The following is a 72,089-nucleotide window of genomic DNA, read 5'->3' on the forward strand; positions in this document are numbered from 1 at the left end:
CACCTGCTCTGTTGTCTGATCTTGGGGTATGAGAAAAGTGTAGTCCACCATATGAAAGAGCAGCAGCCGCGGTGGTGCCTGACTGCTGAATCCAGGTTTCAGTAAGAGCCAGGAGATTAAGAGAATTAGAAAGGAAGAAGTCATGAATGAAGGAGAGTTTATTACACACAGAACGAGAATTCCAAAGGGCACAATTGAAAGAGACAGAAGGCATGCAGGGAATATTAATAAGGTTAGAGGGGTTTCTGGGTGTAGCAATTGGGAGGTTTGACTGGCTATAACATGGGGGGCCGGGGTTTGGAGAGATGTCTCCAGCAACTAGGAGAAGGAGGATCGAAAGAGTACAAAGTATTCAAGACTTTGTGGTTCAGAATTCTATGTTAGAACCGAGAATTCCTATTCCTGATTTGTTTTTTGGAGATAGTACTAAATTTCTGAGTTTCAAAAATAATTGTAAACTATTTCTGGCTTTGAAACCTCGCTCCTCTGGTGACCCAGTTCAACAAGTTAGGATCGTTATTTCTTTTTTGCGTGGCGACCCTCAGGACTGGGCATTTTCTCTTGCGTCAGGAGATCCTGCATTAAGTAATATCGATGCATTTTTCCTGGCGCTCGGATTGCTGTACGATGAGCCTAATTCAGTGGATCAGGCAGAGAAGAATTTGCTGGCTCTGTGTCAGGGTCAGGATGAAATAGAGGTATATTGTCAGAAATTTAGAAAGTGGTCCGTACTCACTCAGTGGAATGAAGGTGCGCACGCAGCTATTTTCAGAAAAGGTCTCTCTGAAGCCCTTAAGGATGTCATGGTGGGATTTCCTATGCCTGCTGGTCTGAATGAGTCTATGTCCTTGGCCATTCAGATCGGTCGACGCTTGCGCGAGCGTAAATCTGTGCACCATTTGGCGGTATTACCTGAGCTTAAACCTGAGCCTATGCAGTGCGATATGACTTTGACCAGAGTTGAACGGCAAGAACACAGACGTCTGAATGGGCTGTGTTTCTACTGTGGTGATTCCACTCATGCTATCTCTGATTGTCCTAAGCGCACTAAGCGGTTCGCTAGGTCTGCCACCATTGGTACGGTACAGTCAAAATTTCTTCTGTCTGTTACCTTGATCTGCTCTTTGTCATCGTATTCTGTCATGGCATTTGTGGACTCAGGCGCTGCTCTGAATTTGATGGACTTGGAATATGCTAGGCGTTGTGGGTTTTTCTTGGAGCCCTTGCAGTGTCCTATTCCATTGAGAGGAATTGATGCTACGGCTTTGGCCAAGAATAAGCCTCAGTACTGGACCCAGCTGACCATGTGCATGGCTCCTGCACATCAGGAGGTTATTTGCTTTCTGGTGTTGCATAATCTGCATGATGTGGTCGTGTTGGGGTTGCCATGGCTACAAGTCCATAATCCAGTATTAGATTGGAAATCCATGTCTGTGTCCAGCTGGGGTTGTCAGGGGGTACATGGTGATGTCCCATTTCTGACTATTTCGTCATCCACCCCTTCTGAGGTTCCTGAGTTCTTGTCTGATTACCGGGATTTATTTGATGAGCCCAAGTCCGATACCCTACCTCCGCATAGGGATTGTGATTGTGCTATCGATTTGATTCCTGGTAGTAAATACCCAAAAGGTCGACTGTTTAATTTATCTGTGCCTAAGCACGCCGCTATGCGGAGTTATGTGAAGGAGTCTTTGGAGAAGGGGCATATTCGCCCGTCATCGTCGCCATTAGGAGCAGGGTTCTTTTTTGTAGCCAAGAAGGATGGTTCACTGAGACCTTGTATAGATTACCGCCTTCTAAATAAGATCACGGTTAAATTTCAGTACCCCTTGCCATTGTTATCTGATTTGTTTGCTCGGATTAAGGGGGCTAGTTGGTTCACCAAGATAGATCTTCGTGGTGCGTATAATCTTGTGCGTATTAAGCGAGGCGATGAGTGGAAAACTGCATTTAATACGCCCGAGGGCCATTTTGAGTATCTAGTAATGCCATTCGGACTTGCCAATGCTCCATCAGTGTTTCAGTCCTTTATGCATGACATCTTCCGAGAGTACCTGGATAAATTCCTGATTGTGTACTTAGATGACATTTTGATCTTCTCGGATGATTGGGAGTCTCATGTGAAGCAGATCAGAACGGTGTTTCAGGTCCTGCGTGCTAATTCTTTGTTTGTGAAGGGATCAAAGTGTCTCTTTGGTGTTCAGAAGGTTTCATTTTTGGGGTTCATCTTTTCCCCTTCTACTATCGAGATGGACCCTGTTAAGGTCCAAGCCATCCATAATTGGACTCAGCCGACATCTCTGAAAAGTCTGCAAAAGTTCCTGGGCTTTGCTAATTTTTATCGTCGCTTCATCTGCAATTTTTCTAGTATTGCTAAACCATTGACCGATTTGACCAAGAAAGGTGCTGATTTGGTCAATTGGTCTTCTGCTGCGGTGGAAGCTTTTCAAGAGTTGAAGCGTCGTTTTTCTTCTGCCCCTGTGTTGTGTCAACCAGATGTTTCGCTTCCGTTCCAGGTCGAGGTTGATGCTTCTGAGATTGGAGCAGGGGCTGTTTTGTCGCAGAGAAATTCTGATTGCTCGGTGATGAAACCATGCGCCTTCTTTTCCAGGAAGTTTTCGCCTGCTGAGCGAAATTATGATGTGGGCAATCGAGAGTTGCTGGCCATGAAGTGGGCATTCGAGGAGTGGCGTCATTGGCTTGAAGGAGCTAAACATCGCGTGGTGGTCTTGGCTGATCATAAGAACTTGACTTATCTCGAGTCCGCCAAGTGGTTGAATCCTAGACAAGCTCGTTGGTCGTTGTTTTTTGCCCGTTTTGACTTTGTGATTTCATACCTTCCGGGCTCTAAAAATGTGAAGGCGGATGCTCTGTCTAGGAGTTTTGTGCCCGACTCTCCGGGTGTATCTGAGCCGGCGGGTATCCTCAAAGAGGGAGTAATTGTGTCTGCCATCTCCCCTGATTTGTGGCGGGTGCTGCAAAAATTTCAGGCTAATAAACCTGATCGTTGCCCAGCGGAGAAACTGTTTGTCCCTGATAGGTGGACGAATAAAGTTGTCTCTGAGGTTCATTGTTCGGTGTTGGCTGGTCATCCTGGAATCTTTGGTACCAGAGAGTTAGTGGCTAGATCCTTTTGGTGGCCATCTCTGTCGCGGGATGTGCGTATTTTTGTGCAGTCCTGTGGGATTTGTGCTCGGGCTAAGCCCTGCTGTTCTCGTGCCAGTGGGTTGCTTTTGCCCTTGCCGGTCCTGAAGAGGCCTTGGACACATATCTCTATGGATTTCATTTCAGATCTTCCCGTCTCTCAAAAGATGTCAGTCATTTGGGTGGTCTGTGATCGCTTCTCTAAGATGGTCCATTTGGTACCCTTGCCTAAATTGCCTTCCTCCTCTGATTTGGTGCCATTGTTTTTCCAGCATGTGGTTCGTTTACATGGCATTCCAGAGAATATCGTTTCTGACAGAGGTTCCCAGTTTGTTTTGAGGTTTTGGCGAGCCTTTTGTGGTAGGATGGGCATTGACTTGTCTTTTTCCTCGGCTTTCCATCCTCAGACTAATGGCCAGACCGAACGAACCAATCAGATCTTGGAAACATATCTGAGATGCTTTGTTTCTGCTGATCAGGATGACTGGGTGTCATTTTTGCCTTTGGCTGAGTTCGCCCTTAATAATCGGGCCAGCTCGGCTACCGTGGTTTCACCGTTTTTCTGCAACTCTGGGTTCCATCCTCGTTTCTCTTCAGGACAGGTTGAGTCTTCGGACTGTCCTGGTGTGGATACTGTGGTGGACAGGTTGCAGCAGATTTGGACTCATGTAGTGGACAATTTGACTTTGTCCCAGGAGAAGGCTCAACGTTTCGCTAATCGCAGACGCTGTGTGGGTCCCCGACTTCAGGTTGGGGACTTGGTTTGGTTATCTTCTCGTCATATTCCTATGAAGGTTTCCTCTCCTAAGTTTAAACCTCATTTTATTGGTCCGTATAGGATTTCTGAGGTTCTTAATCCTGTGTCTTTTCGTCTGACCCTTCCAGATTCTTTTTCCATACATAACGTATTCCATAGGTCATTGTTGCGGAGATACGTGGCACCTATGGTTCCATCTGTTGATCCTCCTGCCCCGGTTTTGGTGGAGGGGGAGTTGGAGTATATTGTGGAGAAGATTTTGGATTCTTGTATTTCAAGGCGGAAACTCCAGTATCTGGTTAAGTGGAAGGGTTATGCTCAGGAAGATAATTCCTGGGTCTTTGCCTCTGATGTCCATGCTCCCGATCTTGTTCGTGCCTTTCATATGGCTCATCCTGGTTGTCCTGGGAGCTCTGGTGAGGGTTCGGTGACCCCTCCTCAAGGGGGGGTACTGTTGTGAATTCTGTGGCAGAGCTCCCTCCTGTGGTCACAAGTGGTACTTCGGCTGGTTCTCTCTGTGAGCTTCCTTTGGTGGAGGAAAGTGGTACTGCGGCTTCTGAGTTTCCTTCCTCAGGTGATGTGGTGAAGTCGTTAGGTGCTGCTCTATTTAACTCCACCTAGTGCTTTGATCCTGGCCTCCAGTCAATGTTCTAGTATTGGACCTGTTTCCTCCTGGATCGTTCCTGTGGCCTGCTGCTCTGCATAGCTAAGTTCCTCTTTGCTATTTGTTTGCTGTTTTTTTCTGTCCAGCTTGTCAATTTGTTTTTTTCTGCTTGCTGGAAGCTCTGGGACACAGAGGGTGTACCTCCGTGCCGTTAGTTCGGTACGGAGGGTCTTTTTGCCCCCTTTGCGTGGTCTTTGTAGGGTTTTGTGTTGATCGCAAAGTTACCTTTCCTATCCTCACTCTGTTCAGAAAGTTGGGCCTCACTTTGCTAAATCTTTTTCATCTCTACGTTTGTCTTTTCATCTTAACTCACAGTCATTATATGTGGGGGCTGCCTTTTCCTTTGGGGTATTTCTCTGAGGCAAGGTAGGCTTATTTTCTATCTTCAGGCTAGCTAGTTTCTCAGGCCGTGCCGAGTTGCATAGGGAGCGTCAGGCGCAATCCACGGCTGCCTTTGGTGTGGTTGGAGAGGATTAGGAATTGCGGTCAACAGAGTTCCCAAGTCTCAGAGCTCGTTCTTGTTTTTTGGGTTATTGCCAGGTCACTGTATGTGCGCTGACCTCTATGTCCATTGTGGTACTGAATTGCCTTTCATAACAGGAGTGTGCCCTCTGTTAAATGAGGATTTTTTGTAGGTTTTTCACAATGGGTGTTAAGTCTTGTCACGAAGCCAGGAACCAGGGTGTGGTGATGGAAGGCGAGGTGGTGCATGATGAAGTCACCGACCCAACCTAGGAAGCTGGCATGCAGAGCAAGACCAACAGCGCTGTAGGGGAGACATTGGCAGCACTGAAACAGAGAGAAAGAGGCAGTGGGGTAACCAGACGGAGAAGGCAGGAATCTGCTCCTTAGAGCACCGACACTCGTGAAGTTAGTTGTTCCCCAGTTTGAAACTTTTTTAAAAAGAGTTCTGAGACTAACAAAATGGCCATTTGCAACCTGGTCCATGCCAAGATCAGCAGGAGCATGACCACTAAGAACCTAACCACCGCTAACATGGTCAGGCACATGCCATCTAAGCACCCCATTCTGTTAGCCGAATGCCTGGATTCACAATTGGTGCCGGTGATTGACACCACTGCCCTTTCCCCTGTGCTATGTTCTGTGCTGTGTTCCTAATCCCCTTTTTATGACACTGGCGCAGATGCCTCTCACCCTGCAGTTGTTGCACTTTCTGAGGCACCATCATCAGACAATTTACAATCCTTGTAACAGCACAGCATTCAGCTATCACTACCTCAGTCCTTGGAACTAAAAAGAAAGTTCCCACCCACAGGCCCAAATGCTAAACGGACACTTTTCCAGGCTGGTTGCCGTGGAAATATTGCCATTTAGGCTGGTAGACACGAAGGATTTTTGCAGAATTATATCCTTCCATTGGTACCCGGTCCTCAGCTCCACTTTTTCTCCTGGTGTGGCATCCCCGCCTTGCACTAGCACATGTCCAGGAACATCACCCGTGCCCTTACCAATGCATTTTTCACTTCCACTTCACAACCAGATTTGACAGAGTTTCTGGTCACGGTGTAAAAGGGAGGACCGGGATGCTGAAGTACTTGGTCCGGAACTGTTGGAGCCACACCTCCTGTTGCCAGAGGGAATGCAATTGCAGCCGGAGCGAAACGGTAACCTAGGTGAAGGGGGCATGACCAGGGACAGGGAAGAAAAAGTTCTGTCGGGAACAGGAAGGGTCTTCCCGCCAGAACGCTGAGCCGGTGCAGCTGCGGTGAGGGGTACATTAGGCCGCAGTGTGCAGAGACAGGGCGGCTGCGTGAAAGACTTACTGATATCGGTGGCCGTGCCGGGTAACGCGCTCCAGGCAGAGCATTGCAGCGTGGACGTCTGGGTGACGGCTGACAGACAGAGGAGCGCACGCCAAGCTAAGCCGTGTAGAGCAGCCATCCAAGTGCCGGCGGCTGCCCAGAGAGCCACATGCCGAGCTGAACTTTGCGGAGAGGTTTATCCTTTTGCTCCAAAGTTATATGGACTAGGGGCTCAGCGGGTAAAATCAGAGACCACCCGCTGCGGATTGTGTATAGGACGAAAACATCTGAAGATGCCACGTCGACCGCTGCCGGCGTTCTACCATCCTCAGGACCTCCAGCAAGTGATGAGCTGTGAAGCCACAATAAGTGAAACTGTTAACAAAAGACTGTCTACTTAACCACTTGTTCTAATGTTTAACTCTTGCATTCCCTTTGTTTTGCCTGTTATCTCCCTGCGAGGAGATCCTTACTGTTAAGAGATTAAATATAGTTAAACTCTGTTCTGCAGCATTTGTGTTACTGCATCCCAGTACCTGCTTATTACAATGGTACGCTGCATCAGAGTCCATTTCTGCAAGTTAGCTACAGCTCACCGACTAGTGTGCAACATGCCCACACCCTGGAACACCACACTGCACATGCTGGGAAGGCACAGTAGAGGCCAGTTGTTGAGTACCAGCTTCAACAGACCAGGTATTCTGGTCAGCCTCTGCACATAACAACTGAAGAGTGTGCATTGATGTCTGACATTTGTGTGGTTATCCAAGACTTTGAAAACTCCACAAATATGGTGAGTGGCGATGATGCCATAGTCAGCTCAACGATCCTGCTTCTGTGCCTACTTAAGCAGTTGCTGTGAAGAGATGGCCGGGGGACCACCACTGTGCAGGAAGACTACTGTACACAAGATGAGGTGCAAACAACAAAGGAAAGATTTATTGGGAGACAGGGAATGGAAGGGACAAGGAAGGTGCAAACAGGGGTTTACAATAGCAAAAGAAAATGCACATGAGTTATCTTGTCTGTAAAATAGCACAGTGCAATTACAAACTCAGAATCTGTCTCACAAGCAACTTTACACAATAAAACATATATGGATGCTACTCTGCATAAAACCTCCCTGGCCTTTACTACGCAGGCCACACGGCTACCTTGCTCTAACTACTGAAGCCTGCACTAGGCCCTAACAGGTGCACCAAACAGGAACAAACTCATGGTAATGTTGGGGACACAGGTCCAGTCCCAGGGGGCCCCCAAAGTCCAAAACGGTGGTGCGCACGGATTCCTGTCAGCTCTGCAAAGTGTGGTCTTCTCCTTGCTCCTGGAAACCGTAAGTCCCCTTCTCAGTATCTTCGTGGCTTCGCAAACCAGCACAGAACAGCCACCCTTTGATGTAACCAGGAGAGTCTATTTAACAAACGCAGTTCGTCTCAAGCTGTGTAATCTTTCTTGCAGCCAACGACTCTTCCTTGCAGACAGAACAGCACAAAGTTCTCTCAGTTCCCTCTGAAACTTTCCCTCCACACGCTGCTTCAGCTCCACCCCTGCACACAGCCCCGACCAGTTCATAGCAAACATAAGAGCAGGGGAGAACAGCAGAACATACCATGACACCAGACAAGGGGATGCAGCCTCTTAAAGTGACAGCGTGTTTCTTATTGTCCATAACAGCACCACCCTTTTACAGCTGCTCACAATTAAAAATGAAGCTACGCATGCAGACCAGGTGGAGATGGAGGAAGACATAAGACAGAGAGATTCTATCCAGCCCAGCCTCATCTCATCTGCTAAGCGTGGATTGGGTAATAATGAGGAGGTGGACACTGAGGATGAGGAAGAAGAGGAACAAAAGCTGGTGGCTAGCTCAACAGAGGCTAGTACTCACACTATCTTTGTCCCATCTCTGTTGTGGATGGGCTGAATATTGGGGGCAAATTTGATTAGTTTAGCTTGAGTTCCCTTATCTAAATAATCTATAAAAATGTTGAACAACACTGAGACCACGACTGAGCCTTGTGGTACCCCACTTGAAACACTTTTACAATTGAATGTGCAACCATTTATTATTACTCTTTGAGTACGATCACTGAGCCAGTAATGAATCCGCCTAGCCGTAGCCTTGTCAATTTCATTCTTGGTCATTTTTTCAATAAGGATAGTATGACATAGTTTATCAAATGCTTTGCTGAAGTCGGTATGTACTATACCTACTGCATTTCCTTGATCCACCCAGTAAGTGATTCCATCATAGAAGAAATTACATTTGTATAGTATGACTTGTTTGCTACAAACACATGCTGGCTCTGGTCAATTGCTGTATTCTTATCAAAGTATTTACATACATGCTGTATATTAATTTGTTCAAATATCTTTTCTGGTATAGAAGTAAGGCTCACTGGCCTGTAATTTTGTAATTTCCTGGCTGTCTTCTTTCCTTTTGCAAAATAGGGAAAACAATAGCCTTTCTCCAATGTTCTGGGACTTCTCCTGTTTTCAAGGATTTTTCGAAGATTCTGGCTAGTGGTTCTGCAATTTCCTCTGCTAGCTGTAACACCGCTGGGTTTATACCTTGTTTCTATGGCATAACTTTTGCATGTCTCTGCTTTAACCCTTGCTCCTCTCCCCCTAACTTGCAGGGATACTGTAGTCTGTTACCTGTATGGATGCGGCTCAGTTCCCTGTGCTGCTGCATAGCTTTACATGTGCTATGATGTCTTTGCTCTGCTGCATGACCACTCGCATGTGGGGTCCCTGGCTGCCACTGTGGAAGCTATCCGCGGCTTGCAAGGTCCTCTGCAGCTGGTGCATAACTTTCCACGTGTGTTCAGGCTAGTAGTCACTGCCAGGTGCCCTAAGCCACAGTTCCTGTGCTGTCTGTGCTGTAATAGTTTCTGTTTGTGCTTAGGGTCCGCACGGCCACACCTACCCTGCTTTTATTAGGGTTTGAGTGTGCACCATTATTGCTTCCTCAGCCAATTGCTGAAGGGCAGCTCCTATATAAACTCCCTCTTTCCTGTTGGGCATTGCCAGAGCATTGCATTGTGCTTCTGTGTCTTGGCTTGTGAGTTAGGTATCCAGCTCTCGTTCTGTCTGCAGTATGTTCTGGGAGAGCTGATACCTGTCTTCTGCCTGTTCTAGGGGCAGAGTACCCAGATCCGCCTATCCTGGAGGCTGCATATCCAGATCTGTTTGTGTTTTGTTTTTCCACCTAATCTGGAGGCAGAGTACCCAAACCCGCCTATCCTGGAGGCTGTATATCCAGATCCGTTTGTGTTTTGTTTTTCTGCCTAATCTGGGGGCAGAGTACCTAGACCCGCCTATCCTGGAGGCTGCATATCCAGTACCTGACCCTGTCTGAATTGTGTCCTCTGTTATGTTCCTGAAATCCTTTTGTGTCTGACACCCCATACCCAGTGACTGAACTTCCTGGGCTCATCTTTTAAAGATGGAGTCTGGTGTTTATGCTGAGCCCTTACTATGCTGTGCTCAGCCTGTTATGCAGGGCTAACCCCATCTGGCCCAGGTCCAGTTTGGCGGTGCTTGCACCATCATGCTTTAGTTCCTTCCTACGTCCGATGCGCGGAGCCTGACAGCCGTAGTTAGGGACCTGATGACCACCACTACCTGATCCTGTGTCCGATGTCCTGATGCCCTGGGCTGCCACACCAGGGTCCCAGCCGATGATCTGGGCTGCCACACCAGTGTCCCAGATGTCTATCCGTATTCCTGATGTCCTGATGCCCTGCCTATGTCCTGATGTCCTTCCTGTGTCCTGATGTCCAGTCTGTGTCCGATGTCCTGATGTCAAGCCTGTGTCTGATGTCCTGATGTCCTGCCTGTGACCCGATGTTCCACCGGTTCCCCGGGGTCCACCCTGTGATGATGACATCTGTCCTGGGTCAGTGTCTGATGTTCTCCTGCTGAGCCTGTGCTACACCTGAGGCCAGAGAGAGGCAGTCCTAGTAAGCCTGTGCCAGATGACCCTGGACTGCATCAACCCGTGATGACCCCTGCCATCGTCTGATGTCTGTCCAAGGTCGGTGTCTAATATTCTCCTGCTGAGCCTGTGCTGTGTCTGAGGCCTGAGAGAGAGGCCGTCTTAGTAAGCCTGTGCCAGATGACCATGGACTGCATCAACCCATGATGACCCTTGCCATCGTAAGAAGTCCGTCCGAGGTCGGTGTCTGATGTTCTCCTGCTGAGCCTGTGCTACGCCTGAGGCCTGAGAGAGAGGCCGTCCTAGCATGCCCGTACCAGATAACTCTAGACTTCATCAACCCGTGATGTTCTCCTGCCTTCGTCTGTTATCCTGAGACGTGTACCCTACTCTGATGTGTGGAATCGGGATCCTGACATCATTATGTTTTGTTATGTACTGTGTTTTCATTTAAGTACAGGAAAGAAATATATCTTGGTACCGTGTTAGCCAGTGGATAGAAAAATATTTAGAATTGAGAGTCCTCGGTGGTTGATACCTTTTAATGGCTAACTGAAAAGATGGTAACAAATTGCAAGCTTTCGAGACTACACAGGTCTCTTCATCAGGCAAAGACTAAAACAAATTCTGAAGAATCACATATTTACATAGTATAGGAAAAAAAATATATATACTATATATATATACTATGTTGTGCATAAATATGTGATTCTTCAGAATTTGTTTTAGTCTTTGCCTGATGAAGAGACCTGTGTAGTCTCCAAATCTTGCAATTTGTTACCATCTTTTCAGTTAGCCATTAAAAGGTATCAACCACTGAGGATTCTCAATTCTAAATATTTTTCATTTAAGTAAACTTTGTTTCTTCATATCTGAAGTTGTGCAGTGTAATCTAGTTCTGCATATTGCCATCTTGTTCACATGCTCAGCTGCCACAGACCCTGCTCGCTGCCCTTCCCTAGTCTGGGTAGGTCCAGGTTACTCTATGTAGTCCAGTGGGTCCACATCGCGTTCCCATTTGGGACGCTCGCTCACGTCGTCATGGTTTGGCGACGTGGGGGCCGTGTTTACAGTCACAGCTGTAACACTAATTCTTTGAGTACCCTATGATGTAATTAATCTGTACCAGGATATTTAAATTAATTTAAATTAGCTAAGGTTTCCCTCATCATCTCTCTGTTTATAGATATTGTGGATTCTTTTATTTCTTTAATAGCACCGAGAAGATCAGTTGATGTTACAATTGCTTTCTTAGAGAACACAGATGCAAAATAGGAATTTAAAAGTTTGGCTTTCTCAACATCATTTTTGACCACTTCACCATTTTCATCCTATAAAAATCCTCTAGCATCTTTGACTTTTCTTTTGCTTTTGACATACCCCCAAAATCCTATTTTACTGCTTTTGGTCTCCCTTGCAAGCCTCCCTTCATTACTGGCTTTAACTTTTCTTTTCTTTAGACATGGAGAAGGTGTACTCTGAAAAAGGGGCATGACTATGAGAAAAAAAATGTCAGCCCATGTTGCAATCTGTTACTTAAACGGCTTGCTGAAAATTGGAAAGTATGGATAAGTGAAATAACATTATCTTTATGGTGTATTACCATAATATCCCACCCATTCAAGAATTTCTATCAGATTTTTCCCATCTATATATTGCAGCAGACATTAGGAAATTATGTGATGGAACTCAGGGGATTAGGGCAATTTTGTAGTATGATGTCCTATTATTCTAAATAGTGGCTCGCAATTTCAGTTTCTGGATTTTATAGTAGAATCTTGCTCAGAGGGGAGCATTGGGGGACAAGAAGATTTGTAAAAAGCATAAAGTGGCTGCCACATATTCATTTTTCAGGAGTGCAGTACTCCCTAGACTCCTGGCTTCTTGCCTGCGGAAGAGGGTGGTACACTCCTGATGATTGACAGTTCATGTTGCGGCATGTCTCTGCCACTGACCAAAACTGTGAGCTTTCTGTTGCTGCTATATGAGGCACCTTTGCCTTCTCCGGGACTTCTTTGCCCTTCGCAGCAACACTGGAGCAAGGTGGATCCAATGATCTGGTTAATTTTAGGGTGCTGCTTGCAAACTTAATAGCACAAAGTATGCTATAGTACTTAACTGTGCCCCTTGCCTAGGAGAACTGCCACCACTGGTAGGCTGCAGAGGTGGCCAGAAACTTTGGCAACGAGTAGTAAACAATAAAATTAAAATTCCTTTTATTCTTTAGAAAAGAGAACATTTTTATTAAAAGGTAAAGTACAAAGTTACTCGTTTTTACAAGCACTTTACAATTTTACCCATTTAAGATGAGACAGAGACAACATCTTCAAATAGCCAATACTAATAAAACTCCTATGTGAGCACCAAAGTCTTGATAAAAGTAATGATTTTGCCATGCCTGCTTGTCACAGGCTTACATCTGTATACAGTATGTCGCAGTGCAGTGGTCTAATCATAGCAACAGCTTTTTCCTTGATGATATACAGATCTGCCTGACATATCCTCCTCATCCCCGACTGTGAGAACAACACAACATGAAAGCAGCAGGTGATTTTTTTTTTTAATCCTAAACCAATTTCTTGCATATTTCATAAATTGCTTTATTTAGAAGCTTGAGGCAAATAGAAGTTTCTCTTAAAGAAATAAAGCGGTTGACCCTTTTCATTTAATCTGTTAATATCATGTAAAAATAAACAAATCTGACATAATACAAGAGTATGATATTGAAGTCTAGCTCCTAGCCCAGAGATGGTGAGCACTGCTGCCTTCATAAATCTAGCTCCCTGGATCACCCATTTACTACAAAAAGAAGCTTCGAATGCCACTCATTTCTCTTGCAGTGTTCACATCAGGGTAATGGTGGACTTACATGATACATGCCATCCATCCATGTAATTTATGGTCATTCTAAGTTCTCTTTGCCGCAACTTTTGTGAACAAAGTGGGGGTTCCAAATAAATGACTCCTCTTTATGTCTCAACACTGCAAATGGTCAGGGCTGCCCTAATGGTAGAACCCCTTTTAAACCAATTTTGCACTATCACAGACCATTTGTGACTTTATTGATCCTCTATAATAAGAACCAAGTGGATGTAAAACAAGATGACTAACTAGGCCAATCCTGGAGGTAGTGGCGTAACTTGAAGCTCATACGCCCCAATGCAAAAGCGCAAGTTTTGGACTTTTTGGGACCCTTAGGATTCAGGTTCCTGGTACAATTGAAACCCCTGCACATATTGTAGTTTTGCCACTGCCTGGAGGTAATGCAGCGCACACTTCACCACCACCAAAATTGCTGAAAGTACTTTAAAGAGGTTGCAATGATTCTATTATGCAAAATAAACTCAATAATAACCAAAAAAAACCAAGCAAACGGGAGAAATACCCTTAAAGTTTGGTTTGTTGGAACTTACCAGTATCTTTTTGACTATTAATTCATCATGGCAGTTTTAGGGGTTCATGTTCTTCTCCTCCTTTAATCCCTTCCTGACCAGGTGATTCTCCATTTTTGTGGTTTCATTTTTTTCCTACCCTTTGTTCCAGGAGCCATAACTTTTTTTATTCCTACATCGACATAGCCATATGAGGGTTTGTTGTTTTAGTGGTCGAGTTGCACTTTTGAATGGCATCATCAATTATATCATGTGCTGAAAATGTGTAGCGAAACAATAAAAAAAGCTCAATTTCTCACTTGTATTTTTTTTTTTTATTACCAGCATTTATTTTATTGTAAACATGACCAGGTAGTATGATTCTCCAAGTTAGTACAAACATACATACCGGTAGTTGTTTTTTTTATGTGGTGAAAAAAATTCTGAAATTTGTAAAAAAAAATATTTTTTGCTTGTGTCATCAATTATCGTGAATGTTCAATTTTTGGGTGATGGGGCTGTTTTGAGGTCTTGATTTTTGTGCTCTGAGACGATCTTTTTGCTATATGTTTTTGGGGTAGATACGATGTTTTGATTGCCTGTTATTATATTTTGTTTATGCTGTGGCAGCGGACAAAAAAACGCAATCCTGGCCTTTAGATTTTTTTCTCATTACGCTGTTTACTGATTGGGTTAATTCAATTTATATTTTGATAGATCACACTTTTGTGTAAATATATATATATATATATATATATATATAGTAGCATGGCTAAAGCTTGTATAGTCGATGGGAGGTATGTATCACAGAGAAGGCTTGCCGCTGTGATGTAACCCGGAGTGTTTTGTTTAATACACATAAGGCAATAAGGAATTGTTTAGGATGTTTGGGTCCGGGTTACGGGTAGCTATGAGAGATGGGAGGGTCTGGCTACCCATATACCTCACCCCTGGGTAAGGGGCATAACCATGCCTATTTGTGTTTGTTTCAGGACCTGTGGTGATGTCATAGCCACATGTCTAATCATGTGACGTTACTTCACCAATGGGTGTGGTTTCAGGCTACTTAATGGAGATGTGTAGCACATGGTAAGAGAGTGTTTGGGAATCTGTCAGGGTGGACAGAGGTCCCTGTGTCCAGATGGGACACTACAGACAGGAGTCTGTGTGTGTGGAGGAGAAAGCCTCCAAAGTGTGTTAAGGCTGCAGGACTGAGCCTGAAGGACTGGACTTTTGTATTTTCCTTTCCTGAGCTAAAGACTGTTTGTTTACCTGTGGTTCACACTGTTATGTGGTTTATGGAGCAATAAACCTGAGAACTTCTAAAGAAACGTGTCTCCTGAGTGTCACCCGCCGCACCTAAGCGAGTGTCCCCTAGACCCGTAGCGGGTGAAACGCTACAATATATATATATACAGCAATATAAGAGTATTGCTATATACTGTAAAGCAAAAATCACGGTCTCCTAACATCACATCCATGGGCTCAGTTTCACTGGAGTACCATCATGATAGGCATCGGGGTCTTCAATAAACCCCAGGCTCTCACAGCAACTATCAGCTGCCCATGATCACATTGCGGGGGCGCCAATGGGCAGTTAGAGTGGCATGCCCACTGCCAGACATGCCGTTAATGCCGCTGCCACAAATTGACAATGACATTTAACAAGTTAACAGCCGTTGGCAGAGCTTTGCTCCGCCTTCTGCTGTTAGTGGCAGATGATAGCTGAATAACACAGCCATCATTTGCCGGCTGAGATGTAAGCAACGTTTCTGAGCCCAGATGAAAGTCAGGGAGCCGGCATATTACGTACATGTAAGGGTTTAAAGGAGTTTACTCCCTTAAAAATGTGTTTAATGTGTTTATATAAATAATTTAATCAATTTTTTTACTCTCTAAACAGCTCCGAATAGTGTTTCAAACATTTTTTAAAAATGGCGTACTCTCTACTTCCCACACTGTGACTGCTGCATGTAATCACTGAGGGACTGTGGGGAAAGCGACTGAACAGGTGTAACCAGCAGCTTTTAGATGCACCTGCACATTGCTACTCACATTGACAAAAAGGTGGTGCTGTACTACCATTTAGGGTCTTATATTACTTTTTGCTCTAAAAGATGTGTTAGGGTTAGGACTTATTTGCAGGGGATGTGTGAGATGGTACTGAATAGACATTGTTGCGGCATCGGACTCTAGCTACAGGAGGTCACTGTTGCCTCTTGCAGAACGCATGGTGTATTTTCACCTGCAGCAGAGAGCTGACTGGGGTAGAACAATCCAAAGACTTCCTGGGAGCTCAGAGTGTGTTGTGTGCTAGAAACTGATCAAACTACTGAAGAAAAGTGTACCGGTTCTTGTGACTCCTGTTAGGCCACTTTCACACTAGCGTCGGACTCGGCCCGTCGCAATGCGTCGGGCCGAGGTTACCGACGCTAGCGTTGTTTGCGCTGCACAACGGGTGCAGCAGATGCAGATTTTCATTGCATCCGCTGCCCCATTGTGAGGTGCGGGGAGGTGGGGGAGGAGTTCTGGTCGCGCATGCGCGGTCGGAAAAAGCAGTCCATCGGCAGCAAAAAGCGTTACATGTAGTGTTTTTTGCTCCCAGTGGTCCGCCACAACACGGAGGTTGCGACGTGTAGCAATGCGTCGCAATGCGTCACTAATGTTAATCTATGGGGCAAAAACGCATCCTGCACACAACTTTGCAGGATGCGTTTTTTCCCATAAACGACGCATTGTGACGTATTGCAAAAAACGCTAGTGTGAAAGTAGCCTTAGAGAGGAAGAATTACTTTGGTGGAACGACTCTTGGATGCAGAGTTGGATTCCCCCCAAGGCTGTAATGTTGCGGTCCTCTTGCTAGTCTATCAGGCTAAAACTATGCTCCAAGTGATAAGCCCAGGATCCACTCCTTGGCCTCCCAGCTAAACGATCGAACAGATGATCAGCCAGCCTCATCAGTGACCAGGTTAGTTCCAGAAAGTCCTCCTGAGCTCAGGCCCCACAGGGATCCTGGTGGGAGCATGTACGCAGACTTTAGGGAGAATTTGGTGCCAAACATAGATTCTCGGATATAGACATTGGTTACTAGTAGGACTGTGTGAACCAGATCTAAATACTCACCTCATTAGGGGGAGCTTGTGTATGGATAGCTTAACAGAAATGTAATCTTAGAGAATTTTAAGTTTGTGAATCTCTGGGCTGCACCACTGCAGGGGCCACCTCTTGAACCCAACAAATTGCACCTTTGCCTTTGGTTAACTCCCGGTTACCACATTAGGTGATACTGTGGCACCCCAGGAGTTTGGGTACCACAGTGGTGCTGCCTTCCTTTCGGGGAGGGTAGTGCCATGCCTGGAGACAGGAGTGATCTTTTTGGCAGGTAATCTTACATGCAACACATTCTGACTCCAGGCCAGAAGGGGGAGCTCTAAACCCGGTTTAGGCTATGTGCACATGTTCAGGATTTTTCGCGTTTTTTCAGCTGTTTTCCACGGAAAAAATGCTAAAAAAGCTTACATAAGCATCCCATAATTTTTAATGCATTCCGCAATTTTTGTGCACATGCTGCGTTTTTTTCAGTGGAAAAAACGCATCATGGTAAAACAACACAGCATGTTAATTAATTTTGTGGATTTTTCATGTTTTTGCCACTATATTATTGCATTGGAGAAGCTTCGGAAAAACAAACGTGAAAAAAACACGGTAAAAACGCAAACAGATTTCTTGCAGAAAAAGTCCAGTTTTGTTCAGGAAAATTCTGCAGACATTCCTGAATGCATGCACATAGCCTTGAGGGGAACTTCCCTATAAATATCCTGGTCTGGAGGAGGAGTCAGTTAGTCTGGTGCTGACAGCGGACAGTTGACAGTTGATAGCAGACCGTGAAGGAGCACAGAAGGACTTAAGAGCTAGAGGAGGGCTGCAATTGGGCCTCTCTAAGCTGAGTGCAGAAACCGGGCGCCAGGAGCACAAGGTCGTGAGGAACTACAGGTCCCACGGCAGAACTGGAGGGCAGGAAACTAAAAGGGACTTGCCAACATAATACCTGAGGTACAGCAGCAATCAGAACCCGGAGTCACCATGGAGACAGACCCCAAAGAAATGGCTCAAGTTGCCTACTGTGCAAGGACTGTCCCTGGACAGGGGAAAAAAAGGACCTTGTTAGACAACTACAGGCAGCAAGGGACTACAGACCAGCGCATAGTAGAAGGCTCCCAAACTGTCCTGTCAAAGGGATTTCCACTTGTCTTCAGGTTGCCTGGACTCCATCTACACCTGTTGCCGGTACCCTGGACTGAGGCTGCTATACACCAGTAAACCAGGTAAAGACTGCAACCCTGTGTCCTCTATTTATTTGCCGGCATTCACCATCCCTGCCAAATACACCGGGAGCCCTGGGGACACCGCTTCACCTGTGGGAAGCGACACCATCTTTGCTGCAGCACGATCGCCCCAGAAGACCCCTTTAAACAGTGTTGGTCACTTCTGACTGAGAACCACAGGTGGCATTACGAACTTTCATTATTTCCATAACCCCTTTGAAGACCATTCCTTTTACTGGGGTGCCCAGGGCCATGGACCGGGTCGCTGCCACCGTGACCACCCCTTTAATTGCGACCGAACCCGGTACCGAGTACCCCACGACACTGACGGGTGACTCAATACCACAGGTCAGGCAAATTATAGTGTACCCGAGAGAGCATTCTGGACCTATCAGTTGTGCAATGCAGGGATCCTGGGTCGAGCCGGGCTAAGTGTGTGTGAAATTTAACTGTTTCTTTAGTGTGTTGTTGGGGTAACTTGGTTTCTATTGTTAGTAAAAAGTAGTTCCTTAACAAATTTTCTGATCATGTTCTTTGTCCTCGGCCCTCTGTATTCTGGGAGAGACCACCTTGGTACATGGTCTACAAATGTCTTATTTTTCCATGAACAACAATCTCCTTTTTGCAGAAAGCAGTAAGATTTTTGCCATTGGAGTCCTCCATGATTCCTTTCTTGTACTCAACGTCAACTTTTTCTATTTGCACTCATGTTGTATGAGGGGTCAAAATGCCAGTACAGAATATTTGTTGTTCATCTGTTTACATATAGCACTGTACTGTAGTAAATGGTGGATAGACCCTTCACCAAGAATAGCAGACTCCCCAAAGAATGGCACTCAAAGACCCCATGAGACCCAACACAAAAAGGGTTGGCAAGTGCCAGGTTCTAACACACAGATCTGGTTTAAAGTGGGTGGGATTTGTAAATGAAAATAATGTGAGGATGGGGGAAAAATGGAAAAATCATTTGCTCACCAGTGAAGGAAGAATGCCAGATAGCATTTCATCCTTCTTCTCCGCTAGATTTCTGAAACTTAACATGGACAAAACAGAATTCATCATCTTTCCCCCATCTCATGCGACCCCCCCCAACGAACCTATCCATTACAGTAAATGGCTGCCCACTCTCCCCAGTCCCACAAGCTCGCTGCCTCGGGGTAATCCTTGGCGCTGATCTCTCCTTCAAACCACATATCCAAGCCCTTTCCACTTCCTGCCGACTTCAACTCAAAAATATTTCACGAATCCGTTCATTCCTCAACCAAGAATCTGCAAAAACCCTAGTCCATGCCCTCATCATCTCTCGCCTTGACTACTGCAACCTCCTGCTCTGTGGCCTCCCCTCTAACACTCTCGCACCCCTCCAATCTATTCTAAACTCTGCTGCCCGACTAATCCACCTGTCCCCAGCTATTCCCCGGCCTCTCCCCTCTGTCAATCCCTACACTGGCTCCCCATTACCCAGAGACTCCAGTACAAAACCCTAACCATGACGTACAAAGCCATCCACAACCTGTCTCCTCCATACATTGTGACCTCGTCTCCCGACACTTACCTACACGCAACCTCCGATCCTCACAAGATCTCCTTCTCTACACCCCTCTTATCTCCTCTTCCCACAATTGTATACAAGATTTCTCTCGCGTATCACCCCTACTCTGGAACCCTCTACCACAACACATCAGACTCTCGCCTACCATCGAAACCTTCAAAAAGAACCTGAAGACCTACCTCTTCCGACAAGCCTACAACCTGCAGTAACCACCGATCGACCAAACCGCTGCATGACCAGCTCTATCCTCACCTACTGTATTCTCACCCATCCCTTGTAGATTGTGAGCCTTCGCGGGCAGGGTCCTCATTCCTCCTGTACCAGTTATGACTTGTATTGTTTAAGATTATTGTACTTGTTTTTATTATGTATACCCCTCCTCACATGTAAAGCGCCATGGAATAAATGGCGCTACAACAATAAATAATAATAATAATAATAATAGATAGGGTGTGGTGCACAGATAACTCCAGGTCGGTTCCTGGGTTGAATATGCAGAAGAGAAGGTTGTTCTTCCAGCTGCAAAAAATCTAAAACTTCACATTTATAAGAATAAACATTAAAATCTTGGAACAATGAAAATTATAGTAGCACGTCTGGTCGATGTCTTTCAAAGAAAAAGACCATGAATCATGATCATGAATAAGAGTGTTTTTGCTTGAAACGTGTAGACCAGACATCGATACACATACTGTTATGATTTTAATTTTTCCAAGATTTTAATGTTTGTCTTAATGAATGTAAAGTTTCAGATTTTTTTCTCCTGATGTAGTGGCTGCTGGATGAACAACCTTCTCTCCTGTGATTTGTAAATCTTTCACTTGGAAGATGAGTTCTAGAATCTTCAAGTGTTCAGATAACAACTCTGTTATAAATCAAAAGCCGTGATGTTCGTGGGAACAGAACCTAGAATATCATTAATGCTGTATACACTATTTTCTAGTTCAAATGAACTTGTCTAAAATCTGCCTACTTCCAATAATCCTCTCTTTCTTCTCATAATCCCTTTTCATTCTGCAAAAGATTTCCCATCAATCTTTGAGATGTGCTAAAGTCCTCCAATAATTTCTTAGCTTGGTGTAATAATCCCTTCATACTATGTCTGTCACTATTATTTTTAGAGTTTTGCAGTGTTGATAAGTTTTCACTTATTCAACTCATGGCAGTAGAAGCATTATACGTGTAGAAATGATAGAAATTGCACTGGAACGACTTATAAATAGCTATAACTGTATTATACACCAATGTCCTACTACCACATCAGCACCGGAAGTGATAATGTCACGTTTACATCTCTAAGGCCTGTGATTGGCTGCAGTGGTCAGGTGACTTGAAAAACTTGTTTTCGGAGAAACATTCAGTGATGCACTGTTCAAGTCACCTGAAACCTGCAGCCAATCACAGAATCATGGTGGTACAGTCAGGCATGGGAGTTTGTTAGTTTCAGAAAATCAAATCTGGAAGGCCACATTGTATTCAGTCCATTCACCTGTTTCCCAACTTGTGATGGAAAAGGGTTAGTGTACAGTGCCTTGCGAAAGTATTCGGCCCCCTGGAACTTTTCAACCTTTTCCCACATATCATGCTTCAAACATAAAGATACCAAATGTAAATTTTTGGAGAAGAATCAACAACAAGGGGAACACAATTGTGAAGTTGAATGAAATTTATTGGTTATTTAAAATTTTTGTGGAAATTGAAAAGCTGAAAAGTGGGGCGTGCAATATTATTTGGCCCCTTTACTTTCAGTGCAGCAAACCCACTCCAGAAGTTCATTGTGGATCTCTGAATGATCCAATGTTGTCCTAAATGCCTAATGATGATAAATATAATCCACCTGTGTGTAATCAAGTCTCCGTATAAATGCACCTGCTCTGTGATAGTCTCAAGGTTCTGTTTGAAGCACAGAGATCATCATGAAGACCAAGGAACGCAACAGACAGGTCCGTGATACTGTTGTGGAGAAGTTTAAAGCTGGATTTGGATACAAAATGATTGCCAAAACTTTAAACATCCCAAGGAGCACTGTGCAAGCGATCATATTGAAATGGAAGGAGTATCATACCACTGCAAATCTACCAAGACCCGGCCGTCCCTTTAAACTTTCATCTCAAACAAGGAGAAGACTGATCAGAGATGCAGCCAAGAGGCCTATGGTCACTCTTGATGAGCTGCAGAGATCTACAGCTGAGGTGGGACAGTCTGTCCATAGGACAACAATCAGTCGTACACTGCACAGATCTGGCCTTTATGGAAGAGTGGCAAGAAGAAAGCCATTTCTCAAAGAAATCCATAAAAAGTGTTGTTTAACGTTTGCAACAAGCCACCTGGGAGACACACCAAACATGTGGAAGAAGGTGCTCTGGTCAGATGAAACCAAAATCAAACTTTTTGGCAACAATGCCAAACGTTATGACCACTGTCAAACATGGTGGTGGCAGCATCATGGTTTGGGCCTGCTTTTCTTCAGCAGTGACAGGGAAGATGGTTAAAATTGATGGGAAGATGGATGGAGCCAAATAAAGGACCATTCTTAACGAAAACCTGTTGGAGTCTGCAAAAGACCTGAGACTGGGACGGAGATTTGTCTTCCAACAAGACAATGATCCCAAACATAAAGCAAAATCTACAATGGAATGGTTCACAAATAAACGTATCCAGGTGTTAGAATGGCCAAGTCAAAGTCGAGACCTCAATCCAATCGAGATTCTGTGGAAAGAGCTGAAAACTGCTGTTCACAAACGATCTCCATCAAACCTCACTGAGCTCGAGCTGTTTGCCAAGGAAGAATGGACAAGAATTTCAGTCTCTCGATGTATAAAACTGATAGAGACATACCCCAAGCGTCTTGCAGCTGTAATCGCAGCAAAAGGTGGCTCAACAAAGTATTCAGTTAAAGGGGCCAAATAATATTGCACGCCCCACTTTTCAGTTTTTGAATTTCCACAAAAATTTAAAATAACCAATAATTTTCTTTCAACTTCACAATTGTGTTCTACTTGTTGTTGATTCTTCACAAAAAATTTACATTTGGTATCTTTATGTTTGAAGCATGATATGTGGGAAAAGGTTGAAAAGTTCCAGGGGGCCGAATACTTTCGCAAGGCACTGTATGTAGTGGGTTCAAGAGCTGATCCCACTCCATGCAGAGCATGTGACAGCTGTGTGATACAGCCAACATCTACCTCTAAGGGTATGTGCACACTATCTATGTTTCTTCAGGTTTTAACGCAAGGGAATTTCCTTATGAACATCACAGCCGTGCTCGATTGTATTTTTTAATGTGTTTTTTAATGTGGCAAAAATTCATGTGTTTTTGTAAAGGATAGATAGATCATAAGATTAATTAGCAAAATTAGAGTCAAGTCACATAACTATCACATGACATAGAAAAAAAAAACAAGGTCGGAATGTGTAGAACCTTACTGTTCAGTCAGTGACGAATTGAGGAAAAGGACTATTAAGTATCCTGGGTTAGCTGGAGATTGACTAGGGAATATTAATTTGGATGGTCTTTTAGGAAACCAGGAGTTAGTGTGTTCGTGCTCTTCAGAGGAGGTTTCAAACCTGTGGCCCACATGCGGCACAGGATGACTATGAATACGGTCCAACACATATTCTCAGTAGGCCACAGTGGCTAACTGTATAGTGGGCTGCAGGCCCAGTTTTCCTGCCGCTGACCCCATTATTTTTGTGCATTATTGGTGTGCTAATGAGCAATTTAAACAGGGTGCCCCCCTACAAATGCGCTGTTAAGGCCTCTGTCACCCACTGACGGACATAGTATGTCATACTTTAATGCCCCATGTACCTGTTGAAGCCTGGTGAGGAAAGTGGTGTCCACCAGAAGCCTGAAGATTTGACCTGAGAAGAAGGAATGGGTGCAGAATCAGCAGAACAGGTAAGTGGAGGGCCAAGGAGAGGTGGGTATTAGAATTTATGGCTTATTTAACCACTTTCTGGCCCTCAGAATCCAGCGAAATGGTAACCGGCTGGCCACCTTTTTCTGGATTTGAGAAAATCGAATTTTCAAAAGTTCAGATTTGTTAGGGAAATTCATAGCGAATTTGACTTGTTTAGTAATGAGTTGCTCATTTTTAATAATAAGTATATTTTTCTCATCGGTTATAATATTAGCCCTTTCATGACCTTGGGATTTTCAGTTTTTCCGTGTTCGTTTTTCGCTCCCCTCCTTCCCAGAGCGATAACTTTTTTATTTTTCCGTCAATATGGCCATGTGAGGGCTTATTTTTTGCGAAACAAGCTGTACTTTTGAACGACATCATTGGTTTTAGCATGTCGTGTGCTAGAAAACAGGAAAAAAATTCCAAGTGCGGTGAAATTGCAAAAAAAGTGCCATCCCACACTTGTTTTTTGTTTGGCTTTTTTGCTAGGTTCACTAAATGCTAAAACTGACCTGATATTATGATTCACAAGGTCAGTACGAGTTCATAGACACCTAACATGTGTAGGTTATTTTTTATCTAAATGGTGAAAAAAAAAAAAAAATCGCGCCATTTTCCGATACTCGTAGCGTCTCCATTTTTCATCTGGAGTCGGTTGAGGGCTTATTTTTTGCGTGCTGAGCTGGCATTTTTAATGATACCATGTTGGTGCAGATATGTTCTTTTGATCGCCCGTTATTGCATTTTAATGCAATGTCGCAGCGACCAAAAAAACGTAGTTCTGGCATTTTGAATTTGTTTCTCGCTACGCCATTTACCAATCAGGTTAATCCTTTTTTTTATTGATAAATCGGGCGATTCTGAACGCGGCGATACCAAATATGTGTAGGTTTGATTTTTTTATTGATTTATTTTGAATGGGGCGAAAGGGGGGTGATTTAAACTTTTATATATTTTTTATTTTTTTCACATTTTTTTAAACTTTTTTTTTAACTTTTGCCATGCTTCAATAGCCTCCATGGGAGGTTAGAAGCTGGCCCAACTAGATCGGCTCTGCTACATAGCAACGATCATCAGATACAGCACATATCTAAAAAAAAAAAGAAAAAAAAAACTCACTCGCTATGATACTTTGTTTTCTATGGGAATGACAACTAAATATAGGTTGTCTTGGAAATCAACATACTGGTCTCATAGTAACATAGTTAGTAAGGCCGAAAAAAGACATTTGTCCATCCAGTTCAGCCTATATTCCATCATAATAAATCCCCAGATCTACGTCCTTCTACAGAACCTAATAATTGTATGATACAATATTGTTCTGCTCCAGGAAGACATCCAGGCCTCTCTTGAACCCCTCGACTGAGTTCGCCATCACCACCTCCTCAGGCAAGCAATTCCAGATTCTCACTGCCCTAACAGTAAAGAATCCTCTTCTATGTTGGTGGAAAAACCTTCTCTCCTCCAGACGCAAAGAATGCCCCCTTGTGCCCGTCACCTTCCTTGGTATAAACAGATCCTCAGCGAGATATTTGTATTGTCCCCTTATATACTTATACATGGTTATTAGATCGCCCCTCAGTCGTCTTTTTTCTAGACTAAATAATCCTAATTTCGCTAATCTATCTGGGTATTGTAGTTCTCCCATCCCCTTTATTAATTTTGTTGCCCTCCTTTGTACTCTCTCTAGTTCCATTATATCCTTCCTGAGCACCGGTGCCCAAAACTGGACACAGTACTCCATGTGCGGTCTAACTAGGGATTTGTACAGAGGCAGTATAATGCTCTCATCATGTGTATCCAGACCTCTTTTAATGCACCCCATGATCCTGTTTGCCTTGGCAGCTGCTGCCTGGCACTGGCTGCTCCAGGTAAGTTTATCATTAACTAGGATCCCCAAGTCCTTCTCCCTGTCAGATTTACCCAGTGGTTTCCCGTTCAGTGTGTAATGGTGATATTGATTCCCTCTTCCCATGTGTATAACCTTACATTTATCATTGTTAAACCTCATCTGCCACCTTTCAGCCCAAGTTTCCAACTTATCCAGATCCATCTGTAGCAGAATACTATCTTCTCTTGTATTAACTGCTTTACATAGTTTTGTATCATCTGCAAATATCGATATTTTACTGTGTAAACCTTCTACCAGATCATTAATGAATATGTTGAAGAGAACAGGTCCCAATACTGACCCCTGCGGTACCCCACTGGTCACAGCGACCCAGTTAGAGGCTATACCATTTATAACCACCCTCTGCTTTCTATCACTAAGCCAGTTACTAACCCATTTACACACATTTTCCCCCAGACCAAGCATTCTCATTTTGTGTACCAACCTCTTGTGCGGCACGGTATCAAACGCTTTGGAAAAATCGAGATATACCACGTCCAATGACTCACCGTGGTCCAGTCTATAGCTTACCTCTTCATAAAAACTGATTAGATTGGTTTGACAGGAGCGATTTCTCATAAACCCATGCTGATATGGAGTTAAACAGTTATTCTCATTGAGATAATCCAGAATAACATCCCTCAGAAACCCTTCAAATATTTTACCAACAATAGAGGTTAGACTTACTGGCCTATAATTTCCAGGTTCACTTTTAGAGCCCTTTTTGAATATTGGCACCACATTTGCTATGCGCCAGTCCTGCGGAACAGACCCTGTCGCTATAGAGTCACTAAAAATAAGAAATAATGGTTTATCTATTACATTACTTAGTTCTCTTAGTACTCGTGGGTGTATGCCATCCGGACCCGGAGATTTATCTATTTTAATCTTATTTAGCCGGTTTCGCACCTCTTCTTGGGTTAGATTGGTGACTCTTAATATAGGGTTTTCATTGTTTCTTGGGATTTCACCTAGCATTTCATTTTCCACCGTGAATACCGTGGAGAAGAAGGTGTTTAATATGTTAGCTTTTTCCTCGTCATCTACAACCATTCTTTCCTCACTATTTTTTAAGGGGCCTACATTTTCAGTTTTTATTCTTTTACTATTGATATAGTTGAAGAACAGTTTGGGATTAGTTTTACTCTCCTTAGCAATGTGCTTCTCTGTTTCCTTTTTGGCAGCTTTAATTAGTTTTTTAGATAAAGTATTTTTCTCCCTATAGTTTTTTAGAGCTTCAATGGTGCCATCCTGCTTTAGTAGTGCAAATGCTTTCTTTTTACTGTTAATTGCCTGTCTTACTTCTTTGTTTAGCCACATTGGGTTTTTCCTATTTCTAGTCCTTTTATTCCCACAAGGTATAAACCGCTTACACTGCCTATTTAGGATGTTCTTAAACATTTCCCATTTATTATCTGTATTCTCATTTCTGAGGATATTGTCCCAGTCTACCAGATTAAGGGCATCTCTAAGCTGTTCAAACTTTGCCTTCCTAAAGTTCAATGTTTTTGTGACTCCCTGACAAGTCCCCCTAGTGAAAGACAGGTGAAACTGCACAATATTGTGGTCGCTATTTCCTAAATGCCCAACCACCTGCAAATTTGTTATTCTGTCAGGTCTATTAGATAGTATTAGGTCTAAAAGTGCTGCTCCTCTGGTTGGATTCTGCACCAATTGTGAAAGATAATTTTTCTTGGTTATTAGCAGAAACCTGTTGCCTTTATGGGTTTCACAGGTTTCTGTTTCCCAGTTAATATCCGGGTAGTTAAAGTCCCCCATAACCAGGACCTCATTATGGGTTGCAGCTTCATCTATCTGCTTTAGAAGTAGACTTTCCATGCTTTCTGTTATATTTGGGGGTTTGTAACAGACCCCAATGAGAATTTTGTTACCATTTTTCCCTCCATGAATTTCAACCCATATGGACTCGACATCCTCATTCCCTTCGCTAATATCCTCCCTTAAAGTGGACTTTAGACAAGACTTTACATAGAGACAAACCCCTCCTCCTCTCCGATTTTTACGATCCTTTCTAAACAGACTGTAACCCTGTAAGTTAACTGCCCAGTCATAGCTTTCATCTAACCATGTCTCGGTTATTCCCACTATGTCAAAGTTACCTGTAGATATTTCTGCTTCTAGTTCTTCCATCTTGTTTGTCAGGCTTCTGGCGTTTGCGAGCATGCAGTTTAGAGGATTTTGTTTTGTTCCAATCTCCTCACTGTGGATTGTTTTAGAAATGTTCTTACCTCCCTTCTGAGTATGTTTTCCTGGGTCGTCTTTGTTCGAGTCTAATGTTTTTCTTCCCGTCCCCTCTTCTTCTAGTTTAACGCCCTCCTGATGAGTGTAGCGAGTCTTCTGGCGAATGTGTGTTTCCCAGGTTTGTTGAGGTGTAGTCCGTCTCTGGCGAGGAGTCCATCATACCAGTAATTCACACCGTGGTCCAGGAATCCAAATCCTTGTTGTCTGCACCATCGTCTTAGCCAGTTGTTTGCATCAAGGATCCTGTTCCATCTCCTGGTGCCATGCCCATCTACTGGAAGGATAGAAGAAAAAACTACCTGTGCATCCAGTTCCTTTACTTTCTTCCCCAACTCTTCAAAGTCCTTGCAGATTGTCGGTAGGTCCTTCCTTGCCGTGTCATTGGTGCCAACATGTATCAGAAGAAATGGGTGGACGTCCTTGGAGCAGAAGAGCTTTGGTATCCTATCGGTCACATCCTTGATCATCGCACCTGGAAGGCAGCATACTTCTCTTGCAGTTATGTCCGGTCTGCAGATGGCTGCTTCTGTGCCTCTCAGTAGTGAGTCTCCCACCACCACCACTCTTCGTTGCTTCTTGGCTGTACTTTTTGCTGTCACTTGTTGCTGTGTGCCCTTTTCTTTTTTGCTTGCTGGTATTGCTTCATTCTTAGGTGTGCCATCTTCATCCTCTACAAAGATTTGATATCGGTTCTTCAGTTGTGTGGTTGGTGATTTCTCCATGGTCTTCTTGCTTCTTTTGGTCACATGCTTCCACTCATCTGCTTTTGGAGGTTCTCTGACACTTTTTTCACCTTCTGTGACCAGTAGAGATGCTTCTGTTCTGTCTAGAAAGTCTTCATTCTCTTTGATGAGTTTCAAAGTTGCTATTCTTTCTTCCAGACCCCGCACCTTTTCTTCTAAAAGGGCCACTAGTCTACACTTCTGACAGGTGAAATTGGATTCTTCTTCTGGTCGATCTGTGAACATGTAGCACATGCTGCAGCTCACCATGTAGGTTGTCACATCTGCCATGTTGCTCCTAGATCCTGCTGACTTGCTGTGTGTTTTCCTTCTTGTGTAATCTACTCAGCCAAGCTCTCTTGCAATAATGTCCATGGTGAAAATGTAAAAATATCAACACTGCAACAGTAATCCGAAAAATCAGCAGTCTCATAGATCATCAAAGCTCTTATTCAACTGCTTCTCTGCTACCGCGCATAAAAAAAGAAAAAAAAATCAGGAACGTCTATTTTTACACTTTATTAACTCATATTTTGCCTACTAGATGAGTAAATGAGCTTATAAAAATGAATTTATTTTTGTAAAACATTAAAGGAAATAATGACCTTAACTGGCTCTTAATACTGCATATTGGGTTCACAATAAAGTTATTAATATGAATGTATCATTAAACAAATATCTATTATACAGTTACACAGAAAGATGTGGTGTGGATGGAGTTACACACCGATCAACAACTGAGCTCTGCTAGATCTGCCGCAGAGAAAACTGACTTTATCATAACTGCTGCACCAAGTAGATTAAGAGATACATCGCTGAAATCAGAGTCTTTGTTCCTACCTCATGGTGCTGTCAGATTACATACCAAAAATCTGCTGACAGATTCCCTTTAAGTGTAAAAACCAAATCACAAAAAGCTTGTTTCACAAATACAACCTTTGTCCGTGTACCCTGCTCTGTAATCCAATACCTACAGTCTATACAGCAGTCATGGATTCCCGGATTCCCATGCCGCTGCCATCTGACTGACTAAAACATTCCATGAAAAAGTGTGATGGGAATACTTATTTAAAGAAGCCCTCCCATGAATGCTATTCTTTAATGAAATATGTGTATATGTGTAAGTACTGTAGTGTGAGTCCATTAGTAAACTCACCTGCTGCTGCTCTCTCCAGGATCCAGCACTCCTCAGCTCCTCTTCTCAGTGACATCACCGCAGAATAGACTAAGCTGGCTCACTCTCTGCTTAAGGCGGAAGTCTCTTCTACAATGCAAGTCACTAGAGACTTGTCCTGAAACTCCATAGACTTACACTGTAAAAACCATTTCTATGTCAGTCAGAGCACAGTGTGATTCGCCAAAGAGTCTGCAGAGTGGTGACGTCACTGAGAAGAGAAGCAGAACGGCGATGGATCCCGGAGAGAGTGGCACTAACATAGTAACATAGTAACATAGTTAGTAAGGCCGAAAAAAGACATTTGTCCATCCAGTTCAGCCTATATTCCATCATAATAAATCCCCAGATCTACGTCCTTCTACAGAACCTAATAATTGTATGATACAATATTGTTCTGCTCCAGGAAGACATCCAGGCCTCTCTTGAACCCCTCGACTGAGTTCGCCATCACCACCTCCTCAGGCAAGCAATTCCAGATTCTCACTGCCCTAACAGTAAAGAATCCTCTTCTATGTTGGTGGAAAAACCTTCTCTCCTCCAGACGCAAAGAATGCCCCCTTGTGCCCGTCACCTTCCTTGGTATAAACAGATCCTCAGCGAGATATTTGTATTGTCCCCTTATATACTTATACATGGTTATTAGATCGCCCCTCAGTCGTCTTTTTTCTAGACTAAATAATCCTAATTTCGCTAATCTATCTGGGTATTGTAGTTCTCCCATCCCCTTTATTAATTTTGTTGCCCTCCTTTGTACTCTCTCTAGTTCCATTATATCCTACACTAGGTAAGCATATTAACACACTCAAGCTACACACCATACACATATACCCACATTTAAAGAGAAAAAAAAATATTTGTAGGAGGACATCTTCAAGTAGGTGATCCAAAAATAAGACAATACAGATACGGTATATACAATACTTACCATGAGTCAAAACCAATTTTATGATGGCAAATGCTAAAACCAACAATTGCCAATAAACATTTGAAAATAATTTAAACATTTTTAAAAGCAGTCGACCCAAATTTAAAATTCCAAAGTTATAGCAAAAGGGCATAAATAATATCAATAATATCAATGTAGAGGACAAACGTGTTTGTAATGGAGGTGTTTCATTATAATGATAAAAGTTTTTAACAATCAGGATTAATTACATTGTGAATGTAATGAGTTCTCTTTTTCATTTGGAGCCTGGAAAGCTTTGTTCTAGCTGTCAGCTTTTAATCATTTCTTGCTTTCTTCTCCCTTGAAATGTTTGTAGTTTTCAAATTCTGATTTATTAATGCTGGCAAGATAATGTACTGGATTCAGTCAACACAAGTGGTGTACTCCAAAATATTAACTGCTCAGTGAATACATATAAGGGATCTAGAATGCAAATGTATTGCTGAATTTATCAACTTCCAGATTTACAATGTGTGTGAAAACAAAGCGGATTAACCAACAGAGACATGTCATTAATGGGCAATCAGCACAAACTGTTATGCAAGAATCTGGATTCAGGAGGCAATGTAATTGGAAATATATACTTAACGATAGTTCGTGATTGCATCAGTGGTACGGGACACTTATTTCAACTAGTTTACAAGTTTCATGGAAGGCAACCCTATAGTGAGACTGTTTTCTGTAGATAGGTGACATCTGCTGTAGACCTACATATGTCCCCCTAATCTCATTTAAATAATAGCAGTGCAACTTTATTTCCCCCTTTGCTATATCTAACTTGCTTTTTCCAAAGGAATAGTCCACGTTCCGTCAGTCAGCTAAATATACAGGCCTGTGCTACAGCATGCATGTCTCAGGTAGTGCATACATTCCAGCCCAAGGCAGGGAGGGACACAAAATACTAGTTGGCAATAGTATTACCACATGTAAAGGACAAAGCGTGGAGAAGACTGAATGACAACAGTAAAGTTAAAAGAAGTAAGTGGATTTGTGATCATCATAATGTTTACCCTAGGATCCTTGCCAATGAACTGGAAAATAATATTCCACTTGATATTTCATTATTATTATTTTTTTTTAAACCAAGTAAAGTTTATTGAAGAGATATAAAGTGTCACATACATTATGGATAAAACAAATTATCAAGTTTTGATGTTCAATAAATCATTACCAGGAACAAACGTAAAAATATTTAATAGATAGTAGTCACAGTATTCACAAAGATACAGAGAACCTAACTCGAGAACCTCAAAACAACTCAGTGGGCTCCTCTCACAATCACAAAATCATAGTAAATAAGCTAAGGCCAGGTTCACATTGCGTTCATCTCGTCCGTTAGACGGACTACGTTACACCGCGGCATAACGCGATGTAACGTAGTCCGTTAACGCCGCCATTGAATACAATGTCGGACGCATCGCTAGCACACGCCCATAATGGGCGTGCACTAGCCATGTGCCGTCATTGGGTGACGGACCCCGAGATGCGGGCTGCAGCGTTTCCGGGTCTGTCACCGCTAGCACAGATAGAGCTAGCAGATGCTCTATCTGCGCTAGTGCGCTGCCATACCGGCACTTGCATTTACAGCGGCCCGTTAACGTATGTGTTGAACAGGCTGCTGTAAATGCAATGTTAACCTGGCCTAAGTTACACAATAGTCATGTTGCTTGTATATTTCTGTTTAGTGAAAAAAGTTGATAAAGGGTGGCTTTGAAGACTACATAGAAAAACCACCAAAGATGTCCTCCTCCCTCTCTTCCCCTGGTCGGGCACCACCCATCCCCCGGATAGGCATTCAAGGGGAATGGATGCATACCTCCCAACTTTTTAAGAAGGGAAAGAGGGACAAAGATTTTGGCACGCCACGGCAAATTTTAAGCCACACCTCTGACCACACCCATTTCGCAACTAGTCACACCCATATCCACGCCCCAACAACACCCATTTAGCACTGCTGATCACACTGTTTAATAAACAATAATTATAAACAAATAAATATGGCCGCACAGTGCTCCATACTGTATAATGGCCACACATGATGCTCCATACTGTGTAATGGCCACACATGATGCTCCGTACTGTATAATGGCCACACAATGCTCCATACTGTATAATGGCCACACAGTGCAGGATGGGAGCAGCACATGACAGGATGGAGGCGCAAGATGATAGCAGCACATCACAGAATGGAGCACAGGATGGGAGCACATGAAAGGATTGGGGCGCAGGATGGGAGCACATGACAGAATGGGGGCGCAGGATGGGAGCAGCACATGACAGGATTGGGGCGCAGGATGGGAGCACATGACAGGATGGGGGTGCAGGATGGGAGCAGCACATGACAGAAGGGGGCACAGGATGGGAGCACATGACAGGATTGGGGCGCAAAATGGGAGCACATGACAGGGTGTCCACACAGGATGGGAGCAGCACATGACAGAATGGAGCACAGGATGGGAGCACATGAAAGGATTGGGGCGCAGGATGGGAGCACATGACAGAATGGGTGTGCAGGATGGGAGCAGCACATGACAGGATTGGGGCGCAGGATGGGAGCACATGACAGGATGGGGGCGCAGGATGGGAGCAGCACATGACAGAATGGGGCACAGGATGGGAGCACATGACAGAATTGGGGTGCAGGATGGGAGCACATGACAGGGTGGCCAGACAGGATGGGAGCAGCACATGACAGGATGGGGGCACAGGATGGGAGCACATGACAGGATGGGGGCGCAGGAAGAGAGTAGCACATGACAAGATAGAGGCACACTAAACAGGATGAGGGCGCAGGATGGGGGCAGCACATGACTGGAAGGGGGCGCAAGATGGTAGCAGCACATAACAAGATTGGGGCACAGAATGGGGGCTGCATATGACAGAATGGAGACCATATACCAATATAAATGCTCGCCACCTGGGAATAGAATGGGTTCAACAGCTAGTTATCTATATACACACAGGTATATGTCCTTTATACTGGGCTTCATCTTGGTATATATATCCCCATCCTGGTAATATATCCCTTATCTTGGTATATGCCCCCCATTCTGCTTCTGTTTTTTAACCCCTTTATTACATATGCCATAATAGTATGACATAGGTAATAAACCCCGGTTCAGCGCGGGCTCCGGTGCTGAGCCCGCACTGAACCAGGCACATGTCAGCTGATCTATACAGCGGAGCCGCGTGTGTGTGTGTACGAGGTGTATCAAGCAAAGCTGCGTGTGTGTGTACGAGGTGTACCGAGCTGAGCCGCATGTGTGTACAAGGTGTACCGAGCGGAGCCGTGTGTGTGTGTAAGAGATGTACCGAGTGGAGCCGTGTGCGTACGGAGCAAAGCTGTGTGTGTATGAGTTGTATGGAGCGAAGCCGTGTGTGCGAGGTGTACCGAGCGGAGCCGCGTGTGTGTGTACGAGGTGTACGGAGCGGAGCCATGTGTGTACGAGGTCCACGGAGTGGAGCCATGTGTGTGTGTACGAGGTGTACGGAGCGGAGCTGTGTGTGTATGGAGTGGAGTCGAGTGTAATTTTACATTGTGTAGTACGTACCAGTAATTGTGCCATAATTTGCTGTCTCATTATACAGTGTCACATGATACAGTGTCAGGCTTAGCTTAATGTCAGGCTTTACAAGACTGCAGCACCCAATGAGGCTCAATTGCATGGGAATTATTGGTGAGGCTGCCAGTGGGGAAAAATAGCAAGCCACATTGATTAGCCTAGCGTCGTCGCTCTCTCCCAGGGAGCTGCAGCTGCTCCTCCAGCATTCACTGTCTGGACTACTGCACAGACTACTGATACGTCACTCTGCAATCACAGCAGCTGAGGCCAGTAACAGTGGAGGCTGTGAGTGTCCATCCCAACCATCACCCTGCTCAGCCCCTCTCACTCCATGCAGGATTAGCCAGGCATTTTAGCTCCCTCCACTGCTGCTTACATTGGCACCCAGGATGTGTCCGGCACGTAAGCCCTGGTGTTACGTACCTCAAAATGTCCCCTCTCTCCCTCTCTGAAGAAGAAGGGGCGTGGCCTAAAAGGGTCATGTCGGCTGCTTCTCCTGCTGTGTGCTGGAGAAGCAGAGTCCCGTGCGGGACTGCGGGGCAAAGCCTCCAAATCGGGACAGTCACGCACAATGAGGGACTGTTGGGAGCTATGCAATCCATCTACTTAAATTTGTGGGGGTATTTTCCAGAACAGCTCTAGAGTGTAGAGCCCGCATTTCTGCCTGCAGTCCATCTCTCCTTGCAGAGATCCTGCTCCTTCTGGGTCTGCTGCCTGGGGGGCATGCTGGACGACATCAAGGTATTCTCTCCTAATCTGCCAACACACAGGAGGGACGTTCGCCAGGTTATACTAAGATTAAGAACTAATCATCTCTACGCCAAGTATGAAAAATGCGTCTTCGAGAGGTCCAACAGTCCTCCCTTCCGTTTCTGGGATACATCGCTTCCGAGACTGGTCTGAAGATGGAACCCGGCAAGGTATCCGCCATTATGAAGTGGCCCCGTCCAGACAGTCTTAAGGCTATCCAGCGGTTTCTCGGGTTTGCAAATTATTATCGTCAATTTATTTAGTATTTTTCTTCCCGGACTGTTCCTATTTGTGCCTTGTCCCTCAAAGGAGCCCATGCTAAGGAATAGACTCCTGGAGCAGACGATGCCTTTGTATCCCTCAAGCAGGCATTATCCTCGGCTATTGTCCTGCATTGCCCAAACCCTAACAAGCAGTTCTTCCTGGAGGTTGATGCATCTTTCACAGGGAGCTGTCCTCACTCAGAAGTCTTCATCTGATCGCATGGTGTCCTGCGGCTTTTCTCTAAACTCTTCTCGGTGATACTGCTCACAATCAAGCTGGCTGTGGAGGAGTGGCGGTATTTGCTGGAAGGAGCGTTGCACCCTGTGGTAATTTACACTGACCACAAGAATCTGGCTTATCTGCAGTCTGCTCAGCGGCTTAACCCAAGTCAAGCCAAGTGGTCTTTGTTCTTCGCTCACTTCAACTTCACACTCCACTTTCGGCTGGCTGATAAAAAAGTTAAGGCGCACGCGCTCTCCAGATCCTTCAAGGCCTCCGACCAGGAAGAAGAGCTTAAACATATCATCAACCCCTCCAAAATAATCACAGTTGCTCCACTAGACTCGTTTACCATCAGGTAAGACTTACATGACTGAACCTGACAAGAAGTAATGGTAAACTTACTGAACAGCGAACTAGTCTGAACTGGTGCATAACCAAAAACAACTTACATAGCACATAGATGAATGGCTGCACTCAATTGTACTAAAACAAGGGAATGTGTGATAAATGAAATGTGAATACCATAATGGCTTGTGAAATCTATGAAAAAACACATGAGATGCTGAGCACAAAATCTGGCCAAAAAATGTGAACCCATCCACCAACGTCAAGGTAATCTCATGGATCGGATGGGTCCCTGCCCTGACTGCCTAGTGTGAACACTTACCTCTGGCTAATATCATGGTAAAGCCTGCATTTATAGGAAGGTATAGGAAAATTTGGGGTAAATAACTTTTGTTTCAAATATGTGATGCTTGTTCAAACACACCAGTAGCAATTAACAGTTGTAGGCAATATAACAATCACTCCTGAAACCAGATTAAAAGGGTAGAAGTTGACTCAATCTTTGTATTATGTCTGCATGTGCCACACTAAGTATGGAGCAGAGAAAGAGGAGAAAAGAACTGTCTGAGTACTTGAAGACCAAAATTGTTGAAAAATATCAATCATCTCAAGGTTAGAATCCATCTCCAGAGATCTTGATGTTCCATTGTCCATGGTGCGCAACATAATCAAGAAGTCACTGTAGGTAATCCCCCTGGACGTGGAATACAGGAAAAACTGATGAAAGGTTGCATTGCATGATAGTCCAGATGGTGGATAAGAAGCCTCAATAAAGTTCCAAAGAAATGCAAGCTGTCCAGCAGTCTTAGGGTGCATCAGTGTCAGTGCAAATTATCTGTAAAAGCATCTTGTGGATGTACATTAGCACATCTTTCTACAGTGCCTACAGACAAAAATGGTGGAGGTTCAAAGATGTTTTGGGGTTGTTTTGCTGCCTCTGGCACAGGGTGGCTTGACTGTGTGCAAGACATTATGAAATCTGAAGATTACCAAAATATTTGTTATCACAATGTATTGCCTATTGTCACAAAGCTGGGTTTGCATCCTAGGCCGTGGGTCTTCCATCAGAACAATAACCCTAAACATACTTCAGGAAGCACCCAGATCTTATCCCTCACATCCTTAGAAAGCTCTTTGGTCTTGCCCATGTTGTAGAGGTTAGAGTCTGACTAAGGCCGTGGTCACACTAGACCGTATTACGGACGAGTGCAGTGCGCTAAAAAATCGCATAGCACTCGTCCCAATGTTAATCTATGGGTCAGCTCCCATCATCCGATATTTTCTCGGCCGTATTCCGGATCCGAGTGAAATCGCAGCATGCTGCGATTGTCAGCGTATCTCGGCCGAGAATCGCCAATGAAAGTCTATGGGTGCGAGAAAAAATCGGATTACATACGGACCATGCGTGTGCATTGCGAGAAATACGGAAGACTTCTCCAGGTGACAGGAAATTGAATCATCCATTATCAGGAAGCTTTGGCATGCTAATTTCTGGCCCACGCTGGATTGCAAACCAGGAAGCACGCCTCCACGGAGTGTTCTGTTGTAGCAGCATGGCCAGGCATATTAATGTGGAGATGCTCATTGCTCTGGTCCATGATAGGCCCGAATTATGGGACCAACGCGACGCACATTATGCGGACCGTGCACGTAAAGACGCAGCATGGAGGTCAATATGTCGCCACATGTTCCCCGATTTTGATGAGCGACCTCATGAGGTTCAGCAAGAAATATGTAACTAACATTCTTCCCCAAAAAATGTTGTTTAATAATAGTGGTTTCATGAATAAAAAATAAGCCTGAAACCATCATATGTGTTTTGTTTATGATGGGAGTAAATCATCCATGCTCTTGGTTGAAGATGCAAAAACATTACCAAGAGACACAAATATGGATGAAATTTATTTGAACTATAGTCCGTTAATATAGGGCCAAAGGAATTTTAGGTCCCCCTAGCCTCCTGGGCCCATGTGTTCTTGCAAACCCTGTAACGGTTTTATTTATGTGTGTGATATTTAGATCGAATATTTTGTATATTTGCAGTCAATGATGTCAATAGACGCTGGCGTAGTTGCCGAGACCAATACCGGCGTGAACGACAACTTTCTGGCCGGAGTGGTGATGCAGCCCCCAAAAAAAGGAAATACCTTTATTATGATCGGCTAAATTTTCTTGCCCCGGTGATGGAGCTACGACCGTAAGTGCATGCATGTCTCCAAATATTGTACACATCTTATTATGTGAATATGTATTTTTTAATATCAATAATCTTTTGTGAAATACAGAACAGAGTCAAATCTGACTGAAAGAGAGACTGGATCTGACTCAGAGTTGCTGATTGACCCTGTTGCTGAAGATGCAGAAATGGCTGGACCATCTGGGCAAGCAACAGGCAGCAACCACCCACCACCACCACCACAACCAGCAGCAGCGTCTTCTGCTCCACAGGAGGAAAATCCTGAGGTTGATGAAGGAGCCCAGAGCAGCAGTCCAACCTTGGCTCTGGATACATCACCACAGCCTACTACCAGACCAAACCGTGGTCGTCGCAGAAGGGTGGCTTTGAACATTGGCACCAGGAGGCAAGTTGATACCGGGGTGTTGGACTATTTGTCCCGAGCTGCCCATGAAGATGGGGAGGAAGCTTACTTCCGCAGTCTTGCCCGCTATTTAAGGCCAATTCCACGCTCGCTCATGCGGCGGACCAGAGGTTGCATCCAAATTGTGCTAGATGCGGCAACACCCCCAAACAACCCCACTAATATTTTTAACTATCTTGAACGGTGGCAAATGTCATCTACAAACCTTCTGGCGGTGCAAGACCTTCCACAGGACCAATCACAAACTGTGTCAGCACCACCCCAGCAACCTATAGCTCCCCAACAACAGCCTGCACAAAGCACACAACAAGCCCAAAACAGGGGTATTTATGATTTTGCAGCACATCCCCAATCTGACCACTTGAACAGACACATGTTTGGAGGCTGGTCCCAACATGTGTCTGCTCGACATGGCCATATTGGGGGTTCTGACCAAATGGGTCAATCCAGTACCCAGGACTTGATGCCCTTCTACCCTCCACATCAAGTGTTAGCTCATACACATGCTCGCAACTTGCAGCAACACCCTCAATTTATGTCTGCACTAACACAGGTAGACAGTGTGGTTGGTCAACCACCCAGGCCAAGTTCCGCACATGCTGGACACCCGCCATCACCATCACCACCCCCAACCTACCATAACCTGTAATGTTTTTGATGTTATTTTTTAGCTGTCATTTGGGCTTTTTGTTGGCCTAAGTTTTTTGTGACCTTGGCATGTAAACTTTTTTTTGGCTCAAATTACATATGAGAATGGAAATATGTTTTTTGAATACATGTATATATGCGCTGAGCAGTAAAAATTTGTTCTGAAAACAGAGTGTTATGTATTGGTCCAGCTACATACATGATTTGTCAACTTTACACACTTACATCTTTTCATCATCAGATACATATTACACCAATTTATGAAGCAAATTATGTGATTTATTAACTTAGAATCTAAATCAAAATTAAGGCAAAACAGCATTGTCTTGCCAAACCGTAGATCCCTCTGGTGACACAAAAAAATTGGTTAAAACATCACAAACTTTTAGCCCAGAGGGCTGACGACGTGAAGGACGAACACGTGTAGTTGTCAAGACAGTATTTGCATAATAAATGTCATCTGCAGCAGATGATGGGCAATCATGGTCTCTTGTAAAGTTGTGAAGAACAACACATGCTTTAATGACGCCATTTACATTGCCTTCACTCAGTTGGATTGCAAACTGAAGGACCCACCATTTTGCACTGAGAATGCCAAATGAACACTCGACCAGACGGCGGGCACGGGAAAGACGCAAATTAAAGATTCTGCGCCGGTAGTCCAGGCCTCTCTGTGGATAAGGTCTCATGACGTTCCTTGATAATTAAAAAGCCTCATCTGCTACCATCATGTAAGGCACCGCTTCCAAATTAGCCCTTGGTATGTGACTTGGGGGTGGGAGATCCAATTCATTGTTGCGCAGCCGCCGACCCATAATGGAAGAACTGAAGACTCTAGAGTCTCCAGTTCTCCCATAGGCCCCAATATCTACAATTATAAACCTGTAGTGTAGTTGCTATCGACTAGGGCCAACAGCACTACAGAGAAAAACTGTTTATAATTATAGAATTGGGTCCCTGAACCTGGCGGCTTACGCACACGGATGTGCTTTCCGTCAAGAGCCCCAATACAGTGCGGAAACTGGCATGTGTCCTGAAATCCTTGAGCAATACGTAACCAGTCTGCAATTTTGGGTTCAGGCATCACCTCTTGATGGAGTCTTCCCCAGATTTCATTGCATGTATCCCGCACAATCCCAGAAATTGTAGATTTGCCCAATAAAAACTCTAAATGCAGGGCCAGTGGCAAGGAAGCTAAAAGACAAAAGAATATTGTTTTCAAATATTACATTAACACAATACAGGGTTATATGGGGCAATAAAAACAAAAAACAAAAAAACAAAAACATTAAGGACATGCTATGGCTTTGATCTTTGCAAAAATTTAATGTAATAAAAGAAGGACAAATAATGTTGAAGTTACTTAAACATTTAAGTCTCTAATTTGAATAAGGGTGATCGACCAAAAAATGTGTAACAAATTGGAACAATTAGTATTAAGGCATACCGCAAGGTAAGGATAAGGCGCTCCTCAGCTGAAATAGATTTGCGCATCCTGGTGTCCTTCTTCGTGATCCCTGGACGCAAAATCTCCAACAAAATGTCAAAGGTTTGAATCCTCATCCGACAATAGTTGAAGAACTTGTCCGGATTAGTCCTCAGAGCAGCATACAGACGGCTGAAATGGCCTTTAGTGATACGTTGTGTTGTGAACAGGTAATTCAGAACCACAATGGACCTTGAAGTTCAGAGCACACAAGGTGACCTGACATTTACCAAAAACATAGGACAAGCTCTGAGACGTGGAAACTCTGCTGACCGCAATCCCTAATCCTAACACACCACACTAGAGGTAGCCGTGGATTGCGCCTAACGCTCCCTATGCAACTCGGCACAGCCTGAGAAACTAACTAGCCCTGAAGATAGAAAAATAAGCCTACCTTGCCTCAGAGAAATTCCCCAAAGGAAAAGGCAGCCCCCCACATATAATGACTGTGAGTAAAGATGAAATACAAACACAGAGATGAAATAGATTTAGCAAAGTGAGGCCCGACTTACTGAATAGACCGAGGATAGGAAAGATAGCTTTGCGGTCAACACAAAAACCTACAAACAACCACGCAGAGGGGCAAAAAGACTACTACTAGAACATTGACTGGAGGCCAGGATCAAAGCACCAGGTGGAGTTAAATAGAGCAGCACCTAACGACTTAACCTCATCACCTGAGGAAGGAAACTCAGAAGCCGCAGTACCACTCTCATCCACCAAAGGAAGCTTATAGACAGAACCAGCCGCAGTACCACTCACGACCACAGGAGGGAGCTTGGCCACAGAATTCACAACAGTACCCCCCCTTGAGGAGGGGTCACCGAACCCTCACCAGAGCCCCCAGGCCGACCAGGATGAGCCACATGAAAGGCACGAACCAGATCGGCAGCATGGACATCAGAGGCAAAGACCCAGGAATTATCTTCCTGACCATAACCTTTCCACTTAACCAGATACTGGAGTTTCCGTCTCGAAACACGAGAATCCAAAATCTTCTCCACAATATACTCCAATTCCCCTTCAACCAAAACCGGAGCAGGAGGATCAATAGATGGAACCACAGGTGCCACGTATCTCCGCAACAATGACCTATGGAACACGTTATGGATGGAAAACGAAGCCGGAAGAGTCAAACGAAAAGACACAGGATTAAGAACCTCAGAAATCCTATATGGACCAATGAAACGAGGCTTAAATTTAGGAGAGGAAACCTTCATAGGAATATAACGAGATGACAACCAAACCAAATCCCCAACACGAAGTCGGGGACCCACACAGCGCCTGCGGTTAGCGAAACGTTGAGCCTTCTCCTGGGACAAAGTCAAATTGTCCACTACATGAGTCCAAATCTGCTGCAACCTATCCACCACAGTATCCACACCAGGACAGTCCGAAGACTCAACCTGCCCTGAAGAGAAACGAGGGTGGAACCCAGAATTGCAGAAAAACGGCGAAACCAAAGTAGCCGAGCTGGCCCGATTATTAAGGGCGAACTCAGCCAAAGGCAAAAAGGACACCCAATCATCCTGATCAGCAGAAACAAAACATCTCAGATATGTTTCCAAGGTCTGATTGGTTCGTTCAGTCTGGCCATTTGTCTGAGGATGGAAAGCCGAGGAAAAAGACAAATCAATGCCCATCCTAGCACAAAAGGCTCGCCAAAACCTCGAAACAAACTGGGAACCTCTGTCAGAAACGATGTTCTCTGGAATGCCATGTAAACGAACCACATGCTGAAAAAACAATGGCACCAAATCAGAGGAGGAAGGCAATTTAGACAAGGGCACCAAATGGACCATCTTAGAGAAGCGATCACAAACCACCCAAATGACCGACATTCTTTGAGAGACAGTGAGATCCGAAATAAAATCCATAGAGATGTGTCCAAGGCCTCTTCGGGACCGGCAAGGGCAAAAGCAACCCACTGGCACGAGAACAGCAGGGCTTAGCCCGAGCACAAATCCCACAGGACTGCACAAAAGAATGCACATCCCGCGACAGAGACGGCCACCAAAAGGATCTAGCCACCAAATCTCTGGTACCAAAGATTCCAGGATGACCAGCCAACACCGAACAATGAACCTCAGAGATAACTTTATTCGTCCATTTATCAGGGACAAACAGTTTCTCCGCTGGGCAACGGTCAGGTCTATTAGCCTGAAATTTTTGCAGCACCCGCCGCAAATCAGGGGAGATGGCAGACAAAATTACCCCCTCTTTGAGAATACCCGCCGGCTCAGACAAACCCGGAGAATCGGGCACAAAACTCCTAGACAGGGCATCCGCCTTCACATTTTTAGAGCCCGGAAGGTACGAAACCACAAAGTCAAAACGGGAGAAAAACAGCGACCAACGAGCCTGTCTAGGATTCAACCGTTTGGCAGACTCGAGATAAGTCAAGTTTTTGTGATCAGTCAAGACCACCACGCGATGCTTAGCTCCTTCAAGCCAATGACGCCACTCCTCGAATGCCCACTTCATGACTAGCAACTCTCGATTGCCAACATCATAATTTCACTCAGCAGGCGAAAATTTCCTGGAAAAGAAGGCACATGGTTTCATCACCGAGCAATCAGAACTTCTCTGCGACAAAACAGCCCCTGCTCCAATTTTGGAAGCATCAACCTCGACCTGGAACGGAAGCGAAACATCTGGTTGGCACAACACAGGGGCAGAAGAAAAACGACGCTTCAACTCCTGAAAAGCTTCCACAGCAAAAGACCAATTGACCACATCAGCACCCTTCTTGGTCAAATCAGTCAACGGTTTAGCAATGCTAGAAAAATTAGCGATGAAGCGACGATAAAAATTAGCAAAGCCCAGGAACTTCTGCAGACTCTTCAGAGATGTTGGCTGAGTCCAATCATAAATGGCCTGAACTTTAACAGGATCCATCTCGATAGTAGAAGGAGAAAAAATGAACCCCAAAAATGAAATCTTCTGAACACCAAAGAGACACTTTGACCCCTTCACAAACAAAGAATTAGCACGCAGGACCTGGAACACCATTCTGACCTGCTTCACATGAGACTCCCAATCATCCGAGAAGACCAAAATATCATCCAAGTATACAATCAGGAATTTATCCAGGTACTCTCGGAAGATGTCATGCATAAAGGACTGAAACACTGATGGAGCATTAGAAAGTCCGAATGGCATAACCAGGTACTCAAAATGGCCTTCGGGCGTATTAAATGCTGTTTTCCATTCATCGCCCCGTTTGATACGCACAAGATTATACGCACCACGAAGATCTATCTTGGTGAACCAACTAGCCCCCTTAATACGAGCAAACAAATCAGACAGCAGCGGCAAGGGGTACTGAAATTTGACCGTAATTTTATTTAGAAGGCGGTAATCAATACAAGGTCTCAGCGAACCATCCTTCTTGGCCACAAAAAAGAAACCCGCTCCCAATGGCGACGATGACGGGCGAATATGACCCTTCTCCAAAGACTCCTTCACGTAACTCCGCATAGCGGCGTGCTCAGGTACAGATAAATTAAACAGTCAACCCTTAGGAAACTTACTACCAGGAATCAAATCGATAGCACAATCACAATCCCTATGCGGAGGTAGGGCATTGGACTTGGGCTCATCGAATACATCCCGGTAATCAGACAAGAACTCTGGGACCTCAGAAGGGGTGGATGATGAGATAGACAGAAATGGAACATCACCATGTACCCCCTGACAACCCCAGCTGGAAACAGACATTGATTTCCAATCTAATACTGGGTTATGGACCTGTAGCCATGGCAACCCCAACACGACCACATCATGCAGATTATGCAACACCAGAAAGCGAATATCCTCCTGGTGCGCAGGAGCCATGCACATGGTCAGCTGGGTCCAATACTGAAGCTTATTCTTGGCCAAAGGCGTAGCATCAATTCCTCTCAATGGAATAGGACACTGCAAGGGCTCCAAGACAAACCCACAGCGCCTAGCATACTCCAAGTCCATCAAATTCAGGGCAGCGCCTGAATCCACAAATGCCATGACAGAATAGGAAGACAAAGAGCAGATCAAAGTAACGGACAAAAGAAATTTCGACTGTACCGTACCAATGGTGGCAGACCTAGCGAACCGCTTAGTGCGCTTAGGACAATCGGAGATAGCATGAGTGGAATCACCACAGTAGAAACACAGCCCATTCTGACGTCTGTGTTCTTGCCTTTCAGCTCTGGTCAAAGTCCTATCGCACTGCATAGGCTCAGGTTTATGCTCAGATAATACCGCCAAATGGTGCACAGATTTACGCTCGCGCAAGCGTCGACCGATCTGAATGGACAAAGACATAGACTCATTCAGACCAGCAGGCATAGGAAATCCCACCATGACATCCTTAAGGGCTTCAGAGAGACTCTTTCTGAAAATAGCTGCCAGCGCACATTCATTCCATTGAGTGAGCACGGACCACTTTCTAAACTTCTGACAATAAATCTCTATCTCATCCTGACCCTGACACAGAGCCAGCAAATTTTTCTCTGCCTGATCCACTGAATTAGGTTCGTCGTACAGCAATCCGAGCGCCAGAAAAAACGCATCAATATTACATAATGCAGGATCTCCTGGCGCAAGGGAAAATGCCCAGTCTTGAGGGTCGCCACGTAATAAAGAAATAATGATTTTAACTTGTTGAACTGGGTCACCAGAGGAGCGGGGTTTCAAAGCCAGAAACAGTTTACAATTATTTTTAAAATTCAAAAACTTAGCTCTATCTTCAGAAAATAACTCAGGAATAGGAATTTTAGGTTCTAACATAGGATTCTGAACCACTAAATCTTGAATCTTCTGTACTCTTATAGTGAGATTATCCATCAAAGAGGACAGACCCTGAATATCCATGTCCACACCTGTGTTCTGAACCACCCTGATGTAAAGGGGAAAAGAAAGACAGAACACAGTGCAAAGAAAAAAAAATGGTCTCAGAACTTCTCTTTTCCCTCTATTGAGAAGCATTAGTACTTTGGGCCTCCAGTACTGTTATGAACAGGTAATTCAGAACCACAATGGACCTTGAAGTTCAGAGCACACAAGGTGACCTGACATTTACCAAAAACATAGGACAAGCTCTGAGACGTGGAAACTCTGCTGACCACAATCCCTAATCCTAACACACCACACTAGAGGTAGCCGTGGATTGCGCCTAACGCTCCCTATGCAACTCGGCACAGCCTGAGAAACTAATTAGCCCTGAAGATAGAAAAATAAGCCTACCTTGCCTCAGAGAAATTCCCCAAAGGAAAAGGCAGCCCCCCACATATAATGACTGTGAGTAAAGATGAAATACAAACACAGAGATGAAATAGATTTAGCAAAGTGAGGCCCGACTTACTGAATAGACCGAGGATAGGAAAGATAGCTTTGCGGTCAACACAAAAACCTACAAACAACCACGCAGAGGGGCAAAAAGACCCTCCGCACCGACTAACGGTACGGAGGTGCTCCCTCTGCGTCTCAGAGCTTCCAGCAAGCAAGAAAAAACCAATATAGCAAGCTGGACAGAAAATATAGCAAACAAAAATAACACAAGCAGAACTTAGCTTATGCAGGATAGAGAGGCCACAGGAATGATCCAGGAGGAAGCAAGACCAATACTAGAACATTGACTGGAGGCCAGGATCAAAGCACCAGGTGGAGTTAAATAGAGCAGCACCTAACGACTTAACCTCTCACCTGAGGAAGGAAACTCAGAAGCCGCAGTACCACTCTCATCCACCAAAGGAAGCTTATAGACAGAACCAGCCGCAGTACCACTCACGACCACAGGAGGGAGCTTGGCCACAGAATTCACAACAACGTTGCTTGATAAGTGGATGTACCCACATCCGTCTCCGCCTCCTCAGATCTACAATAACTGGGTATGGCTGGCCAAAACGTTGGGAAAGTACCCAGTTGAAAAGCACACGCTCTGTGGTGTTGAAAGTCAGTCGATCAGACATGTTGCTCATCAATCCGAAGTGCACCAACACAAGCAGGGACTCTACTGCATAGATTGGTGGGTGGCACCTGTGTTTAGGGCCATTAAATAATGTTCTTGGTGATGATTAGTGTTGAGCATTCCGATACCGCAAGTATCGGGTATCGGCCGATACTTGCGGTATCGGAATTCCGATACCGAATTCCGATACTTCCCGCGTATCGGATACCGGAATCGGAAGTTGCCGAAATTCAAACAGCACGCAGCAGCCAATGAGGAATGAATTGAAGTGTGGGCATATCCTGTTTAACATGGTGGGCATGTAACTACTGGCAAGGCTGTGATTGGATGCTGAAATGATGTCACTCAGCACTATAAAAAAACGCTGCCGCCATTTTGCGCTCACTCTGCTGTGATTTCAGTTAGGGACAGGACGCTGTGTTCTAACTGAGGGCCAGTTGAGATCGCTGATTGCTTTATTTTCCTTTCCAAAGGCTAATTTAGCAAAACGCTGTGTGTTCGTCACTGTTCACCTTGCTCTTGCCTTGCAGCGCTGTTTTAACAGCGTTCTGCAAGGTCTCTCTGTGTGTGTGTGTGTGCAGCTCACTCTGTAGTCTGTGTGCAGCCATATTCCCGGTTGTATTCAGCTCAGGGGGGGTTCACACTGCCTCACACAGTTGTCCTTTTTTGCTCCTAGTGCAGCCTGCTGCACATTTTTTCTCAAATTTCCTATTAGTGTTTTTCCACCCGTCTCCAGCTAAATTGTGGAAAAACACTACATAGGATAACCTAGAGGGGGGTTTTTCGGGCCTTGCAGCGCCGTTTACGGCTGTCTGCACGGTCTCGGTGTGAGCGTAGCTCGCCCTGTAGTCTGTGTGCAGCCATAGTGTTAGGACTGGCGGAACGCACCAAGACAGGTGACGAAGATGCGTTCGCAGTCCGGGGTCCACCGTGCAGGTGAGAACCTGCTGCTAGCAATTTGCAGACTCTATAGCGGTACACTAAAGTAAACACGCGTGGGTTAAACCTCACCCAGCGTGAGGAAAGCGATCCTGTTAATTCACAGGACCGCAATACCGCACTAGAGAGCGAGCAAGTGGCCAGCGGACTTAACCCCAGAAGGGATTGAAGCCCGATTAGGCCCTTGCTGGCACAACACCGCAACTGGGTGTGTAGAGAACCTTCAGAAATATAAGCGCACAAGTGCGCGAGCGATGCCGCACTAACGGACGCCACTAACCACCCAGACTTGGGTATGGAAAGCGCAAGGCAGGCGCACGGCGCCGTACTGGCAGGCACAGCTACAGGACGCTGTGATGTGTGTTTAGTGTAGTAGGCTAAGTCGGGCGCTAGATAGCAACCGTACACCTTCCGCGAACAGACATTCAATAGGGAAGGGGTAACCAAGAACGACTTGCACTCACACATACACACATATCAATTGTAAGACAATACTAGCGCATGGCCGTGCGGTCATGCGCAGTTTATATAGCTGCAGCACAGGAAATGGCTACAGAACTTTTGCCCTTCTAGGACCTGCCAAGAGGACCAATGGAATGTGCCGCAGAGCCTGAGCACATGACCCTCGATCTCCAACGGGAGATCTTGCCCTGGGCATGCTCAGTGTGTGCAGATAAGGACTTAGTCCCAGAGAAGTCCGCTCGCTGCTGACCAGAATAGGCTTCAAAGGCAGAAGCTGGAGAAGCAGCAATAACTCTTCTCACAGAGTCAGACTGAGCGAGACGCTGGGATCGACGTCCCTGCTGAGCAGACTCCACTGCGGCTGGAGGGGAATGGGAGACCGCAGCGGAGACGGATCGAGATTCCCCCTGTGCAGCAGAGGAAACTCGACTCCTAACATTACCCCCCCTCCTAGGGCCCCCCCCTCCTTGGGCCTCGCTACGCTCGAAGGCAGCAATGAGCTGTGGGGCCCGAATGTTTTCAGCAGGCTCCCAAGACCTGTCCTCTGGACCATAACCCTTCCAATCCACCAAATAAAACTTTTTGCCGCGTACCACCTTGCACCCCAAAATAGCGTTCACCTCGTAATCGTCCGTAGACGAACCCGATGTCCCGGCAGATGACTCGGAAAACCGGGACATGTATACGGGTTTCAAGAGGGACACATGAAAGGTGTCGGTGATACCCAAGCGTGGAGGAAGAGCCAGGCGGTAGACCACGGGATTAACCTGCTCGAGGACCTTGAATGGGCCCAAGTAGCGAGGAGCAAACTTAGTGGACTCAACTCGCAGCCTGATGTTACGGGCGGAGAGCCACACCAAGTCGCCAGGAGCAAAGGCCGGGGCAGGGCGCCGATGTGCATCGGCGGAGGACCTCATTCTCTCCTTCGAGGCCCGAATGGCATCCTGAGTGCGGTCCCAAATGTCCCGTGCCTCCACTGCCCAGTCTGCCACCCTGGAGTCAGCAGAGGACACGGGCATAGGCACAGGAACCCGCGGATGCTGGCCGTAATTAAGGAGGAAAGGAGTCTGACCGGTGGAATCGGCTACAGCGTTATTAAGGGCGAACTCTGCCCATGGTAATAAAGATGCCCAGTCATCCTGCCTGGCAGAGACAAAATGTCGCAGATATGTGACCAGAGTCTGATTGGCCCTCTCTACCAACCCATTCGTCTCGGGATGATATGCGGAAGAGAGATTTAACTCAATGCTGAGAAGACGACAAAGCTCTCTCCAGAACCGAGACGCAAACTGGGGACCCCGGTCACTGACAATTTTGTCTGGCATGCCGTGTAGGCGGAAGATGTGTCTTATGAACAACGCTGCCAAGGCCCGTGCAGAAGGTAACCGTGGGAGCGGCACCAAGTGCACCATTTTCGAGAAATGATCGGTAATTACCCAAATGACGGTACAGCCGCGAGACTTGGGCAAACCCACTACAAAGTCCATCCCGACCATCTCCCAGGGCCTGTCTGCCACCGGCAAGGGATAGAGTAACCCAGACGGCCGTTGTCGAGGAGACTTATTTTTGGCGCATGAGACACACGCCAGAACGTAATCCCTGACATCTCGCAGCATATGCGGCCACCAGTACGTCCTCGCCAGCAGCTCAGATGTCCTTTTAGTCCCAAAGTGTCCACCCACCCTGGAGGAATGAGCCCAAGAGAGAACCTCCGGTCGCAAATTTATGGGCACAAAAGTCTTGCCTGGAGGCACAGACTCAAGCGACACCGGAGCCACGGTTCTCAAGCTCTCAGAAGGAACAATAAGCCGAGGCTCTCCTTCCTCCTCCTCAGATGACACAACAGAGCGAGAAAGAGCATCAGCTCGAATGTTCTTCTCCCCAGCGACATAATGGAGGGTGAAGTGGAATCGGGAGAAAAATAAGGACCATCTGGCCTGGCGAGAATTTAGCCTCTGGGCTGTTTGCAAATATAGCAAATTTTTATGGTCTGTAAATACTTGAAAGGGAAAACGAGCCCCCTCCAAGAGATGTCTCCACTCAGAGAAAGCCAATTTCATCGCTAGCAACTCCCTGTCCCCGATGGAATAATTCCTCTCCGCTGGTGTGAAGGTCTTGGAGAAGAAAAAGCACGGATGCTTCCGACCTTGAGCATCCTTCTGGAAGAGGACTGCTCCAGCACCAACGGAAGAGGCATCCACCTCCATTATAAACGGCTTATCGACATCGGGACGATGTAGGATGGGAGCGCTAGCAAAATGAGACTTAGTAGAAGAAAAGGCCCTGGAGACCTCTTCAGACCACACTTTGGGATTTGCTCCCTTCTTGGTGAGGGCTACCAAGGGAGCTACCAAAGTTGAGAAATGGGGGATGAACTGGCGGTAATAATTAATGAACCCCATAAAGCGCTGCACCGCTTTAAGTGAATGGGGTTCTTGCCAGTCCATCACAGCCTGTAGTTTGGCAGGATCCATAGCCAATCCTTGGGCAGAGATGATATAGCCCAAGAAAGGTAAAGACTCCTGCTCAAACACACACTTCTCCAACTTTGCGTAAAGAGAGTTTGCCCGTAAGAGGTCGAAGACTCTGCCAACATCTCTCCGGTGGGAGTCAATATCTGGAGAGAAGATGAGAATATCATCCAGATAGACTACGACCGAGGTGGAAAGCATATCCCGGAAGATGTCGTTGACAAAGTCTTGGAAAACGGCTGGGGCATTACAGAGCCCGAAGGGCATCACCAGATACTCATAATGCCCATCTCTGGTGTTAAACGCCGTCTTCCATTCGTCCCCCTCACGAATGCGAATCAGGTTATAAGCTCCCCGCAGGTCTAATTTGGTAAATACCTTAGCTCCCCGTAGCCTATCAAAAAGCTCAGAAATCAGGGGCAGCGGGTACTTATTTTTAACGGTGATGGCGTTAAGACCCCTGTAGTCTATGCAAGGACGCAACTCTCCATTCTTCTTCTGTACGAAGAAGAACCCTGCCCCAGCTGGTGACACTGACTTCCTAATAAATCCTCTTGCCAAATTCTCCTGGATGTATTGGGACATAGCCTCCGTTTCCGGGAGAGAGAGGGGATAGACACGTCCCCGAGGAGGTTCTGCTCCAGGCAAGAGATCTATAGGACAGTCATAGGGACGGTGAGGCGGAAGGGTCTCCGCGGCTTTTTTGGAAAAGACGTCTGCATAAGACCAATAGTGTTTGGGGAGAGTAGAGAGATCTGCGGGTATCTCAGTGGTGGAAACCTGAACGCACTCTTTCACACATCTGCCCTTACAGGATTCACTCCAACCCAATATCCTCCCAGAGGTCCACTCAATATGTGGGGAGTGGAAACGAAGCCAGGGCATTCCCAGCAGAATCTCATCCATTCCCTCGGGAAGGACAAGAAGGGAAATAGTCTCCTGGTGGGATGGGGACATGGCTAACGTGAAAGGGACAGTCTGATGTGTGATCTGTAATGGAAGTGTCGACCCATTCACCACTCTCACGGTTACTGGTTTGGCTAGCATAGCCAGAGGTATTGCGTGGCGCTGAGCAAAAGCAGAAGACATAAAATTTCCCTCTGCTCCTGAATCCACACAAAGCTCTACTGTAAGAGTGGATGTGCCTAACAGGATTGTCCCTTTAAAGGACAATTTTGAGGAAAATGCCGCGGTGTCCAGTGAACCTCCTCCAATGGACACTAGACGCGATCGTTTTCCCGACCGCCGTGGACATTTATTAGCGAAATGTCCCGGTTGCTGGCAATTTTTACATAGCACAGGTACTCGAGCGGTCTGAGACCTAGATCCCGCTCGAGAAACCTCCATGGCCTCATGGGAGTCGGACGCCATAACAGGAGATTCTAGAGGTTTGGCAAAGATGGGAGCCAGCCGAAACCTCTGCCTACACTGGGTCCGCTCCAACCTCCGCTCGTTAAAACGGAGATCGATGCGGGTAGCTATAGTAATAAGCTCCTCCAGTGTGGCGGGAATCTCCCTGGTGGCCAAGGCGTCCTTCACATGATCTGCCAGTCCTTTCCAGAACACCGGAATAAGGACTTTATCCGGCCATTCCAGCTCAGAAGCTAGAGTCCGGAATAGGATGGCAAACTGGCTGACCATGGACGAAGCCTGAGTAATTGCCAACAATTGGAGCGCGGTATCGTGGGTGACACGAGGTCCCAGAAAGACCTGCCTCAGAGCGTCCAGGAAGATAGGAGCACTCTGCACCACACGATCACCACGTTCCCAAAGCGGCGTTGCCCACTCCAACGCCCTGCCCGACAAGAGAGATATAATGAATCCCACTTTCGCCCGTTCCGTAGGAAAACGTGCAGCCAGCAGCTCGAGATGTATGGAGCACTGGCTCACGAATCCCCGACATGGCTTACTGTCACCAGCAAACTTGTCTGGAAGCGGGAGACGGGATAAGGTCGGAGCAGGGGTGGCAGCGGACAAACTGGCTGCAGCTGCACTTGCAGCCTGAACAGCGACAGCAGTAACGTCCACAGCTGAGGTTGTGCGCTCGAGAGCCGCCAACCTACCCTCCAGCTGCTGGATGTACTGCTGTAGACGCTGACCGTCTGCCATTTACTAGCCAGACCCTGGCGCTAGTATTATGTTAGGACTGGCGGAACGCACCAAGACAGGTGACGAAGATGCGTTCGCAGTCCGGGGTCCACCGTGCAGGTGAGAACCTGCTGCTAGCAATTTGCAGACTCTATAGCGGTACACTAAAGTAAACACGCGTGGGTTAAACCTCACCCAGCGTGAGGAAAGCGATCCTGTTAATTCACAGGACCGCAATACCGCACTAGAGAGCGAGCAAGTGGCCAGCGGACTTAACCCCAGAAGGGATTGAAGCCCGATTAGGCCCTTGCTGGCACAACACCGCAACTGGGTGTGTAGAGAACCTTCAGAAATATAAGCGCACAAGTGCGCGAGCGATGCCGCACTAACGGACGCCACTAACCACCCAGACTTGGGTATGGAAAGCGCAAGGCAGGCGCACGGCGCCGTACTGGCAGGCACAGCTACAGGACGCTGTGATGTGTGTTTAGTGTAGTAGGCTAAGTCGGGCGCTAGATAGCAACCGTACACCTTCCGCGAACAGACATTCAATAGGGAAGGGGTAACCAAGAACGACTTGCACTCACACATACACACATATCAATTGTAAGACAATACTAGCGCATGGCCGTGCGGTCATGCGCAGTTTATATAGCTGCAGCACAGGAAATGGCTACAGAACTTTTGCCCTTCTAGGACCTGCCAAGAGGACCAATGGAATGTGCCGCAGAGCCTGAGCACATGACCCTCGATCTCCAACGGGAGATCTTGCCCTGGGCATGCTCAGTGTGTGCAGATAAGGACTTAGTCCCAGAGAAGTCCGCTCGCTGCTGACCAGAATAGGCTTCAAAGGCAGAAGCTGGAGAAGCAGCAATAACTCTTCTCACAGAGTCAGACTGAGCGAGACGCTGGGATCGACGTCCCTGCTGAGCAGACTCCACTGCGGCTGGAGGGGAATGGGAGACCGCAGCGGAGACGGATCGAGATTCCCCCTGTGCAGCAGAGGAAACTCGACTCCTAACACATAGCCGGTTGGATTCAGCTCAGGGTTCGTTACTGCCTCATACCTTGAGAAAAATTTTCCTTTTTTTCAACTAGTGCAGCCTGTTGAAAAATTTTTTAAAAAATTCCTATTAGTGTTTTTCCACCCGTCTCCAGCTAAATTGTGGAAAAACACTACATAGGATAACCTAGAGGAGGGTTTTTGGGCCTTGCAGCGCCGTTTACGACTGTCTGCACGGTCTCGGTGTGAGCGCAGCTCGCCCTGTAGTCTGTGTGCAGCCATAGCCGGTTGGATTCAGCTCAGGGTTCGTTACTGCCTCATATTTTGATAAAAATTGTCCTTTTTTTCAAATAGAGCAGCCTGTTTAAAATTTTAAACCAAATTTCCTATTAGTGTTTTTCCACCCGTCTCCAGCTAAATTGTGGAAAAACACTACATAGGATAACCTAGAGGGGGTTTTTTGGGCCTTGCAGCGCCGTCTACGGCTGTCTGCACGGTCTCGGTGTGAGCGCAGCTCGCCCTGTAGTCTGTGTGCAGCCATAGCCGGTTGGATTCAGCTCAGGGTTCGTTACTGCCTCATATTTTGAAAAAAAATTTCCTTTTTTTTCAAATAGAGCAGCCTGTTTAAAATTTAAAAAAAAATTTCCTATTAGTGTTTTTCCACCCGTCTCCAGCTAAATTGTGGAAAAACACTACATAGGATAACCTAGAGGAGGGTTTTTGGGCCTTGCAGCGCCGTTTACGGCTGTCTGCACGGTCCCCGTGTGAGTTAAACTTGCTCTGTAGTCCAATTTGCAGAAACCAAAAAAAAGTAAAGTTCACCAAACACCACTTAACACTTGTGTAGGCCACATTTGAAAAATAATAAAGTTTAGTCCACACTTTACAACATTAGTGTTTCTTACACCTGTTAGGAGGAGCATTTCAGGAATAAGCACACTAAGGCCTTAGTACTTTTCTGCTTATCTTTATCTGTCAACCAAGATGAAGAGGGCAGGGAGTAAGGCACGTGGGCGTGGGCGTGGGCGCGGAGCAGGGAGAGGACGTGGTGATTCTGTGCCTGCTGCGGCCACCGGTGACTCGTCGTCACTCAGTTTCAGCAGGGAACAGTCCTTCATGCGCAGCTTTGTCGGAGAGCGCCGTGCACCGCTGCTGCGTGAAGATCAAATTGAAGCCGTTGTTGGGTGGATGGCAGCTAACGCCTCGGCATCGACTTCAGTTAGTGCCACATCCTCTCAGGCACAGAGCACTGGAGAGCAGCCATCTGTCTCTTCACCACCTGCCAAATTGGCCAGGCAGTCAGAGAGCCCAGGACAGGAGCCGTCTCTACTTCTGTTCTCTGAATCTCTTGGCTTGGAAACAGGGGGCCAGCCAAGCAGCATTGGAGAAATGGAAGAAGAGGCAGTGTGCAGTGATGCCCAACAGCTTTGTCTCTCTGACTCTGAAGAGGCGGGTGGGCCAGTGCCTGCGGTGACCACAGCGCAGTACGCATCTGATGATGAAACTCAGGTGCCGCTTTCTGGTGCGTGCTGTGCTGCCGAGACTACCCAGGAGGAGCAGTTGGTGGCAGAGGGTAGTGGAGATGATGAGGTCCTTGACCCATCGTGGCGTGAGGAACAGGAAGGTGGTGGGAGCAGCTCAGAGGAAGAGATTCCCCTTACGGGCCAAAGAGGGAGAGGGAGGGGGAAGACTGCGGAGCCTGTAGCCTCCATTTTTGCGCCCGTTAGGAGCCTGTCTCTTTCCAAAGCCAAAAAGGGCGCTCCCAAGACTTGCAGTGCCTGGTCCTTTTTTGACACAGTTGCAGATGACATTTGTTTTGTCAAATGCAAGCTGTGTCATCAGAAAGTCAAAAGAGGTAAAAGTGTCAGCAACCTCAATACCACAAATATGTGGAAACATGTGCGGACCAGGCACGCGGTGGAGTTACAGAAACACAGTGAAGACGTAGGCCAACCAACAGCGGCAGCTACCACCTCTTCAGCTCGTGTTGCCTCTTCCTCCACTGTTGTCCAGACACCTCGTGTAATTCCACCCACAGCACCACCTTCCCAGTCATCCTCACACTCCCAGTCTACTCTACAGCCATCGGTAGTACAGGCATGGGAGAAAAGGCGGGCATTCTCGGCCAACCACCCCCGAGCACAGGCTCTGAATGCAGGCATTGCCAAACTGTTGTCCCTGGAAATGCTCTCATTCAGGCTGGTGGAGACTGACAGCTTCCGTGACTTGATGGCATTGGCAGTCCCACAGTATAAGGTGCCCAGCCGCTTTTACTTCAGCAGGCAAGCTGTCCCTGCCCTGCACAGGCATGTTGAGGGAAACATAAAACATGCGCTACTGAACGCCGTCAGTAGCAAGGTCCACCTCACCACCGATGCGTGGACCAGTCAGCATGGACAGGGGCGATACGTTTCCCTCACTGCCCATTGGGTTCATGTTGTTGAGCCAGGTACAGATCGTGCGAGTGGCGCAGGACGTGCCCTGCCCACTCCAAGGATTGCAGGAATCCAGTCTGTACGCATTGACTCCTCCCCATACACAAGTTCCTCAGAATCATCTCTGCAGGAGCCGTCACAGTCCACCTCCCGCGAACGTTTACCTATGACCGACACGAGCACAGCCGTGGCCAAACGTCAGCAGGCCGTCTTGAAACTAGTTTCATTGGGGAATCGAAGCCACACAGCGCAGGAGCTCTGGAATGCCATCAAGCAGGAGAGCGATGTGTGGTTACTGCCAGCGAATCTCCAGCCAGGCATGGTAGTGTGTGACAATGGCCGAAATCTGGTGGCAGCTTTGGCCCTTGGCAACCTCACTCACATCCCATGTCTGGCACATGTGCTCAATTTGGTTGTGCAGAGTTTTCTGAGGGACTATCCGGATCTTGATGCACTGCTGCACAAGGTCCGCCTAGAGTGTGCTCACTTGCGGCGTTCCAGCTTGGCAAGATCCCGCATTGCTGCTCTGCAGCGCCGATTCTGCCTTCCGGAACACCGCATCATATGTGACCTACCTACCAGGTGGAATTCCACGTTACATATGTTGGAGCGGTTGTGTGAGCAGCAGCAAGCAGTTATGGAGTACCAGCTGCATCAGGCGCAAAAAAGTCGCAGTCAGCGCCGATCACACTTCACAACCACAGAGTGGGCCACTATGAAGGACGTCTGCCTGGTTTTGCGTCCTTTTGATTATTCCACGCGGATGGCAAGTGCAGATGATGCACTAGTCAGCATGACTGTCCCCCTTATCTGCCTGCTTCAGCAAACTTTGCAAGGGTTAAGGGATGATGTTGTGGAAGAGGTGGAGGATGAGGAGTCACCTTTTCCATCAGCTTCTGGACAGTCAGCGCCACGTGGTTCCTCACAAAGGGGTACGCAGGGGCCACTTTGTGAGGAGGATGAGGAGGAGTCAATGGAGGAGGAAGAGCTCCGTCCAGAGGAGGGAGCGACACAATTGTCCAGTGGTCAGTGTGTACAGCGAGGGTGGGGTGATGACGAGCGGGCAGAGATCATGTCTCAAGCAGGAGACAGCGTTTCTGGGCCAGTTGCCAGTCTGCAGCACATGGTGGATTTCATGCTGCAGTGCCTGAGAAACGACCGCCGCATCGACCACATTCTCAACATGCCTGATTATTGGGTGTTCACCCTCCTCGATCCTCGCTATCGGGACAACGTCCAAAACCTCATCCCAGCGTTGACCCGGGAGCGTAAAATGCGGGAGTACCACGACACACTGGTGAATTCCATCATCTTCTCCAGTCCAACTGAGAGGAGTGCTGCTAGTGCTTTACAAAGCAGCTCAGTGCGTCGAGGCAGTGGGGGAGGCTCTGCCCAAAGAGGGAGCAGAAGCAGTGCCTCTGCCCAAGGCAAGCCCAGTATGGCACAACTGTGGCAAACTTTTGTGTGCCCGCCCCAAATGTCTACACCATCACCGGCGGCTCCAGTCAGCAGGAGGCAACGGTTCCGTCAGATGGTGACAGACTACATGGCTTGCCCTCTTACTGTACTCCCAGACGGCTCTTCCCCGTTCAAGTTTTGGGTCTCTAAGCTGGATACATGGCCAGAGCTAAGCCAGTATGCATTGGAGGTGCTGGCTTGCCCTGCGGCTAGTGTCTTATCGGAACGTGTCTTTAGTGCCGCAGGTGGTGTACTAACAGACCGTCGCATGCGACTATCCTCCGATAATGTTGACCGGCTTACTTTCCTGAAAATGAACCAGGCCTGGATCTCGCAGGAATTTGCCACTCCTCTGCCTGATTAAGTAATTGGGTGTCATCCAGGTCTCCTGCTGTGTTCATCTTTCTACCACCTGAACTGCTATTCCTGGGCTCCAACACCGCCAGTTGCGGCTCAGAAGTGCAGGCTGCACAGTAAAAACATACGACCCAGTGTTATTGGGTTTCAGTAATGTCAGCTGATCCCCAGCTGTGTAGCCGGCAATGTGTCCTGCGACCGCCACGCTGGCACAACATCCTAAATGGAAGGGAACCTGTCCCCCCCCCCCGTCATTTGTTACTGAAAGAGCCACCTTGTGCAGCAGTAATGTTGCACAAGGAAAAGGTAGCTCTTTTAGTTTAGCTCCTTGCACACGCAGAACTTAACACTTATAAAATGTGTTCACTGATACCGTTATACTGTCCCGGAGCTGGGACTTTCCTTTGTAATGTGACGCAGCACAGCCGTCATTCCTACCCCCTTGCTGCCATGCGCTGCCTCCTCAACGTTGTTTTAAGCTGTCACGGAGGCTGCGCTGTTCTGTTATCCCTTGGCCATGCCCTATTTGCGCTGCCTGTCTTCTGACATAATTTGGTGTCAGGCTGGCTGCGCCTGTGCGGCCGCGCTGCCCGAGATCCCGCCTCGCAGTGTCTTCTGATTGAATCACACTGCGGGCCTGGGATCCATGGGCATGCGCAGTGCATATCTTCCCCTCGGGCTCTCGCTCATCTCCCTCCGCCTTCTTTAGACTGTGCGCTGTCAGCTGATCCCTAATAGCATGCCACGGCCGTGACACCGCACAGTCTGAAGAAGAGGGAAAGAGGGGAGTGAGAGTCGAGGATATGCACTGTGCATGCCCATGGATCCAAGGCCCGCAGTGGGATTACGTTAGATGACACTGCGAGGTGGGATCTGGAGCAGCGTGGACGCACAGGCACTGACAGCCTGACACCAAATTATGTCAGAAGACAGGCAGCACTAATTGGGCATGGCCAAGGGATAACAGAACAGCGCAGGCTCCGTGACAGCTTAAAACAACGCTGAGGAGGCAGCGCACGGCACCAAGGGGATAGGAATGACAGCTGTGCTGCGCCCCATTACGAAGGAAATTCGCACCTCCGGGACGGTTTAACGGTATAAGGGGACACATTTTTAGTGTTTACTTCTGTGTTTGCAAGGAGCATAATTAAAAGAGCAACCTTTTCCTTTTGCATCTTGCTGCACAAGATGGCTCTTTCAGCTACAAACGTCTTGGGGGGGGGGGTTAAAGGTTCCCTTTCAACTTGCTCCAATCAGGCTTCGGCCTACACTCTGTTCCTCTGCTCCTCCTGCTGTCCCTGGGCTCTAACACCGCCAGTTGGTGCCTGGAAGTGCTGTCTGCACAGTCAACAGTCGCTCCTCTGTTATTGGGGTTCAGTAACGTCAGCTGATCCCCAGCTGTGTGTGCGGCAATACCTCCAATCTGCTCCTCCTGCTGTCCCTGGGCTCTAACACCGCCAGTTGGTGCCTGGAAGTGCTGTCTGCACAGTCAACAGTCCCTCCTCTGTTATTGGGGTTCAGTAACGTCAGCTGATCCCCAGCTGTGTGTGCGGCAATACCTCCAATCTGCTCCTCCTGCTGTCCCTGGGCTCTAACACCGCCAGTTGGTGCCTGGAAGTGCTGTCTGCACAGTCAACAGTCCCTCCTCTGTTATTGGGGTTCAGTAACGTCAGCTGATCCCCAGCTGTGTGTGCGGCAATACCTCCAATCTGCTCCTCCTGCTGTCCCTGGGCTCTAACACCGCCAGTTGGTGCCTGGAAGTGCTGTCTGCACAGTCAACAGTCCCTCCTCTGTTATTGGGGTTCAGTAACGTCAGCTGATCCCCAGCTGTGTGTGTGGCAATACCTCCAATCTGCTCCTCCTGCTGTCCCTGGGCTCTAACACCGCCAGTTGGTGCCTGGAAGTGCTGTCTGCACAGTCAACAGTCCCTCCTCTGTTATTGGGGTTCAGTAACGTCAGCTGATCCCCAGCTGTGTGTGCGGCAATACCTCCAATCTGCTCCTCCTGCTGTCCCTGGGCTCTAACACCGCCAGTTGGTGCCTGGAAGTGCTGTCTGCACAGTCAACAGTCCCTCCTCTGTTATTGGGGTTCAGTAACGTCAGCTGTTCCCCAGCTGTGTATCCGGCAACGTGTCATGCGACCGCCACGCTGGCACAACTAAAATGTAAGGGGACCTGTCCCCCCCCCCCCCTAGGCGTTTGTTACTGAAAGAGCCACCTTGTGCAGCACTAATACTGCACAAGGAAAAGGTCGCTCTTGAAAGTATGCTCCTTGCAAACGCTGAAGTACACACTCATGTAATGTGTCCTCTCACACCGTCCAACCGTCCTGGAGGTGGGACTTTCCTTTGTAATGTGACGCAGCACAGACGTCATTGCTACCCCCTTGGCACCGTGCGCTGGCTCCTTAGCATTGTTTGATTCCGTCATGGACCCTGCGCTGTTATGTTATCCCTTGGCCATGCACAGTTTGCGCTGCCCGTCCTCTGACATCATTTGTTGTCGTCCTGGCTGCGCCTGTGCGTCCACGCTGCCCGAAATCCCACCTCGCAGTGTTGTCTAATGTGATCCCACAGTGGGCCTGGTATCCATGGCCATGCGCAGTGCATATACTAGCCTCTCACTCCCCTTCTTCACGCTTCTTCAGACTAGGCGGCGTCAGCTGATCCCTTATAGCATGCCACGGCCGTGACGCCGCACAGTCTGAAGAAGCAGGAAGGAGGTGAGTGAGAGGCGATGATATGCACTGCGCATGCCCATGGAACCCTGGCCCGCAGTGGGATTACATTAGATGACACTGCAAGGTTGGATCTCGGGCAGCTTGGACGCACAGGCACTGCCAGCCTGACACCTAAATGATGTCCGAAGACGGGCACCGCTAACTGTGCATGTCCAAGGGATAACATTACAGCGCGGGCTCCGTGACAGAACCAAACAACGTTGAGGAGGTGGCGCACGGCACCAAGGGGGTTGGAATGACGGCTGTGCTGTGTCACATTACAAAGGAAAGTCCCACTTCCGGGACGGTTTGACAGTATGAGGGGACACATTATATGAGTGTGTACTTCAGCGTTTGCAAGGAGCATAATTTTAGGAGCCACCATTTTCCATGTGCAGTATTACTGCTGTACAAGATGGCTCTTTCAGCAACAAATGCCTGGCGGGGGGGGTTAAAGGTTCCCTTTCAACTTGCTCCACTGCAGTCTTCGGCCTACACTCTGCTCCTCTTTGATTCCCTGGGTTTCAACACTGTCAGTTGCCACCTGGAAGTGTTGTCTACACAGAAAAAACACTAGCTGATGTGTCAGTGGGGTTCAGCACCGCCAGCTGTTCCCCTGCTGTGTAGTCGGCAACGTGTCCAGCACAAGCCACGCTGGCACAACAGACCAAAAGCTGCCACCAGTGCAGGCTTCGGCCTACACTCTGCTCCTCTCCTCCTCCTGCTGACCCTGGGCTATAACACCGCCAGTTGTAGCCTGGAAGTGCTAGCTGCACAGAGAAAGACAACCGCCAATGTGTTAGTGGGGTTCAGCACTGCCAGCTGTTCCCCTGCTGTGCAGCCGGCATCGTGTCCAGCACAAGCCACGCTGGCACAACCGACCAAAAGCTGCCACCAGTGCAGGCTTCGGCCTACACTCTGCTCCTCTCCTCCTCCTCCTCCTGCTGACCCTGGGCTCAAACACCGCTAGTTTTTGCCCGGAATTGCTAGCTGCACAGAGAAAGACACCCGCCAATGTGTCAGTGGGGTTCAGCACCGCCAGCTGTTCCCCTGCTGTGTAGCCGGCATCGTGTCCAGCACAAGCCACGCTGGCACAACAGACCAAAAGCTGCCACCAGTGCAGGCTTCGGCCTACACTCTGCTCCTCTCCTCCTCCTGCTGACCCTGGGCTCTAACACCGCCAGTTTTTGCCCGGACATGCTAGCTGCGCAGAGAAAAACACCAGCCAATGTGTTAGTGGGGTTCAGCACCGCCAGCTGTTCCCCTGCTGTGTAGCCGGCAACGTGACCTGCAAACGCCACGCAGGCACCTGAACTGAAATTGAAGGAAGCCTGCCCCCCACCCCCAGGTGTTTCTATGTATAACAGCCACCTTGTACAGCAGTACTGCTGCATTTGTACAAGGTGGCTGACTTTTTCTCCTTGCCCACGTGGAACTCAACACGTACAAAATGTGTCTCAGTAGAGACCATTACATTGTCCCTGAGGTGTGACTTTCCTTTTCAATGACACGCAGCACCCCCCTTGGTAGCGCTGCCCGTCTTCTGACATCATTGGTTGGCTGGCTGTGCCTGTGCGTACGCCCTGCCCAACACAACGCCCCTCGTTGTCTCATTTATTTTGACAGCGAGGGTGTGCTTGATGGGCACAAGCAGTGCATATATTCGCCTGTCTTCACTCCCCTCCTTCCGCCTTCTTCAGACTATGCGGCCTCATGGCTGCGGCATGCGATAAGGGATCAGCTGAGGCCGCACAGTCTGAGGCAGGTGTAAGGACATGAGTGAGCGGCGGACATATTTACTGCACAAGGCCATGAATTCTAGACCCGCAGTGTGAATTTTAGAAATCACACTGTGGCTCTGGGATTCATGGCCATCGCTAACCGCACCGGCCAACATGAAATGAGGTCAGAAGATTGGCAGCGCTCACAGTCACAGGGCGTTGCCAAGGGATAACACAAGAGCGCAGACTCCTGTACAGCAAATAACAACGCTCAGGAAGCAGCGCCCAGCACAAAGGCGTTATTTTTCGACACCTGTGCTGCGTGTCATTAAAAAGACAAGTCACGCCTCCACTACAGTTCTACTGTATACTGGGCTAAATTGTGTACGTCTTTCATTCTGCGTGTGCAATGAGCAAAATGTAAAGAGCAACCTTTCACTTGTGTAGCATTACTGTTGCACAAGATGTGGCTCTTCTAAAGTTAAACACCTGAGGGTGGGTTAAAGGTGACCTTTGAAATTGGTTCAATTAGGCTGCGGCCTACACTCTGCTCCTCTCCTCCTCCTGCTGACCCTGGGCTCTAACACCGCCATTTGGGGCCCGGACGTGCTAGCTGCACAGAGAAAAACACCAGCCAATGTGTCAGTGGGGTTCAGCTACGCCAGCTGTTCCCCCGCTGTGTAGCCAGCAACGTGTCCTGCAAACGCAACGCAGACACAAAGCTGCCTCCAGTGCAGGCTTCGGCTTACACTCTGCTCCCCCTGCTTACCCTTTGCTCCAGCACCGCTAGTTGTGGCTTTAGGAAGACAATCTTGAATAGGCAACGCATCCGGGTTCCAGCACCGTCTGCTGGTTCTCGCCAGTGTCTTTGTCACGGGTACTCCCTCCTGCCCAGCCTGGTTCCAGCACCGTCAGCTGTTTCCGGGTAGTGTCAAGGTCACTGAGACGCCTATGCGTTGCCCCGTCGTGGTGCGGTCGGGTTAGCCAACTCCAGGGTGCCTCCAGTTTAGGAGCTTCCTATGTGGGCTGCTTGAACTGGTAGTCAAGGCTGGTTCTGTAGTGCCAGTAGGCCCAGCTCCCCCTGTAGGACTGTTGGGGTTCGGTAACTGCGGCTGCCTCGCGGCCTAGCTGTTCTCTCCTCTCCTGTGGGCCTTGGGGTCCACCACCTGGTTCCAGCACCGTCAGCTGGTTCCGGGCCGAGCCTTTGGCTTAGGTGCCTCCTCCTGGGTATCCGAGTTCCGCCATCGCCAGGCGGTCCTTGGTAGTGCTTTTAAGCGCGGGCACCTACAGCTTAGTAACCGGGTTCCAGCACCGTCAGCTGGTCTTCGGTGCCATTGGCTCTTGCACACTGGGGCAGCGCATCTGGGTTCCAGTACCGCCAGCTGGTTCTCGGCAGTGTTCTTGTCACAGGTACTCCCTCGTGCCAAGCCTGGTTTCAGCACCATCAGCTGTTTCCGGGTTGTGTCAAGCTCACTGAGACGCCTATGCGTTGCCCCGTCGTGGTGCGGTCGGGTTAGCCAACTCCAGGGTGCCTCCAGTTTAGGAGCTTCCTATGTGGGCTGCGTGAACTGGTAGTCAAGGCTGGTTCTGTAGTGCCAGTAGGCCCAGCTCCCCCTGTAGGACTGTTGGGGTTCGGTAACTGCGGCTGCCTCGCGGCCTAGCTGTTCTCTCCTCTCCTGTGGGCCTTGGGGTCCACCACCTGGTTCCAGCACCGTCAGCTGGTTCCGGGCCGAGCCTTTGGCTTAGGTGCCTCCTCCTGGGTATCCGAGTTCCGCCATCGCCAGGCGGTACTTGGTAGTGCTTTTAAGCGCGGGCACCTACAGCTTAGTAACCGGGTTCCAGCACCGTCAGCTGGTCTTCGGTGCCATTGGCTCTTGCACACTGGGGCAGCGCATCTGGGTTCCAGCACCGCCAGCTGGTTCTCGGCAGTGTTCTTGTCACAGGTACTCCCTCGTGCCAAGCCTGGTTTCAGCACCGTCAGCTGTTTCCGGGTTGTGTCAAGCTCACTGAGACGCCTATGCGTTGCCCCGTCGTGGTGCGGTCGGGTTAGCCAACTCCAGGGTGCCTCCAGTTTAGGAGCTTCCTATGTGGGCTGCGTGAACTGGTAGTCAAGGCTGGTTCTGTAGTGCCAGTAGGCCCAGCTCCCCCTGTAGGACTGTTGGGGTTCGGTAACTGCGGCTGCCTCGCGGCCTAGCTGTTCTCTCCTCTCCTGTGGGCCTTGGGGTCCACCACCTGGTTCCAGCACCGTCAGCTGGTTCCGGGCCGAGCCTTTGGCTTAGGTGCCTCCTCCTGGGTATCCGAGTTCCGCCATCGCCAGGCGGTACTTGGTAGTGCTTTTAAGCGCGGGCACCTACAGCTTAGTAACCGGGTTCCAGCACCGTCAGCTTGTCTTCGGTGCCATTGGCTCTTGCACACTGGGGCAGCGCATCTGGGTTCCAGCACCGCCAGCTGGTTCTCGGCAGTGTTCTTGTCACAGGTACTCCCTCGTGCCAAGCCTGGTTTCAGCACCGTCAGCTGTTTCCGGGTTGTGTCAAGCTCACTGAGACGCCTATGCGTTGCCCCGTCGTAGTGCGGTCGGGTTAGCCAACTCCAGGGTGCCTCCAGTTTAGGAGCTTCCTATGTGGGCTGCTTGAACTGGTAGTCAAGGCTGGTTCTGTAGTGCCAGTAGGCCCAGCTCCCCCTGTAGGACTGTTGGGGTTCGGTAACTGCGGCTGCCTCGCGGCCTAGCTGTTCTCTCCTCTCCTGTGGGCCTTGGGGTCCACCACCTGGTTCCAGCACCGTCAGCTGGTTCCGGGCCGAGCCTTTGGCTTAGGTGCCTCCTCCTGGGTATCCGAGTTCCGCCATCGCCAGGCGGTCCTTGGTAGTGCTTTTAAGCGCGGGCACCTACAGCTTAGTAACCGGGTTCCAGCACCGTCAGCTGGTCCTCGGTCGTGCCATTGGCTCTTGCACACTGGGGCAACGCATCTGGGTTCCAGCACCGCCAGCTGGTTCTCGGCAGTGTTCTTGTCACAGGTACTCCCTCGTGCCAAGCCTGGTTTCAGCACCGTCAGCTGTTTCCGGGTTGTGTCAAGCTCACTGAGACGCCTATGCGTTGCCCCGTCGTGGTGCGGTCGGGTTAGCCAACTCCAGGGTGCCTCCAGTTTAGGAGCTTCCTATGTGGGCTGCGTGAACTGGTAGTCAAGGCTGGTTCTGTAGTGCCAGTAGGCCCAGCTCCCCCTGTAGGACTGTTGGGGTTCGGTAACTGCGGCTGCCTCGCGGCCTAGCTGTTCTCTCTTCTCCTGTGGGCCATGGGGTCCACCACCTGGTTCCAGCACCGTCAGCTGGTTCCGGGCCGAGCCTTTGGCTTAGGTGCCTCCTCCTGGGTATCCGAGTTCCGCCATCGCCAGGCGGTCCTTGGTAGTGCTTTTAAGCGCGGGCACCTACAGCTTAGTAACCGGGTTCCAGCACCGTCAGCTGGTCCTCGGTCGTGCCATTGGCTCTTGCACACTGGGGCAACGCATCTGGGTTCCAGCACCGCCAGCTGGTTCTCGGCAGTGTTCTTGTCAGAGGTACTCCCTCGTGCCAAGCCTGGTTTCAGCACCGTCAGCTGTTTCCGGGTTGTGTCAAGCTCACTGAGACGCCTATGCGTTGCCCCGTCGTGGTGCGGTCGGGTTAGCCAACTCCAGGGTGCCTCCAGTTTAGGAGCTTCCTATGTGGGCTGCGTGAACTGGTAGTCAAGGCTGGTTCTGTAGTGCCAGTAGGCCCAGCTCCCCCTGTAGGACTGTTGGGGTTCGGTAACTGCGGCTGCCTCGCGGCCTAGCTGTTCTCTCCTCTCCTGTGGGCCATGGGGTCCACCACCTGGTTCCAGCACCGTCAGCTGGTTCCGGGCCGAGCCTTTGGCTTAGGTGCCTCCTCCTGGGTATCCGAGTTCCGCCATCGCCAGGCGGTCCTTGGTAGTGCTTTTAAGCGCGGGCACCTACAGCTTAGTAACCGGGTTCCAGCACCGTCAGCTGGTCTTCGGTGCCATTGGCTCTTGCACACTGGGGCAACGCATCTGGGTTCCAGCACCGCCAGCTGGTTCTCGGCAGTGTTCTTGTCACAGGTACTCCCTCGTGCCAAGCCTGGTTTCAGCACCGTCAGCTGTTTCCGGGTTGTGTCAAGCTCACTGAGACGCCTATGCGTTGCCCCGTCGTGGTGCGGTCGGGTTAGCCAACTCCAGGGTGCCTCCAGTTTAGGAGCTTCCTATGTGGGCTGCGTGAACTGGTAGTCAAGGCTGGTTCTGTAGTGCCAGTAGGCCCAGCTCCCCCTGTAGGACTGTTGGGGTTCGGTAACTGCGGCTGCCTCGCGGCCTAGCTGTTCTCTCCTGTGGACCTTCGGGTCCACCACCTGGTTCCAGCACCGTCAGCTGGTTCTTGGCAGTGTCTTTTGCTCTTGTACCTTCTGCTCCCCATCCTGGTTCCAGTACCGTCAGCTGGTTCCGGGCAGAGCCTTTGGCTTAGGTGCCTCCTTCTGGGTATCCGAGTTCCACCAACGTCAGGTGGTCCTTGGTAGTGCTTTCAGGCACGGGTACCTCCTGCTTAGTAACCGGGTTCCAGTATCGTCAGCTGGACCTCGGTAGTTCCATTGGCTCTTGGACCTTCGGCTACCCATCCGGGTTCCAGTACCGTCAGCTGGTTCTCGGCAGTGTCTTTTGCTCTTGTACCTTCTGCTCCCCATCCTGGTTCCAGTAACGTCAGCTGGTTCCGGGCAGAGCCTTTGGCTTAGGTGCCTCCTTCTGGGTATCCGAGTTCCGCCAACGTCAGGCGGTCCTTGGTAGTGCTTTTTAGCACGGGTACCTCCTGCTTAGTAACTGGGTTCCAGTAACGTCAGCTGGTCCTCAGTAGTTCCATTGGCTCTTGGACCTTCGGGTAGCCAGCCGAGTTCCAGTTCCATCAGCTGGTTCTCGGCATTTTCTCAGCCTTCTTGTACCTTCTGCTACGTTTTCACGTTGAAGACCCTAAAGACGACATCACGGAAGACCACCCCTAAGATGACGACGACGACCCTGGAGATGACGACCCTGAAGACCACCCCGATGACGACGACGGCGGAGACGACGACGACGGCGGAGACGACGACGGCGGAGACGACGACCCTGGAGACGACGACATGGAAGACCGAGAAGCAGAAGAACAAGAGGCTGCAGAACAAAGAGCAGAAGAACATTAAGCATAACACTTAATATCAGAGCAAAAGATATGTAAATTATATGCAGAAGAAGACTAAGCAGTGTATGGGGGTGAGTCCGTTCCTCCTCGTGGTGCCCCTGGATAAAGCCTGATGCTGCAGGCCAAACTGAACGCGGACAAATGTAACTTTTGTGACTGGCAGAACGGAAGGTGTAATCTTCAAACTTTTATAGATAACAACTACGGGAATGCCTGTCACAAATGTGTATATGATGTAAAAGTAGAATAGGAAGAATAATATTAGTTGGATAAAATGAATATGAAGAATGTAATTAAAAAAAAAGATTTAGAAGAAGATGAATAAGGTGAAGAAGTTGATGTCAAAGATGCTGATGATGATGAAGATGAAAGTGTGGGAAAATTTAAAAAAAAAAAAAAAGGGGAAGGGCGTGGAATAGTGAAACATCAATATTTAAAATAAAAATACATAGTCAATATCTTTGTCAATCCTAACATCTTTAAAAAAATAAAAAATCATGTTATTCTATTTGATTGGGCTACGCCTCTATGACTTTAATGTCTCCGCCACCTCCCCAAATACATCCTGCATTATTCTTAGTTGTTCACCTTCATGTAGAATAAACTTACAAGGAAAGAAAGGCTTTATTTTAATTCCGATATTTTGGTCCCATTGACTTGCATTGGGATCGGATATCGGTATCGGCGATATCCGATATTTTTTGAATATCGGCCGATCCAATCCGATACCGATACTTTCCGATATCGGAAGGTATCGCTCAACACTAGTGATGATTTAAATTATTTCAGGTGGAAAAACCGTTATATGTCCATTTTGCAAGCCTGCGAGAAAATCTCGCCATACGGATGCCATACGGATGTCACACGGATGTTAAACGGATAATTTTATGCGAGAAAATCGCATCCTCGCACTGCACACGGATCACTGTTTGGTAAAAATTTGTGCGATTCTCGTCCGTGAAAAACGGACCTTTTTTTATACGTTGTGTGTGTCCCCGGCCTAATTGAGTCTGTGGACAGGAGTATTTAATAAAGGTGACTATGTAAGACAGCTGCCTTTAATGCAGGTAATGTGTTGATTAGTAGTGTCTTACTGGTCTGTAGGAGCCTGAACTCTTAATGGTTGGTAGGGAATCAAATACTTATTTCTCATTGCAAAATGCAAATAAATTAATATAATTTATACAATGTGATTTATTTTTTATATTCTATCTCTCAATGATAAAATTAACCTACACTTAAAATTATAGACTGTTCATGTCTTTGTCAGTGGGCAAACTTACAAAATTTAGAAAGGGATCAAATAATTATTTAATTCACTGTATATGGGGTATCTGCGCACTCAGGAGAAATTGTACAACATGTTTTGGGGTCCCTTTTCTCCTATTTCCTTGTGAAAATAAAAATTTTGAGCCTAAAAGAACATTTTTGTGGGAAAAAATGTGATCTTTCTTTTTTTTTATTTTCACGGCTCTGCATAAGAAACTTCTGTAAAGCAGAAAAAAGTCAAACGGCACTCCTTCCCTTCTAAGCACTGCCGTGTGTCCAAACAGTAGTTTTACTCCACATTTTGGGTATCAGCGTACTCAGGAGAAATTGAACAACATATTGTATGGTGCAATTTCTCCTGTTACCCTTCTGAAAATGCTAAATTTGGGGATAAAAGAACATTTTTTGTGGGAAAAATTAGATTTTTTTTTATTTTCATGGTTCAATGGTATAAACTTCTGTGAAGCACCTGGGCTTCGAAGTGCTCACCTCACATCTAATTAAGTTCTCTGATGGGTCTCGTTTCCAAAAAAGGGGTCACTTGTGGGGAGTTTTCACTGTTTAGGCACATCAACAGCTCTCCAAATGCACCATGGCATCTGCTAATTACCGTATTACAGCAAATTTTACATTAAAAAACTCAAATGACGTTCCTACCCTTCTGAGCCCTGCCGTGCACCCAAACAGGGGTTTTCCCCCACATATGGGGTATTGGCATGCTGCTGAGAAATTGCACAAAAAATTTTGGGGTCCATTTTTTCCTGTAAAAAATGTTAAATGTTTATTTTTTCATTCCACATTCCAAAAACTCACGTGAAACCGGAAGGGTTAATAAACTTCTTGAATTCGGTTTTGAGCACCTTGAGGGGTGTAGTTTTTAGAATGGTGTCACTTTGGGGTATTTTCAGTCATATAGACCCCTCAAAGTAACTTCAAATTTAATATGGTCCGTAAAAAATGGTTTTGTACATTTACTTGGAAAAATGAGAAATTGCTAGTCAACTTTTAACCCTTATAACTTCTTAAGAATAAAATTATATTTGAAAATTGTGTTCATGTAAAGTAGACAAATGGGAAATGTTATTTATTAACTTTTTTTTGTGACACTTGGCAAACGAGGTTTAATGTTGATAAATGTAAAGTAATGTACCTAGGACAAAGTAATCCTATTGCTGTATATACATTAAATGGGAGTATACTCGGGACTACAGATCAAGAGGACTTGAGTATTCTGGTTAGAGCAGAGACAGACTGCCGTATTTCTCGTGCAAGAATCGCATCACACTGCCCGCACTGGCCTGGCACCCTCCTAACCTAAGGAAGAGAGTATAATATATTTCTATGCAGCTGACAAGCTCAGGTCAGGAGAGCCGACAGCCAGTACGAGGTCTACGATGCAATTCTCGCACGAGAAATACGGCAGTCTGTCTCTGCCCTTACAAGTAAGCTGAGCAGTAGTACTCAATATCAAGCAGCAGCTACAAAAGCAAACAAAATTTTAGGGTGTATAAAAAGAGATAAAATCCCAAACTATTGTTACCCTTCTTTAAATCACTGGTGAGTCCACATGAAGAATATGGGATCCAGTTTTGGGCTCCGCATTTTAAAACGAATATTGGAAAGTTAGAGTCAGTTCGAAAACGGGCAACTATGGTGGATTATTGCAAGGGATGGAAGGCCTCTCATATGATGAGAGGTTGGAAAAGTTGTGCTTGTTTATCTTAGGCTGCGTTCACATTTGCGTTTCCCTATCTTTAACATGGGGGGCGCACGGACATGCGCCGGTATGCGTTGTATGACGCATGCGATTTTTGGCGCACCAGACAGGGCACGGACGACGCTACAGGTTGCAGTTTTGATGCGTCACATTTCCGAAGAAAAACGCATGCAACGCACCTGCGTCGTAAATGCGCCAAAAAAAAACACATTAGTGTCAATGAAAAACGCATAGGGCGCAGGTGCCTGCGTTGAGCCGCGTTTTTTGACGCATGCGCCTTTTGACTTAATGTATTTTTTGGGGGGCGTTTTTGATCTTCAATTGTATAGGACAACGCATGCGTCAAAAAAGCTGCGTTGTGTATGCGTTTGACATGCGTTGTGCGTTGCGTCGACGACGCTGCACCCAACAGCGCAAATGTGAACGTAGCCTTAGAAAGAAGATGCCTCAGAGGAGATCTCAGTATATGTATTAATATGTGTGGTCAGTACAAATGACTGGTACATAATTTATTCCTTTCAAAGACGTTACAAAGGACCAGACATTATTTTAGTATTTGAAAAAAGGGCTGGATGCTTTCTCAAAAGAAAATGGCATTGTGGGTTACAAATAATCTAGCGATAAGAATGTATAACTGGTGGATAAAAGATGGACTTGATGGACTTGATGGACCTGCGTCTTTTTTCAAGTTATGTACATATACGAGTAAGTATAATCCAGCTGGATAGAAAAAGTTTTCAACCTTTATTTGGATGCAGATTAAAAATCCATGACAGACAAATGTAGCATGACCGCTAATGCGTTTCCAACCCCACAATGTGTCGGAGCTATTGATCATACAAACATATCTGTGATGTATAATGCTCCCAATCAATAAATTCTTCTGAGCCTAGTTAACACCAATAATTAAAAACACATGTTTGAGAGAAAAAGCAGATGGTGAGCATTTGCTTGTATCAAAGCGTTACGGAATCATCCTTTTGTTATATCATTAAGATACAAATGATTGGAACAACAGTGTAACATTGTCAATGTAATACTAAATAGAATAATCAGTGTTATAATGCCACTTGATAATAAGTGACAGGTAAAGCAGTATTAAATTACACTTAAGGAAAGAAGGAGAAAGGGAAAAAAATCACTTTGGAAAAAAGCAGAAGAGAAATTAAGGAAAAAAAAAAAACTAAGGAACTCAGCGGGATATGGGGAGGCAGGAATAAAAATTCTCTTTGGAAGATGTACAGGAAAAATGCCGAAGAGAAGAAAAAAAAAATAAATAAAAATATATATATATATATACATATATATATATAATGAAAAAATATTTTTAAGTAGTATGATTCATATCGAATATTTGTCTGTGTTTTCACATGGCCTAGATTCATGTACATGTGCTGCTGTGTTTCTTTATATCTATATGATACAGCTTGCAGCTTGCATGTGTTCACATTGGGAGTGCTGGTTGGTTTTTTTTCTTTGTTTAGTGTATGGATGTGGCTGCATCCAGACTGATCTTGCACTCCTCCCATTGACCTTGCAGGTGGCGGTAATCATCTCTACTTGCCCATAAATTGTAGGTTTAGCCCAGAGTGACATGTTTGTCCTAAGTTGTAGGCTGGTGGCCCAAGAGTGGCATGTACAGTAGAGTAGGACCCATCAGAGGGAGATCACCTTGCCGTGGTTGATGGGCACACATGAATTGGCCAATTTATGCGCTAAGAATCTTCATTTTATCTATAACTGTAAGTTTTATGAAAAAAAATTTTTTGAAAAAAGTTTTATGAAAAAATATTTTTGAGTAGTATGATTCATATCGAATATTTGTCTGTGTTTTCACATGGCCTAGATTCATATACATGTGCTGCTGTGTTTCTTTATATCTATATGATACAGCTTGCAGCTTGCATGTGTTCACATTGGGAGTGCTGGTTGGTTTTTTTTCTTTGTTTAGTGTATGGATGTGGCTGCATCCAGACTGATCTTGCACTCCTCCCATTGACCTCCCATTGAAAAAAGGA

General features: G+C 46.9%; 1 protein-coding gene across 1 annotated transcript; it reads left to right on the forward strand.

Moving 5' to 3' along the window:
* The first annotated feature begins 37,652 nt into the window (after positions 1 to 37,652).
* Positions 37,653 to 38,875, forward strand: LOC138672354 (uncharacterized). Its single transcript, XM_069760296.1, has 2 exons — positions 37,653 to 37,760; positions 37,849 to 38,875. The coding sequence occupies exons 1-2, from the start codon at positions 37,747 to 37,749 to the stop codon at positions 38,810 to 38,812; spliced, it is 978 nt and encodes a 325-aa protein (XP_069616397.1). The 5' UTR covers positions 37,653 to 37,746; the 3' UTR covers positions 38,813 to 38,875.
* Positions 38,876 to 72,089: the final 33,214 nt, after the last annotated feature.

Source organism: Ranitomeya imitator, chromosome 3 (assembly GCF_032444005.1).
Source record: "Ranitomeya imitator isolate aRanImi1 chromosome 3, aRanImi1.pri, whole genome shotgun sequence".
Taxonomy (NCBI): domain Eukaryota; kingdom Metazoa; phylum Chordata; class Amphibia; order Anura; family Dendrobatidae; genus Ranitomeya; species Ranitomeya imitator.